General features: G+C 39.4%; 1 protein-coding gene across 11 annotated transcripts; it reads right to left on the bottom strand.

The window, feature by feature from the left end:
• Positions 1-9,765: 9,765 nt before the first annotated feature.
• On the bottom strand, positions 9,766-38,143 carry HMGN3 (high mobility group nucleosomal binding domain 3). 11 transcript variants are annotated; one of them, XM_066179646.1, is made up of 8 exons: positions 38,013-38,140; positions 34,060-34,145; positions 33,789-33,970; positions 18,805-18,855; positions 14,664-14,693; positions 13,985-14,032; positions 11,583-11,696; positions 9,766-11,075 (listed from the first exon to the last, which is right to left on the bottom strand). In XM_066179646.1, the coding sequence occupies exons 3-8, from the start codon at positions 33,948-33,950 to the stop codon at positions 11,037-11,039; spliced, it is 444 nt and encodes a 147-aa protein (XP_066035743.1). In that variant the 5' UTR covers positions 33,951-33,970; positions 34,060-34,145; positions 38,013-38,140; the 3' UTR covers positions 9,766-11,036. The 11 variants fall into 11 exon arrangements, 10 of the variants coding, with proteins under 10 accessions (XP_066035743.1, XP_066035744.1, XP_066035747.1 ...); XR_010720088.1 differs by lacking the exons at positions 33,789-33,970; positions 34,060-34,145; positions 38,013-38,140 and adding an exon at positions 32,810-33,239 and having other exon boundaries at positions 9,766-9,926; positions 10,347-11,075; XM_066179647.1 differs by lacking the exon at positions 18,805-18,855 and having other exon boundaries at positions 38,013-38,143.
• Positions 38,144-51,667: the final 13,524 nt, after the last annotated feature.

The raw sequence follows: 51,667 nt of genomic DNA, 5'->3' as shown, positions 1-51,667 counted from the left end.
GTAATAACTTAAGGGATTCTGTCATATTGTTATCAGACGTATTGTCCGATAAACTCGCTAATATGCAATTTAGATAAAAGTAGAGGAGTCCATAAGAACTATCAGTGAGATCTATCCAGAGAAGAGATGATCTGAACAATGTAGGTAAAATTTCATGATGTTACATTCAAAATAATCTATTGAAGAAATTATATGAGTCATTCAGGCTCCTTATGGGCTCCAAACCAATATAAGGGGGAGAAAAAAACCCCACTATTTGATAGCCATAGTAAATCTTTTTAAAAGACCATTCTATTTATTACATATTCAGCATTGAGAATATGGTAAAATTTTTTTTCTAGAAATCTAGTATGAAGCCAGTGAAATGAAACAATAACACATCTTCTGTTGTAATACTGCATCTTTCACCTTATCTCAAAAAAATTAAAGAGTTCAGGAGGAAATTAGGATCAAGGAAAAACAGTTTAGGAATAGGATTAAAGAAAGGAAAAGGAATAAAATACATGGAGGAAGTAATATTTAAATCAGTGCATACAAAATTTCTTTGTTTCAGAGAAGATAAAGCAAGACCCTTTTTGTACTCTAGGGCATAGTTCAAGAATTGAAACACTTGAAAGATTTCAAATTAAAAACTGTGGTTTTCCTCATAACAAAATATAGTCATTCTGGCCTCGCTTTTGCCTCAGAAGTCTCAATGGCAAGGATTTTAGCAGTCTTCAGAAGAGCTGATACTTCTACAGGTAAGAACAGCCAGTGATAGTACAGATACATAATTATAAAGCTCATTAGTCTGATCCAACACAGCCTTACTCTGTTACCAGCCTAAAGACAATCCTTAGTTTTTCACAAGTGTTTCCTTCTAATGTTGTTTTAGTTTAGACCTACCAAGTATTTTTATTTCTATGCAGTTGCAATATCTACTTTCCCCAAAATAGCAATGATGTAAAGTGAGTAGTACCAATATTTGCACTTACAGTAAAAATTCAGGGCTGTTAGCATTGAGCCATTTGGCTGACAGTGCCTACTTTGTGTAGCATATGTGATTTGTCAGTCATCCATGAAATACACATCACTGAGATTCCGATCTCCATTTATTGTTCAGTCTTCTGAGAAAATACTGGTCTGCTGATCCAGATTTCTCAACATTTTGTATTCTTGTGTAGCATCTACTTGGTGCCTGGAAAGGATTATTTCATATTTTCAGTTTGCCCAGCTGTGGTGAGCCACACAGGCATGGGTACTAATTGAGATACAAGTTGTGTAAGATAACTGCTGATTTAAAATAATTGAACCAAGCTCTTGATTTTACAGGTTGTAGAGTACCAGAAACAAGAAGTGTGATCAGACCGCAAATGATTCCTGCAAATACGTGATGCCGGTTGCATTTTTTGTTTGCTTCCTTGTTTTTAACCTAATACTAATGTCAGATGAAGACTGGCACATGTGACTCCCTTTTCCCAGGTGACATCCTACCACAAGATTAAAAGATTGTGATCATTCTTGATGAGTAGTTTTCTCATGCAGAGTGGTGCAGCTTTCTAAACAGAGATTAAGAAGAATCCTCTCTTGAGGACATTTTCCCAGGTGGCTAACTCAGTCTATTCTGAGGTACAAAAGACTGGTTTTCCTGGAAGAATTTGAACTGAAATGGGATCCTCCTGCACACCACAGTGTACTAAAACTGCACAACCCCCTCTTTGGTTATGACCTAGCATGCTCATGTTTGGTAAGCATGCTCAGAAAATGATCCATGAATAGGGTGTACAAGCAAGACCAGCAGAGATTTGTGCATCATGAGGAATGGGCAGTGTTGGGCAAAGTAAGAAATTTTTTAGACACTCAGAAACTTACTGTTGGAGAATTAAGTATCTATACTTTGAATGGTAAAATAATGGAAAGATTATTTTATAGGTAGTGTCATACACATTCTTACCTCTTCACTGATGGGTGTTCTTGCAATGAGCTCTGGACCACAAGCCTAGTGCTGTTTTCTGCATGTGTGATTTTTTTTTTCTTTTTTTTTCTTTTTTTTTTTTCTTTTTTTAATCCAACATCCAAGATTGAATTAAAAAGGAATTGAACTTGATATTGCAACATCAAGTTTGACTTTTTTTGTATATATGTTTGAAAGTGCTTTCCTCAGACCCTGCATAGCCATTTCTGACAGTCTTAACAACATGCCAGTCTTGGTGCATCCCAGATTTCACCACATTAAGTGTACCTCTGAATTGTGTTGTTCCCATATACTCCCAACCCTGTTTTTTCAGTTGAAAATTTTCAGCAGCCAGCATCCTTACATTTTTCTCCTCCCCCAGGAGAGTGGTATGTATGCTTTTCAGTTCATTCACTGATGGATAATTCTGATAGCATAGGACTCTGTAAGAGGAGAGGACAGGTCATGGCATATTTGCAGACAACAAAATTTCAAACTGCAGTACACAGAAGGTAAGGTGTTCTTGATGCTGTATTCCTCAGTTTTAAATTTTACCCATACCACTAATCTGAAGAGCACTGCTGCCCACTGAATTTGTGGCCAGATGCTCACGCCAGTGGCCAGATCCGTATTGCTGGGCTCTTTCAACCTCCAAAACAGGACAGCTGCCTCTGCATTGTCAGCTGGGCCTGAGCTACCCCCTGAGCCATGTCAAGGCTGGCTTGGGAGAATGCTGCTTGTCCTGGACCTAGTGCAGGGACCCTGTTGTCAACAATTTAATGGTGTAAGCTGTGGGCTTCAAGTCTGCAGCTCTGTGCCCTGGCACATTTTGGTTTGCTAGCACAGACGGAGTTTTTGCAAAAACAAAACTGAAACTGCCATTGTGCTTTACTTCTGAAACGGAGATATCTTTACAGTAAGGTATAGCATATGAAACACGGAATACATCCCACAACAATGTCCTTTGCTAGGAAGTTCTAGAGGCAGAGATAAATGCTAGCTGGTTTGTAACAAACCCTAAGACGGCTCAGTTCACTTTTGCTCAGCCTCCAAATTACTTGAGTCTTTATTCTGTCAACTAAATAATGAGGAAATGCTGAAATGCTTAAAATTATCATAAAAGCTTCTCAGGGCCACACTAAAGATCCTTAAAGGATGAGTTGATGTGGAAAATAAACCAGAGAATACAAAGTCTCAAGCTGATGAGAAGTTGAAAGAAAACAATGGAATATTATAAAGAGGTAAACAAATTAACACCTCTCAGAGAGACTGGCAGTATGTCTCAATTATTGCTACAGTGTTCTGACTTGATAACTACCTTTTTGTAGTTTGTGGTAGTCAAGTGCTATGGTAGTCAAGTGCTGGCCGCAGTTGCTCCCAACAAATCTATTTAAAAGTGCTTGAGAGATGTCACAAAGGACATCTTACATCTTAGAATCATAGAATATCTTGAGTTGGAAGGGACCCACAAAGATCATCAAAACCCAACTCCTAGCGCTGCATAGGTCAGCCTCAAATATCACGCCATATGCCCAAGAGCATTGTCCAACCATTCCTTGAACTCTTGTCAGGCTTGGTGCTGTGACCCCTTTCCTGGAAAGCCCATTCCAATGCCCAGTCACCCTCTGGGCGAAAAGTTTTTTCCTATTATCCAACCTAAAACTCCCCTAACACAGCTTCAGGCTATTCCCTTGGTCCTGTCACTGGTCACCACAGAGAAGAGATCAGTGCCTGCCCCTCATGAGGAAGTTGTAACTGCAGTGAGGTCTCCCCTCAGTCTCCTCTTCTCCAGGCTGAACAGACCAAGTGCCCTCAGCGGCTCCTCACCCAGCTTCCCCATGAGGCCCTTCAGCATTTTTGTTGCTCTCCTTTGGACACTCTCGAATAGTTCAATGTCTTGTTTACATTGTGGTGCCCAAAACTGCCCCTAACACCGGAGTTGAGGCCGCCCCAGGGCAGAACAGAGTGAGACAATCCCCTCCCTTGCCTGGCTGGTGATGCTGGGTCTGATGTACCCCAGGATAGGGTTGGCCCTCCTGGCTGTCAGGGCACTGCTGATTCATATCCAACTTACCATCAACCAGAACCCTCAGGTCCCTTTACATGGTGCTGCTTTCCAGCATCTCATTCCCAGTCTGTCCGTATGTTCAGGGTTGCCCCATCCCAGGTACAGATCCAGCACTTGCCTTTATTAAACTTCATACAGTTGGGTGATTGCCCAGTCCTCTAATCTGTCAAAGACTTTGTCAGACCTTACTGGGAACAGGAAGACTAGAAAAGAAAGCATGGAAAGAACTGAAAAGAATTCTCAGACAGTGTTTGGCCACAAAGCTTCTTGCCACCTGCTTGTTATCTGGTGAAAATATGACTGTGGGGAGTGGGGAAGGTGGAACACCCCTTTTTGAAAGAGGTAATATATAACTGAGTCCTTTATTCATGGTCCAACAATAATATAATCTGCAAAACATGCCAGATGCAGTGTTGTTAAGAGATATATGATATCAAATGCTTTGTCTCATTGCTTCATGAATAAAGGGACAGCCAATATTTTCCATGCTTGGTATAAAACAAGTCTATTGTTGTAAGTGATGCACTGAATTGTTAATTGAATTTTGTTAGAATGCAATATTTGTGCTGCTGGCTTCTTTCTGTATATTACCTAATGCTTTGTAGGATCTATAAACCTAAAACACCATCCCACCACGAAAGGATGAATCCAATGCTAATGCTGAAGCATTCATCAGATGAGGAGCATTATTGTTTTCACTTAAAGGAGACAGCATTTAAAAAATAAGTTAGGACACCCCTGTGATCATTTGAGTGTGAATGGGACAGTGGCTCAACAGAGCCAAAGACAAGTGCTCTAACATAAGTTGCTTACAACCTGCGTGATAGTGATCCACCTTGCAGTTTCATCACTGAGGGTGACATCTATTTGGAAATACAATTTTATTTTTTGATGGTTTTTTGGGATGTCTTCACAATTATATTCAACTGCTACTGTAATTGGCACTTGCAACTCAATACTTAAAACCAATTTCACACGCTTCCCATAGTCCTAACAGCCTGTGTACTAACAGAGCACTAGCCATCTCTTGTCATTAATTCCTTTTAACACTATCCACATTCACTATTTTTGAATAGCTATTCTCAACTTTCTGATTCATCATAGTCATATAAGACAACCAGCTGCCAAAAATGTCATGACCAAATCTATCCTTATGCAACTATTTGGAAGTGTGCCTTTTCTGTGCTACTCCGCATGGGAGTAACTTGCACCAGTTCCATTGTTGCCTTCGATGAACTACCACTACGCATGCCTTGTGAATCCAGGGTCCTCACCTCCCCTCCGGCTGCTGAGGCCAAGAAATCATCATCTTGCGTATGGCCACTATAAAGAAGTCTCAAAACAATAGTAGAGGTGCTACGCTCACCTGGCCTTCCCCTGGCTCTGCCATCTCACCTGAAAGTCTGGTATCTATTGGCACTGAGGTAGATAGCAGACTCCCCAGAAGCATCTCTTGATGCTCAGATTTACCATATATCTAAACATTTACTTACCTAGTTCCCTTGGGGGCAAAGAAGGCAACACTTCCTGAAACACTCCAGAAGTTCATCAACACAACCAGTAGTTATCCTGCAGGTGGAGATTTGGCACCGATGCACAAATGATACTTAAGTCAAAAAATGCCTTCAAGGAAGTAGGAAAAAACCCCCTACAATTACAAGCTTTACCAGGAATGTATCCCAGAGGGAACAAAACAAAAACACTGTGCCCTCAGTAACTGGATTGTTGAAAAAGGACCTGAGGGGAAAAAATGAATCTAGTGACATTCAAGGCTTGCTTGTACATGCAAAAAAATTTGCTGTTTCTCTCTTGCTCCGATTCCTAGAAAAACGTTTCTCCTATGTTGTGCAAGATATCTTCCTCCACACCCACCAGCCCAGATTACAGGATCAGACTACTTCCCCCCTCCTGTCATTCCCAGCTCTCTCCCCTGGCCCCCACCCATCCAGATTGTCTTCCACAAAGCATTGCTGTTGTGCAGTCACTGCAGAGTATTCACATATTGCTCCTACACTCAGCCACCAGGGAACTTTCTTCCAACCTTATTCTGGGATGACCCCCACCAGCTGCTGCAGCAGCAGCACTGCTCCCTCTTGTGAATAATGTGCAGCCATCTATAAGATGACTATGAACAGAATCACGAAAATTCTCCACTACTGCTACTCCTTTTTTAGTTACTCTAGATGCACCTGCACCTTGTCTCCAATGGTTATGAATCACTTTGTTTTAAGAGTTCACATCTTTCAACTTCCTACAGAATATGCCTGACATATACATATATATAAGACATCAGAAACAAGGAGGGTCTTGATTTGGTTTTTAGAGATTAGATTTGTTGTTGCTATTATTATTATTATTATTATTATTATTATTATTATTATTATTATTACTATTACTATTCTAGAAAAAGCTTAGAATAGCCTTCCAGCTTTGTCTCACAATGGTTCGCAAAAGTTCTTGTTCCACAACCTTGATTTTGCAAGGAACTACAGTAATATTTTATAGCCATTTTAGAAATACACTGAGGACTTTGACAAAATCACTCCTTCCAGTCACTGCATTGTCATCTTAAATTATATTGCTGTCCATTAAATTTTTCATTATTGGAAGATTCATATCAAACAGCTTAGTACCTGAAATTGTCCAGTATAAATTCAGTTTTTATGGGCTTCAAGTCTGAAATTCATTTCTGAATGAGAATGGAAACTGTGATAAAACAATTCCTACAGGTTACACTACCATAACATAAAAGCAGTAGTAAAAAAGCACAATGGCCTCACACAATCAGGTTTATTTTTTGAGGATGAATTTGAATTACTGGCTTAATCCTTATCTTAGCAGGTATGCAAATATGATTTCCCACTCATATTATTATTAGCACAAATAGACGAAGTTAAAATCTAGTGTTAGTTAAGTCAGTTTTCACCAGGACTCATTTACAGCCACTTTGAAGATGCTTGTGAGGGTATTTTGCTGTATTAGTCAAACACCTGTTAGTCCCTGTCATCACAAAGGGCATAATGTATCTAAACATTTTACTTCTTATACTGTCTATTTTCTATGGGAAAACCATTAACTATTTTATTCTGATCTATTATAAATACAGAACTGGACATTCTAGGAAGCAGTTGCTGGCAATTTGGCAAGCCAATTTGGATATAGCCAGGCAAGTAACAGCTTTATGGCAAGTTCAGTTTTAAAATAAAGCAAAATTCATATTAGAGAGAACAGGAATAAAAAAAATTCTTGTTTTACCAAAAACAAAGGCACCGAACATTCTAAGGCCTCTCCTGACCATTATATATGCAGCAACTTAACTAACAGTGAAAGCATTCTTCACATTTTCCTGAAAAAAAAAGGAAGATAATGAACCTTGAGCCAGGAGGGTGACGGAGTTCTTGCTATACTGGAGTTGTTTATAGACATTCTCCTGTATTTTTAGTGCTTTAATTCACATATAGAAGTTTACTGTCTTATTTAATATAAATGGACATTGTGGGTTAAATTATTACTTTTTCCAATTCCACTAGAAATTTAACTTGCATGTTATTTATTCTAATAAGTGATCTTTATTTTCTTGCAAGTCCTTTTCTCTTTCCCTGTTTTTCCTTTTTGCAGTTATGAACAGACCAAATAACTCTCAAACTTTTAAGGGTTGAGCAAGACGCACCAAAACAAATTAATTTTCACTGCTGTTTAGCATAAGGGTTAATTTTCCATTAGGATTGCTGTTAATTGCTTGCATCTTATCTGCAGTTCAGAAAAAGCTGCCTTTGCCATTGAACAGACAAAATACCAAGCGTAACCTTGTGCTGACACATGCAATTAGCCCAAGGTCAGTGAATGATAGGGAAATAGTGGAAAGTGACAACCAAGGGGAACTATATAAGGCTAAGGGAAGGGGAATCTTTCACTACTCATGAGTAACTTTTTTTTATCATTTATTATGTCTTGCATTTGCCTCCTTTAAACTTAAAAAAACCCTGTCTATCCTTCTGTCATGGTTTAGGAACGGTCCTCCCCAATTCAGTGCTCCCACTGAGACTCAACCCTGATGCCACTTGCTCACTCTCCTCCTTCCCACACCAGGCATGGAGTTGAAAATTGGAGGCACAAAAGGTGAAAATCACAGGTTGAGATAAGAACAATTTACTGGAAATAGCAATGAGATACAGAACAGTAACACCAAAAATACCAATGACAAAAGCGTACCCAGAGTGGGTGATTTACACACAAAATGCTCACCAAGCCTCAGATAACTGAACAATGAGGGATGAACAGTAAGCCCACTGCTGGAAATGGACATACTTCTCCTTGGAGGAGACAGAGTCCCTTCCCCCCAACCCTGGGACCCTGGCCATGGGGTAAGATGGTACTAAATAACATTTGGGTCTTGGACACGCCCACACAGCTCTAGGCTCTGCCCCCTCATAGCTACTGCAAAACATGAACCCCGTCCTCGGCTGAAACTTGGACACCTTCACATTTTTTAAAATGTACCTTGAATTACCCATCTGTTCCATCCCACAAAGGACAAATACTGCTTTCAGGGATCCCTCCAAACCTTGTGTTCAAGTGTGAAGCAGTCAGTCATTAAATACTGACGATACAAGTTTCCTTATGGCAGAGATGTGACACCTGGCACTTCCAACTGCCACTTCAAAACTAAAATACTTACATACTTCCTGAAGGTGCTCTGCAGATCACCACCTGCCCACGAAGACTCTTGCTACATATGTCTGAATGTGTGACCATTCTAATTTTAAAGACATGTTCTAGAACTTGATACAGTGCCTCGAAGATTTCTCTGAGAATTTGACATGTAGAGAAAAAATATAGGTAAGCATGACATTTACAAAGCACTTTTGAAAAATCAGAAATGTTAAGTGAATCAGCAGGGTAGTGTGTTTCACTGCACTTTAGCCAAGTGGATATTTTGTTAAATGTTTCCAATGGAATTCTGGCACTGAGCTGAATCTCTTAATCCGGTTGAGACAACAGAAGAATTTTGTGCCAAAATTACTAGGTCAAGATATAGTGCAAATAGTTTAAGGATGCAACTTTTGCCCACCTTTTAGCTATTGATTAAAAGAACTCTCCTTAAATAAGCCTGTCCAGAGAAATGTGTTCTGATGCCTATGCCTAAGTTAAAATCTAAGTTTAAAGGGTCATTTCAAGAGCTTCAAGTGTCTAGATAGGATTAGGCAACTAATCTCTTGGTGATTCACACAAAATTATCAGAGTATATATATACACACACAGAGGAACAAGAAACTCATAAATTGAAAAATGCTTACAAGTAGCACTTTGATGATTCTGTGAAAGAGTTCAGATGGTTCAACTTCCCACAACCATAGCTTCTAACAGACTTTCAACAGGGTCCATCAGAAAACAAATCAGAAGTAGTGTGCAGGATTACCAAACACATATCACTGGGTAACACTAAGGACTTCTCATTGTCTGCAGTGTCTGTTATAGCCCTCTGCCTTTCATCACCAAAAGCAAAGCATTGATTTAAATTTTCTAACAAAACTAAGTTCATGCTGCAGAGAACAGCCTCCTCTTCCGTGGGTGTAGCAAGCCTACCAAAAAAAGTGCAAGTGACATTTATATCAACACGGGTCTTAACTCTTAGTCTACCTAGCAGAGAAAGTTTTGGCAATCAAACTTCAATTTTTAAGTGTAGATTTGCTTGGCTTCTTTTTGGTTTTAATTAAAAAAGGCAACTAGACACTTCTTCCCAAAGAATTAATAGAACACTAGGTCACGCAACAGTCATTTATTTATTGACTTAAACAGGCAAAAGGTATCCTCAGACATAATGGCTACAACTAGAGCAATACAAATCAATACTACTGAAGAACAGGGAACACATTTTCTTTCACCCCTCCCATCCCAGAAGTAACAATAGAAACACCAGGACCCCTAGAGAAAAGAAAAGGAGAAAAATCATAAAAGATACTTAGAATGAACTGCAGAGTTGAAACATGGACACTAAAAAATCATTAGCTAATCTACCACATCACCACAATCACCTCAAAACCAACTTTCATTGTTCTACTTCCACCAGGTACCAAATATATAGCACTGTTTAACAGCGATTTCAATGTATTAACAACTGTCCTCAGCTGAAGCAGAACAGTAATTACTATTTATATTAAATTTGAGGCTACGGATAGAAAGAAAGGTTTCCATAGACTACAATGCACATTAATGAAAAAGAGAGTGTGGAGAAACAAATCAATTTTTAAATCACTGTATGTCTCTAGCAATCAAGCAATTTGTTCTGTGCTGATAGCTCATTGAAGACACAGTATCCTGTCAGAGTATGGCAACTCTACTCACCCTGTGACAGTGTATCTGATGAATGTATCTATGAAGAATTTATCTGTAAGTCCCCTAAGTTGTAGGCCACTGAAAATCCCAGTTTGCTGCTCCTGTGTGGGTGGTTTTTAATCAGACATCAGCAAAAAAAAGCAAACACACCTCATGCAAAACAACTGTTACTAAATCATTTAGTCTTCCTTGTAACAGTCAAAGATGTAAGGCATTCCTCAGATTCAGAGAAAACATTAGGAGTCTTTAGTTTTGCAGGCAAGGAGACCTTTTATTTTAATCCATTAAAAGAACCCAAAATAGTCAGCAGGTGGCCACATCTATCCATGTTTCATTAAAATCACATAAAACCTAAGTACAAAAGCACCACTGATTATTGCTCTAGAAAAACTGCATGAAAAATTCAAATACACACAGTAAAAACATCACCATATGCACAAGACAATTTCTTAAAGCAAGTGTATGGAATGCTGATCCAATTTTACACATACCTTGCAATATTAAGTTGATATTTGTATTACTTGGCAACAATGGGAATTTCTAAAAGCACTGTTATGAGAAGGGAAATGTTCATATACAGTTTAATATGTCAACTATCATAGTCCTAAAAAAATTAGCATTTACAAAATACTTGATAAAAATATCTTTTAAAAGTTGTCCAAGAGGTACATAAAATCAACCCAAAATTTTCATGGTATTTCATTCATTCTTGTCACCTACAGATTCAGTTTTCTGAGCCTGTGGAGAAGAAAGAGAGAAATTAAATTACTACAGTGAAACGCTATTAGGTACCTAAATACCCAAGCTCTCCTTACTCCTTTGATTTCTTACTTGCAACAGCTCCAAACCTGTGTCCATAGGACAGCTACACAACAGGAACAGGTACAGTCACACACTTTTCTCAACTCATCGGTCCCAGCTTTTCAAAAGCAATACAAGCCTTACCTGTCAGCTTCCATCGTTCACACTGAAAAGCACCACACTACCACCTGTTTCTATTCACTGCACACATGCTGAATGCTCTACCGCACCCTTAACTTTCATTGTTTCAATCTGCCCTTTTACTGACAGTGTGCTGGGTGGGGCACCTCTGGATGTTGAAACACTAACAGTTGAGCGAGATGCGAATCTGCAATAACATTATGGGCAATAAAAAGAAACATTATGAACATGCTAACAATGTCTGAAAGTCTGGATAATTAAACAACACTGATTCAATCAGCAGGAGGTATGTGTGGAAAGTACCTCTTCAGCTTTATTTTCACCATTTTCAGATGGTGTAGTACCTTCCTTTGCAGCTTCTTGCTTTTCATCCTTCTTCCCTTTAGCACCTTTGCTGGCCTTTGTTCCAGGTTCCTTCTGACAGAAGATTAAAAACATGGCCATAGACATTGTATAAGTAGCCAGAACCCTGCATCTTTATCAAAACAACTTTCACTTGAACTAAACAGCAAGTCTTGGCAAGCTTAATGTGCTGGACTGAAACAGAAAACCGTCTAAAGGCTACCTGGGAACTGTAAACCCACATAAGTTACATAGAGACTCAATATTTCTAGAAAATGTTGGTGTCTGCCTCTATAGGTTTTTCTGCTATTTTTTTCAGGGACACAAAAGCACATCAGACTACTTTGGTAGAGTTGTCCTATGAGGTAGGTACAGGATATCTGTGTGAACAAATCCAATTGCAGTATATTGAAACCTTACTCAGCCAAGCACTAACACCACACTATTTGTGTAACTACAGCACTACATTTTCAATTAACATAAAATATTAAATTAGATTTTTTAAATTAAGTTTTTTTGTTGACTGTCCTTTTGTTACTTTGATAACATCTGTGATGGTCATTCCATGTCAATGAAAGAACCAGCCAACACACTAGGGAGGCAAACACTGATAAAAGTCCATCTGTAGCAACACAAAGCAGAGAATAGTTCCTTCTGATAAATTCTAACAGCCACAGTTTCATTTTGAGATTTGCTCTTAATTCCTATGTTGAAATCTACTATTTTTTTATAAATCTTTTCTCTGTGTACTTATTTATCTGATCTAAAGGTCAACAGAGACATAGGTTAAGTATTTAAAGTGCAATGGGATAAAAATTTTAATGTTATTGCATTTACTATTTTACATTAGTATGTCAGGTAGTTCTGATAAACACTGGATATCTTTCATGCAATCATTTGCTCCAAATTCTCCATGCAAAATGGCAATAATAGCTGTGAACAGGGATATTAAGGTCTGCCTTCCTTCATTTACTACCTTTCCCCTCTGATCCTCACATAGGAGTGGGACAGTGAGGAGAGAGCACCAGTAATCCCAGTTTCAGGGCAGCCTGAATTACTCCTTCAACCCCCTCAGCTTCAATGTTACATAGCAGCTTAATTTGGAAGCTTACGGGTAGTATGAGCATAGTTATAACTCTTCACCTACAAAAGAACAAACTAAGGAAATTCATAACATGCAAGCTTTTAACAATGAAAATTATCTCAAATCTATACCATCTTTCATTGTTTACTAGCAAGATCAGAGTACACTTGCTGTTTTCTGTTGAGGAAGCCAAGATTAATACACTCCTTAAAATGTGATCCAGTTAGGGTTTGGGGAAAAAAAAATTACTGTACTAAAAAGTTACTTACAGGAATATCATAAAGGATTTGAATCACCCGAAAAAGCTTCAAATGTCTCTCACACAGCTTAAACTGGGTCTGTGGCACAGAGCTCATCCCACAGGTAAGAGTGGGGTGAGCTCTTTATTAATACTCTTTTTAAGAGGGGAGCAGGATGGATTCAGCAAGACTTTACTGGTAATTTTGTATGATAAATCACACAGTGTTTAAAGTCAGAGTTTTACTTTCACATGTGGACTTTGCATCCTGGCACTTGCCCAAATAAGATGACAATAAAAGATCTTGAAAAGTGCAAGTGTGCTACACCCAGTTTCCGTCTTGGAGGCTTTTTTCCCCAATAAAGCAATTGCTCTTATTCAACATTCCCCTTAGGTGCAAATAAATCTACAGTTTCTGAAGTACATGATTTATATGCAGAAATCCCGAAAAGGTATTTCAAACACTAATAAGATTTTAATTTGACTGTAACTGGCCGAGAAAACCCAAACCATTCAATTTAAATATATTTAATTTCACCTTTAATTATAATTGTGCATTCTCAGCAACGGCCAGGCTTCAAGAACAGATAAGACTTTCTTAGTACAAAATGAAGTACTGCACCTCTAGACAAGGAAACAGAATGATACAGAGTAACCTCAAATGCTTTTGTAGAAATTGCTAGGTCTCAAGTAGACTTAGTCAACCAAGCCTTTACTTTCCAGGAAAGGTGTAGTAAAGGTAAAAATTCTTCTTAAACTAGCAATTCACTACAAACTAACATGGTCTGCATATCAAACAGGCAAGACATTTTCTTTGGGCCAGTAATGAGGCCAGGAAGGGGTGGAACAGAAAGAAAAGAATGATCTAATTTGTGCTTTTTTTTTTTTTCCAGGGAGGGGGGGCAGGGAGCTGCAGAAAGGGCAGGGAAGCCCATGCCTTAAAAAAACCCGCTGTGAATTGAACTGTTTGCAACATAAAGAAGGAGTATGCTTGCTTACTATTGGCTAAAATGATGGTAACTAAAAAGGAAGAGTATTTACCTTTGTTGTTTTCCTTGGTTTGGGTTCAGGTTTTGGTGGAGCAGGTTTCTATAAAACATTTTTAGTTGCACAACATGTTAGACAGAAGCCAGCCTCCTCCACACCCTGCTTCCCACCCCACACCTTCCCTTACTTCCTGCTCAATAGTATGCATCTAGAAAAAGCCTGAAAAACCTTACTGCACAAATGCACCTCATCTCTGTACACACCTGTTTGCATTAGTTCACTCATCTAGAAGTGAAAGTTATTTGGGGGTCACTCTATGAGTAAAACACGGAGATTAGTAATACATATTAAAAATCCCCCCATCAGCTATATTCTAACAGAGGAGAGGAACTAAAACCAAGTACTAGCAGTGGCATCAAATGAAGTCCTTGAAACACAGCTCCTTCTCCTTTCCAGAGAAGTAGCTGCATTCCCACAACTAACATCAGCCTGCAAAATGAAACAAAGTCTGCACCTAACAGACAGTTTTGCACTGAAGTGGGGAAATATATCTTTTGTCAGAACAACCTGAAAACCTGAAACCAAGAAAACAAGGATAACTTCATTGTTAGAGTTCTTAAATACCCCTCGGCAAGAACAAAAATTGAATCAAGCAAAATGTAAAAACTAGTTTGGTCTGAGAAACCATATGTGCTTAGAAGAGAATATACCAGGAGGTACTATACATACTTACAGCTGACAGTCTTGCTGATCGTCTTGTGGGCTACAGGGAAAAAAAGAAAAAAAAAAAAAAAAGAAAAAAAAAAAAAAGAAAAAAAAAAAAAAGAACATTTTTATGGCTTACAGGAAAAAGCATCCAAAGCAATATAGTATCAGTCATTTCATAGGACAGCATAAAATATGCATCTACCAAAATATGTCTCTATTGCCAAACAGAATTCACATCTTCCTCACCTTGGACACTCAAAACTGTAAAGGGACAGAGTGATGTGAAAGTCAGAAATAAAAGTTGCTCAGGAATTATACCATCTAAACTGATACCTTATTGGGACTACCTAAAAACAGAGGTCAGACAAAACTAAGGGAATAAAAAGTGGTTATGTTTATTGAAGGCCTTCAGGTACATTTCGGGCAGACAAAGCTCCCCCAGGAGCTACACCTGAAATGGACGACAGGTCAGGGCTTTTCATACTCTTATAAGTCTGGTCCATTTGTACATTGGGAGTTAATATTCCAGTTACAGCTTCAGGTAATGAAGTAATTTACCCCAAGTTTGCTCCTCCCCAACTCACTTTTCTTTACATTCTCAGGGCCTGAGACAGTAAGGTGTCCTTGATTTCCAGGCCTAGAGAGAAATTATTTTATCTGACCAAAATGGGGAAGTAGTAGCTAACACCCTATATGGAGTTTAGAGTTACACACTAAAGAATTGCAGCATTACAAATATACAAAAAATATAAAAGCTAAAATCCTAAGGATCAAAATCTCACCACAGTTAAATATCTCACACACACATCCCTTTTACAGCTACTTCTGAGTCCTTTCCTGCTCTATGAAAGGTTCACAAATCCAGTAAGCTTGAATACCTGTGCAAAGGACAACATTTTTCATACACATTTAGAATGACGTTTTTAGAACCTAGCAGATGTCACTTGTAATAGTGGGCACAAATACCATCTGATTAACAGCTAAATAAAGTTAACATCCTTCTCTAGAGGATATCAATGCACTAAAATTTCAAAACATGAAACTAAGTCCTTCCACTTCCTCAGTTCTCCACACACTTGCTCTGAGAGTCCAGGTGCACAAAGACAGCTGCAGGGTGAGAGAGAGAAATTATTTCTTCTATTTCAACACAAATCTCAAAAGGAAAGACTCAAGCCAGATATTCTGCTTCTCTCCAGCTTTCTTTATCACTTCAACACACTTTTCCTATTAAATTTTATTTCATCCTGCTCTTTGTCATAAATTTATTACTGAAGTCTTAAAAATACTTGTCAGCTTGTTAGTTGGTTCACAATATTTTTGTACTAATTAAAACAGATTCACCCAGTTACACAGCATGGTCAATAAACTGAGCTAAAGTCTGGTCTATGTCATAAAACTAGAATTACACCTGCAGCCAAAATAAAGGGAAAACTAAACTGCAACAAATACCCAACATAACTCAGCTTATAAAGAAAATAAAAAATACTTCTAATTACTTATTAAGCATTTAAGTTGAGCTGAAAAAACATGGCTCTCCACATCCTGCAACAGGAAAAAGCTCTTGTTAATATCTGAAGAATGCTGTAATTTGTGTTCATTGGGGCCATTCAAGAATTCTTAGTGGAAAGCAGTAGTGAATAGTTCAAATCTGCATCCAGAAAAACAGAGGTCAAAAAAAATACCTAAATATATTTTCAGCCATGAAATATTTATGTATCATTAACAGCAAAAAGGTAAACCTCTCTTTTCTTGGCAATTTTGGCATATCAACTGCTTAAGAAGCAGCCTAGCATTATTTTACAACAGGAAAAACAAAGCATTTCAGTTGTTCAGGTACTCAAAGAACATCCAACTCAAGGTATCATCTTTTACAAATCTGCTTTCTTAACCAATTATTTCTATCCCTTTAACACTCAGTAACTGAAATGTTTTGCTGGGATCTACTTTTTAAAGGACAAGATGTTAATTTAGATAAGTTATACTTCTCTCCCCTACCTTCTGTTCCATGACTTGTTTGCCGTAAGAAAGTCAGCATGAACCATAAGTTCTTCAAAAATGCTTGACAGCTAAGTAATTTTAATTCTCATTTGAAGTTTATATGTATTTTTGTGTTATCTGATTATAAGGAGGGAACTACAGTCAAGTCAGCAATGGTCACATTTTCATGTGCTTTGGGAACCTTTGTCCCCTCCAAACAGCTGTACTAACCTAGAAATTAGCAGCTCACCCAAGAGTCTGCTTGACAGTGGCCCACTAGCAAACATCTACAGAAAAAATCTATGAAAAGGAGCAGAGAGAACAACTCTGTGCACTCTCCTACTGCACCAGCTTCTGGTAGTCTGAAGCTGCCAACTTTCCAACCTGCATATCATATGCACATCATGTGTTTAAGGAGCCTCCCAGGGTTATTTTCTAGACAAATCTGTTTAATAACATAGTACTGATTTACACTTTCTGTTTCCCTAACATCCTATGTCAAGGAGTTCCATAATGGGATTATGCACCGTGTGGAAAATAGAAAGCAAAACCTCCCCCCTCTGCTGTCCCTCCTTTTAACTTCTTGCCTCTTACTTTCATTAGATTCCTCTTGTTTACAGCTTTCATGAAGAGTAATTCCCTAAGTGCCTTTCTTTGTGTTACTAATTATTTTATCACAACTCCATTATATAAAAAGATGAAGAATCCTAGAAAAACTGTGTTTGGTTTTTTAGTCCTGATTGTTTTTTTTAAAGCTGCTCTGCATCCTCTATTTGTCCCACTGTACTTGCTATCCTTTTAATTCTATAATGGCCTCTATCAGGAGAGCTTAATTTATTACTCCCACATCTGAGAGCACAACAAATTAATCCTGTGATACACTGATGCTTACTCTGTCCTCTAGCATTTTTTCCTATATTCTAGTTACTTTCTGTTTAGAACTACTGACATTTTCTAGTAACTATTCACTGTGATTTTATGATCTCTCCCCTGATTAACAGCTAGTGACCACCACTGGGTCTTCCCCTCCCCCTGTGTAATTATTTGCATTTCTCCATATTGTATTTCTTTTGATATTTTATCACTTGGTTATTTATCAGTGACATAATAGCCTTCTCAGCCTCTCTCACTTCTGACTACCCTGACAATTTTTTGTAAACTTCAGCAAACTTTGTTTAGTACCTTTTCTCCTCGAGGTCATTAACAAATATATTCAGCAGCAACAGCCCCCCCTCCAAAAAAAAATCCAGTACAACACTGATAATCTCCCCTTTTATGAAAATTAACTTTCACTCCTCCATCCTCTTCTCGTAAGTGTAAATGTTCAAAAATCTTAGAAAGATCTTCAGTGCTAGTTAGTTTCTTTAAGAGCCTGCTTGGGGAACCTTATGAAAAAGTGCTTTTTACATGCAAGTAAACTATAGCACATGCCAATAATTTACTTGCTATTTTCTTGGTCAAATATTCTCCAAGATTTACAAAGAGAGCAATTAAATATTCCCCCATTCTTCTCAAGGTCCTGATTTAAATTTGTCTGCCACAAAAGAAGGCAACCTAAGAAAACAAATCCTCATAATTCTCTGCCTGATTTTTAAATTCACATTAAGGGCTGTGAAAAACAAACTAGTCAACTTTTTTGTAGATACCAAGATGTTACCAGCTGTCTTCTTGCCTTCTCCAACAGAATGCACTGTGTCCTTTAAACAAATCCAGTCAAAGAAAACACACAAATGTGTCAGCTGCTCCAGTTTAGAGCCTGGTATCTTAATTCAAGACACTATCCCATCAGTCACTTAAGCTAAGAATAGTTTTGAAGTAGACTGGCTGAGGTGTGTGCATTAACCCTCTTCTGCCAACCCACTAGAGACAGAGCAACAGTTCCAGGCAGTAACATACTACACTTTTACCACAAGATCCACCAGAGTCTGTCTATGAACGCCCTAAAACTTTCTCAGATTTACTGGTGTACTAACAAGTCGTATAAATGCTCAGTACACCAAGACGAAATCAAGCTAGATAGGGTACAAATGCGGTTTACTGTCTTTATTCCCACTGAAAACAGCTCACCAGAAGTGCCAGAGAAATGCATAATCTTCTGATATACATGACTGCAAGTCTCCCATTAAAGAATTACATGCCAAAACAAATTAAATACAAATACATACATATATATATATACACACACTTGCCTCTTGTTTAGTTACTTTTGCTGCATCCTTGCCTTCAGCACCCTCTGGAGACTGAAAGAAAATATTAAATCACTGTTTTTATTACAGACTTAAAAAGCACGCAGACAACAGCAAAACAAAACTTACGGTGAAGACTGACTGCTCTTTCATTTGCAACAACTTAAAGCAGCCTGACAAATCTGCATTAATATGTACAAGCAGCATTGTATTCAAACCAATCTCTTTACCAAAACCAAGCAAGAACCCAGGACTGAGCACATACCATGTCACACACCATCCCTCAGAGTCCCTCCAGCCAATTAACTAAAGCATCCACAGGCTCCAGTGGAAGCTCCATCTAATCAGCTGTTGGTAGCACAACAGTAAGAAACTGGAAATCTAAGGTTTGCTCTAAGATGGCTTTTGACATCCCCAAGAAATTTAACACATTTTTTCCCAAACATGAACTTAACCTATTATGAGATGCAGTGAGATGAACTAAAAAAACCACAGCATTACTGAAATGAATGATTTCTTTACTTCCTTTACTCCTTTCTTCTCTCAGCCTCAGTCAGCTGGAAGTTTTAAAAGTATCCTTACATCCTATCTCACCTCCACCATCAGAAGGGCATAAATCAGTGAAACACTAAGACATTGACAGGAAAGCTTGAGACAAACATGTATCTTCTCAAGAACAAAGTATCAACTTGAACATTGTAAAACTTATCTTGCATAGGTACTAGAAAAAGGTTGGTTAAATTAAAGAAGGCAGGGCACATAAAATCAAGCTTCTCTTTTGTTTACAACTCAAGATGCGTTACTTCACATTTTGCAAACGTTTGTGTTTCCCAGGTAGGAGCAAGCAATTCCTGGATAAAGAGCGAGCACCAGCAGGTAGAGGACAACTACAAGAAAGGCATATTTCAAAAAGGAATTTTACAGGCAGCAGAGAAGGCAATTTGGTTGTTGCTTTGTTTTACAATCAGTAAGGAAGCAGGTTGGTTATCTTTTCCCTTTTTTTCCCATTTCAATCTTAATTCAAACTTCCTTGCAGATTTTGACACAAAATGTCTCGGAGTTAGAGAGCTCTGGTTTGGAGCAGAGAAAATGACCGGCTAGTTTGCAGGAATTGACCTGGCCCTCACATACTGAAAGACATCCCCCCCACCAGGAATAAAACGTGGCTTTGTTACTGTGCACTCTCCCGACAGAAAGGAAGCATGCCACAAGAGCAGCTGCTTTAGAAAAGAAAAAAAAAAAAAAAAAGAAAGAAAAAAAAAGAAAAAAAAAAAAAAAAAGAAAAAAAAGCCGAGGACTGATCATGTAAGTAGCTTGAAAACAGCAGGAAGTTAAGCAGCATCGCACAGCGTAGAGCAACTCAGAATAGCAACAGGCAGGCATCCAAAATGGAGCCTGACTCTTCCCTATGCAACTGCAGCCTCACCAGTCACCTGCAGGATCGTTTCAGGTTTGCATTTCTAGAAGTCTTTCAGTTTGGTTACCAAGGAGTTACTACAGCTTGATGTTGTGACGCTGGGAGCATCAGAAATCAGAAAGAAAACAAAACCAAACTATTCCATTATCCCTGTCAGTAATGAAGTCCTGTGTCCTACAACTTCCCTCTTCAACTCACAGTACAGGATATGCTCTGGGTACAGCTTTTCTGATGTCCATGACTTCAAAAGATCTGTTTCTCCCACATGAATTTTCTCATTTCTAACAAACTTATGCTGCACCGTTTCCCCAGAGGGAATTCAAATAGCATCCTTCCTGTCCTGGGCATGACCTATTTATAAGAAAGTTCTCTGAGATTTTATATTTTTTTCCTCACAGTGGTCAAGAGACTTTAGATTTACGGGGTAGGGACAGAAAGATGGCATGACCCATTTCCATTGGAAGCCAAGCTAAAAAACTCATCATAAGCTAAACAATGTTGACTGACACTCCAGAATCAGGCTGTTTTACCCTGCTTCACTTCTAGGAACCATAGAGCTCTGATAGAGGGCTAGATTATCCCAAGATGGCACTGCCACATGCCAATAGCATTGCAGGAATTGCACAAGAGCTATCTCTCCACCTGCAATACTGCACAGTTAACACACAGTAATTTACCCCATTCTCTTTAGCACTTAGGAAAGTGAAGTCTACTCCATTTCTGTTAGACAGGGCAGTCTGATTTTAGATGCCAACACTACTGCTAGACAACAGATTAAAAAATACTGCTCATGAGGCTAACCACAGGGGGAAAAATCATATTAAAATACTCTTAATGCAACCACAACCTCTGTATACTAACTACTGTGATTTATTACACAACATACTTCAATTAAGTTAGGTAATTAATTAGCCCAGCATTCCCTCTCAAGTTAGAAAATCCAACAGCAATTCTGAAGGCCATATAACTTTTCTCCGTGGGGGGACATGGAGAATAACAGTAATTTCAGAGGTGTGAATAAGCAGCAAGGGGTTCTGACATGTTCTCATTTCAATTTCTGACCCACTCCCTCCTCTCTGCAATCACTGCAAGTCCAGGTGTTTGGCAGCTGGGCTCATCCTCCCAGCCTTGGCTCCCCAGTACGATGGCAGAGCTGTGTGGGAGACCGTGTCATGAGTAAGGTAACTGATCCACCTGAAAAATAGCCTCCTGCTTAAACAAATGCATAAATATTAAAATATATAGACAATTTATAGCTATATAGTCTTCCCTGCTCCAGCAGAATCATTTTACTGCACAGCTGCACAAACAATTGAGTCAGTGCAACAGACAACACGCAGTGGCACAGGGCAGCTGCAGGCAGCCTGGGACTCCATCTACTCTGTCTATCTCTTGCAGCTGATAGACACACCAAAATATATATAGAGCTGTCAGATATGGCTACAATGTATCTGTTAAAAGAGGAACAGAAACTTGTTTTCCCTTCTATGAGTTCTGATGAGTCCCAGCTGATGTGGTTCCTCATACCAGTTTTTGCAATACTTTCTCCTCTCCCTGGGGAAAAGAGAGATTTATACACAAATGGATTTGCGCCAAGCATAGTTCCCAAAGAACTTGGCATGCCACAAGCAGACACTGTCTGCACTACTATCTGGACTCACAGGACTTTTACGTAGATACCACGAAAACCTTAAAGCCTTTGCTCTTAACTCTTCTACAGGAACCCTTCCCCCATTTTTTGTCCTAGTGACAAACTACTGAAGAACCTCCGGTTTCAAAGCAACAAAATGTACTAAGTAACCCCTCCCCTTGGCACATTTTTCCCCATGATGTAATGCCACGGCTCACCATATCTCACATGACACCCCAGCCACATTAAAATGCACCCTGAATACTGTGCCGTACATCGTAACCCAGTCAGGAGCAGGGATACCCACACTCCAAGTTCTGTGCTGCAAAACCAGAGACCAACACAAGCACTGAATCACTTGACAAGAGCAGCACTCCAGCCTCAGTAATTCTTCAGCTGTACTCCATCATTTGCCTGTATTATATTTATAAAGTAGTCCCTATAAACCTGCTGTGTGTGATACTGTATGGATGCCTACAAGAGACAAAACATTTTAAAAAAAGGCAAATAAGGACATAGACAACAGTGATTTTTTTTTTTTTTTTTTTTCCCAAAGAGGTACACACAAGGAAAGAAGATGACTGGCTATCTCTAAGTATGCTTTTGACATCTGAACCACTAGCAAGTTTTAGGTTCAGATGACCACACATTGTGTCACATCTTAATTAGCACTAAATATTGGCAATAAGATTGCAACTTAAGCTGTAGCTAAGCTTTGCAAGATCTATCACAGCTGCATAACTTTCAAACTATAAGACTGTCTATCAGCAATTGGCTTTTTTTTTTTCCACTTGCTTTTACCCCCAACTATTTTTAAGGGCAACCTAGAAAATTACTTTGAGTGGATTGGAAAAAACAAAGTAATATTAATAGATAGAAGAGAATGTTAAAAAAGCCCTGAAAGAATATTAACATTGAGCTTATTTGTATACATGGCTCTTTCACCAGCTGTGAAGTATACATAACAACCAGTGTTTCCACGCACCAAAGCAATACTGCAGTATCTGCAATGCCACATCATAACAGAACTGTTAGGTTGAAAACAGAAAACTGGACAACTGTTTCAAGTAAACATTTAATAGAAAATACAGGTCAATTTTCCTGTTTTTACTGTTTTTAAGGCAAGGCTACTTGGTAGAGATGCAACACAAAAGAAACAAAAAGCTTCATTTTTTTTAAACCAAAACCCTGAAATAATAAGCAGTATATCATGAGAGTACAGTCACCCAAAGCAGCGAAGTCACTCATGTCTTTTGAGAGATCCGAAGATAGACATTTGAACTTGCAATGTCCAGCTCCTGGATAAATATTTTGTTTAAAGTATTATGAATGGATTTATTATAAAGAAGTACATTAAAAACGCTGAAAAATGAGAATACAAGCACATGAGAACAATCAGTAGAAGGTCGGTATAAAATTAAATAGATGGTTCATTCCCTGAAGGATTTTATTACAAGCCGAAACTCAACACCTTGGCTCTGATGGGAGAGAAATTAGTCCTTTCATACTCACATGAAAACAAAACAAACAAAAAAAGCAGATGTAAATTTCATTCTAACTACCACATTAAGAAGTTAGAAATTAGAAAGTCAGAAAGCCTTAACTGTCGTAGCACATGAGCATTCTGAATAGCATTTGCTCCCTTCTTTGCGAGCTGTTTGGTTCAGTCACATCTTGATACACTGCCTGCAAGGGGATTTGCCCATAGATTTCCTGGCTCACTCTTGCAGCTGCAATTTCCATGATGTAATGCTTTTGGTCATTCCTCCTACAATTTTTTTCACCAACCAAAATAAGGTAAAAGCTTGCAAAAAAAAAAAAAAAAAAAAAAGCACTTTGCAAGAGAGGAGCAGGTATCTCAAGTCCAAAGTCTTTTTCAGGGTTTATTGCACTCTTTCCCTAAAATTTTTCTACCCCTCATTTCCTTTCGAGTAGAACTATGCATTAGACTAAATTTAGTGCCATGAATGGTTTCCCCATACATGCTATATCTTATAATTATTTATCCTCAGAGCAGCTCTGAATTTTGAGCTAGTTCATAAATGCAATTAAAAGGCTATTTATTTCTTGGTTTAGATTAATGAAGACTACATGTTGACTAATTTAACACCAACTCCTGCAATACCTTTCTAACTATTGTTTCCTCATTTAGCTCCTCCAGCATCTTATCATTAACCTTTGTTTACAACTAGTTCTTTGATCTGTTTTCAGTGGATAGAACAGTGGTCATTGCCAAGCCAATGTGAATTAGCTTTGCAAGTAAAATTAATTTCCCCTAATAAATGCTTTTTAAAAATCAGGTATTCTTCCTACTATACAGCTTCATTTCTTTTTTCTACCAAGAGTCTAATCCTGTATGAGGAAAAAACTATGCATGCTGCTACTCAAAAAAAAAAAAAAAAAAAAAAATTCTGCCAGAACCACAAGGGAAGTACAGATTAAAACTGTTTAGTGGCAGGCTGAATTTTTTAAACACTTATCCAAAATTATATCTGTCTTGCTCTCTTCCAAGAAATGAGGTTGGGTTTTCTTGTACATACATGCAAATACATCTTTCACAAAAAAAACCCCAAAAAAACAACCAAACAAAACCAATTACAAAAAAACCCATGATGCTGAAGTATTTATTCTTTAAGTACATAATATTTTAATATTTTTGTTAATAATTATTACAATGATATAAAATGTCACTTTTAGAATTTAAATCCCTCCATCTTACATCTATTAAGAGCAGAATACCTAATTTTCTAATTCTTTGGGGGAAAATGTCAAGATCATAAAGCTCTGAAAAGATGAATGGTACTTAAAGGTTTAAATTTAAAGACAAGCATTAATATCCCTTGTATTAATATGCTAATTACGTATTAATATGGGAAAAATCAGGGAAAACACTTCCTGATCAAGGTTTCCACTCCTTTAAAGATTCAAGCAGAGCAGAGTGATTTGTTGACATGTGATGCATTTTCAAAGAATATACAAGGAAATAAGAATACAAAAAAGCCTGTCCATAAATAAAATCAGTAGGTGCAGAAAATGCATTTCATTAAATGCCTTAATTCTTAAGACATGTGACTTCTGTGAGCTTTATGCTCTTCCAGACAAGACAGCAAATCAAGTTAGAGCTGAGGCATTTTCAGATAACCAAAACCAGACAAAATAAGTGCTTTCCCAGAAGGGGAAATTCCTTCATTGTAGATTGAGGTTTTGTTATTCCCACTGAAAAGAGGGTCAAAGATTGACAAATGTAATTGAAATGCATTTATACTTGATAGGACATTTTAAAAAATCTCACAACTGGTTTGGCTTTTATTTTTCCTTCCGGGTTTCTCTTCCCCGTAGCCAGTTTCTGCACATTACATCTACCTATGGCAAAGTGAAAAAGAGCAGTTTTTAGAGGCTCAGACTTTAAAAAAATATAGCATTGTAATTTAAAATTAGACAGACAGTTCCCTTTTCAGACAGTGAAGTAATCAGCTGCATTTTGAAAAATACAGATCAGCCACGGGAGCATAGAGCATCGAGCATTTGAAATTGTTCAGCTTCCCCTGAACACCAGACGTGAAAATTCAGCTAGGTAGTGAGTAAATTCTTGTCTCTATATTTGCTTAACCATTTTACTGCCACCATAAAATAAAAAGGCAGATTCAAAAAATATAATGGATGAAATCCAGTCCCTAATATTACTTCTCTAACTTTCAAAGCTGATGACAGTTCTGCAAGTGAGATGAAGCTGCTGAACTCATCCAAGTCTACATATAGAGGCAATTTTTAAAACCTTCAAGATTATGTTCCAAATCTGTATTTAAATAGAACTGATCAGATTTGCAAAGTAAAACTAGCACATAGTACTTCTGAAAAAAAAAAAAAAAATCTAAAAATAGAAATTACATTTAGATAACTACTTTCAATAACAACTGATTCCCTAAAATAGCCACCCCTGACAAAAGAAAATACTGTGAAGGACTGAAAAGAGGTGTTTAATTTCTCTTTTGCCAGAGGACACTACAGAAACAAAACCCACAATAATCTAGAAAAAGGACCTTTTTTGTTGTTGTTTCAACTAACTGGTACTAGAGAACATCAAACCTCTGAGATGATGACAGCAGGTACCAAAACCAAAACTGATACAAAGCCTTAGATACAACCATCTCTCACATCCCAGTAATAATTACAGATGTGGTTAAAAGGAGTATTGCTCTACTACAACAGCCAGAATGAAGCGCTTCACAGGCAAACAAAATGCAGTTTCAAGAGAAAAATAAATTAAAACGTCTACAAGTGGGCACAGGTGGGATAAGGAAGAAATGGTGCAGCAGAGGTAAAGGATGATTTCCTTCTACAAATAGACCACTGACACATCTCAACTCTGCTTGAGAGGAGCAAAACACTCCAGCAGAGGTGAAAATGTCCTTAGATGTTTGTTTTCAATAATGGAAGCTACTACTAGCTCAGGTAGCATTAGGTCAATGAAGAAAGCTGTATGGGATGAGCAAACATACCAACAGTCCCAACAAAGCCGGTGGTGATGGGAACATGCACAATTCTTTTCTGCAGACAGATTCCAACATTCTTAGGGAACACAGCATTTTTTATTTGCAGCTTTCACTGTTACCAAGAACACCCACTCTTTACTATGGAAAGACAGGAGCTGTATCTCCAAAAACTCTTAACTTCCAAAGACACCAAGGGGGTAAAACCCCACAAAATAAAAACTAAGCCTGATGCCTCCTCCCTCCAGTGCTGCAAGGATACAATTTGAGCACTGAGTTGTTCTGATTATTCTAATGAATTATAGCATATTCCTCTAGAAACTCTGAGTTAGGGACAATCAAATCAAAGGTGAATGCCTGGCTTCTGCTAAGAAGCATTCTGCCCTTCCCTACCTAATCATTCCTGCCAACTCTAGCTTAACTCATTGTGACAAGGTATGGGAAACTTTTGGGCAGTCGGGTCTGCCCAAAAACCACCTTAAACAAATGTGAATTCCCACAGGTTAAATCAGAACAAGGACACGAATGGACATCTGGAATTTCTGGTTCCAGCCTGTATATGCCAGCTTGAAGTATCTGTTGAACTGCTGTCCAAACTGTCAAGTCCCACACTGCCAATTTTGCTGATGATAAAATTGGTATAAGAGCGCCTTACTTCTTTGTTGCATGCAGCCAGCTGCTCATTCCCAGCCTACTCCTTTCTAATAGGTTACCTATTATTCTAACAGGAATATGTATATGCACTGTGCCACTGCGTAGCATCTCTAACTTGGATCAGTGAAATGACCCAGAATTAAAATAAATTCCAGATCATGTTCAAACCTGTTCAGCAGACAAGCTCTAAGAGTCAAGGCCTGAAAGGTAATTCCAGCATATTGAAGCAGCTTTTTGGCTACTGGACCACGGGATAAATCACGATGCTACTTAGTGCAGGTAAAGAATAGGAAGTAGATAGTGGCCATGACGATCATACCAAGTGCTAGTTTTCCAAGAAAAATCTCTGGATCTGGTTTACCTACACTCTACAATCCTGTCAAGCAAAATTCAACTTCATACAACTTCTGTAAAGGAATGATATACCTCACAACACACCATTCTTATTCACAGCCGCTGTTTGGGTATAAAACAGCAGAGAAAGTGAAGGTTTCCAAGTAGCACAGAAGAAAAGCAACCTTAAACTAAATAACACATAGGTATATTCTACTTACATACATAACTACATTCCATTTACACATGGGGCTTTTTAATTTTTTAAACTTAACGGTACTGATACTCCAGCACACAAAAGAACATTGCCCATATCTGAGTGTTGAACTACCATATATAGAAAGATTGCATGCACCTAGTCAATTTTGAAGTCAGAGTTGATGACTTACAAAGGTTGTACTACTATACTTTAATGTGCCCAAGAAGCATGAAGAATAATTTTTAATTGACAATTCAATGCAAACCTTGCAATTTTTAGGTTGCCCATTAAGTCCAATTGTATTTTAGTGTAGTCTAAGAAGAAAATTTATATACATTGCCATCAATTGCTAATAAATGAGTCAGGTCTTTACAGACTGGTATAAAATTATCAGAAATGTTTTAAATCATTAAATCCTTGGCCAATGACCTTTTAATCTCCATAACTCAATAACAACAACAATAATAATAATAGCTAAATTTACATAATTAGCTCTAAGTTAAAGAGTCTCTAATATAAAGCATCAACAAATATTGCTGCATGCTTAATAGCCCTGTAAACTTCATTTACTACAATGTGGCAGAGCAGCATTGCTCAAGCATGTTTTTTCTTCAATGCCACTGAAACACTGCTTTATATCCAAGCACTTCATGTGCAGATAAAAGTTTTTGATATTTTCTGCTTAATTTTTCTACAAAAGATGTAGATCCTTTGAGTCAGTCTGGCGGACAACTGATTTTGTTGGCCTTCCTGAAGTAGGCCAACTAGGCAGTTTTCAATTGCTTTTAAACACCTCAAGGTTTAAAATTCTGCAATAGCTACAAATCCAGTACAATTTCTAAAATTGTTAGTGGCAAAACATCCTTCTCCCTTCTACTAGAAGGCTCCTGCAATCTTTTAGGATGCTCTGGCACATCTGTTCTGTTTGTCTTGCTTGAATTTAAAGTGCATCTCTGCATAGCAATCATTTTACCTGTCCCTGCAAGGCATGCTGAAGGTGGAAGTCCACCTGAGGACTCTGCTGAGACATTAGACAGAAACTTGTCAAAGTCAGGGGTATGTCAGTGACACATTTGAAGAACAGCATCTTCTGCTGCTGCTTAAGACTGTTTTCCAGTAGTTACCGAATGGTCTAGGAGTGACCTACCAGAAAATGTGGAAGGAGAAACTACCTTTTTCAGAGCTCTGACTTTTGCTTTTATTCTCATGGAGCAGGAGAAAGAAGAAAGCAGTCAGCACGAAGGCAGAGTGAATCCAAGTAAAAATCTGGAGAAAGAAGTGGACAGAATAGGAGTGGGGAGAGGGCAGCAGCCAAGACATCTGGATCTAGTACTGACGCCCTTTTCCTTTCGAGTCTATAATCACCTACAGACTGTGAAATGAAATACAGAACCTTCCCCATTTCTATGTCTTACTGCTAATAGAGTCCCTTGTGTTCTAGGATAAACTAAAGAGTAGCTTTGCTACAGAGAAAGAGCTTCCAACCCCAGTGCTGAAACAATTCATTGGGAAGATGCAGGTCCCCACAACATCACTGGAGCTTCTTTCCTGCCAAAAAGCTTCAAAATGAAGGGAGCCTTTGAAAAAAACCCACTATGTTACATATAGTGTATCCCACAGATGCAGACTGAATCACAGCTGAAGTATCAAGACATGGAAAGGAATGTGAAATGGAGCTGAACAGAACTTGAGTATACTTCATACTGCTGCACCACGAACACAAACTTGCCTGCTACTATGCTTTGCACAAACCTAGACTCCATTCCACAGACCAAAGAGCAACTGCAAGATCATTCAGAGATACAGCAAGAAAGAGCTGTCACCTGGAGGACCTCAGCTTCATTAGTTAATTGTCTGATCACATACAAGTTGCTCCAACAAAATTTTAGAGAACTGGTTACTATTGCAAGTTCCTATTGCAAGTTTCTATGTACACAGCACAAAGAAAGAAGAGAAATTTGGCAAAGTAACCACAAATGTGCCACTCAAAAATGCAGGATGTGCTTATTAATGGGAATAAAACATCAAGATAGACATCTTAACCTTAGAATTCAAGATAAAGGGACCATTCCAACAACTAAGCAATTTACTTTTGTGCCTCATTTCCCCTATTGGTGGATGAATATGGTGGATATTCTCTTTAAATATTCATGACACTTCAGAAATAAAAACTTAAACACACAGAAGAATTTCAAAAAGAGAACTCGGTTTGGGTCCAGACAAAAAAGCATAAGGAGAATTTAGTTACTCTAGGTTAGTACCTAAAGGAACATGCATTAACCCCAAAGGTTAGAAAATACATTGATTAGATACCTGGTTGGGAAAACAATCAGTAAGGGTCTCACAAAAAAAATTGTGTGATCATGTAACTAAATGCACTATGATAGGACAAAAATGTGGTCCCTTTCAACTTCTGCTAAAGGAGCAGAATTACAAGCAAAATACTCAGTGGGTTTGTTTTTCAGCAGTAAATATAACCAAGTACCTTTGACTTTAAAGAAAGTGAACTTGCATAGCAGAACAGGAACCTGTCCCAGATGGTCTCCAGTATATCTTCACAGCATCAACTGTCTGCAGAAACTACATTTCTGACTACAAGAAGCCAGTAAATAACCAACTGAAATGGCTAATTAGACCACAATACTTTTTATTTGCTCTGAAATAATAACATTCAAAGATAGCAATGTATGTAATGATTAAAAAAAAAAAATTACTTAAGTTGCACTTAGTTGAATCAGATGTGAAGACTAGGTGTTTTCAAAACAAGTAAGATGCAGGTGGTACTGCATAGATTCAGATATTCAGATTAAAGAACAAGTTGGGTCGTCTTGGAGTGCAATCCCAACTAAAAGACAGGCTCCCCATCCAATACTGGACAAGTCACCACTTGACCTATTAATGTCCCTCAGACATGATTCACAATGCAAGTGTCATTCATCTTGATGTATGCTTATGCACTTGTATGTGACCATACCACGATTCTCCTTGTCATCAGGTACAGAATGGTTCTTCATCCTTTTATGAATAACACTGAAATACTTTTATTGGAGCTGTTTCAAGGTCAAGGAGCTTGTCAATATGACCCAAGAGCTAATTCCACAAAGACAAGTGAAAAGCAAAACATCCCAACCCATTTCAAGGTGTTCTTTCTATCCACACCACAATGAGCATTCTGGTTTATCCCACACTGGCATACCATTCTTCTTGAGAAAGGCCATGTTCACATCACAACATGTTATTACAACAGATGAAGGGTACAGAAATCTGACAGGAGCAGTCCAGAGTTCAATCCCTTTGTGCTTTAGCACAGTATTTAACACCATCTCATCACAGAGTAAGTTCTTCCTTTTCTCTGTGACCCTCAAGCAATGAGTAATGATATCCTGATATCCTATCTATGCACAGTCCTCTAGAGAAGGGGAGGCAGCTTACACTTTTTTGTTCATAATATTCATAATGAACATAGGGCCAGGGACTTAGCAAGTGACTTGAGTTTACACAGAGATGAGAAACATCAGAGATGAAAAGAAAAGCAAACAAAAAAGAACCAGCCAGCTTAGATAACTACAGATACACAAAAATAGATACAGGTGGATTTAATGTTGTTTATTTACCTATCCCTGTAACAGTGAAAATTTCTCATTTTGACTTTTGATGTTTATTTCCTTATAAATTTTTCCCTGTTAGAAGCCTTTTTACAAGTTAGAAATTTTAAGAGAAGAACTGACTATTAGTTGCATGTGATAGGTTTGTCTCCACGTCAAAACTGGCTCGTGTAATTATTCAGTTACTGCCGCATCACCAACTTCTCACTGTGCAGATGGTATTCTGGAGTAAAACTGACTATTGTAAAATACTACAATTACACTTTTCTTAAAAAGCAAAGCCATTAATCATACACTTTTCCTGGAACCAGTGCTTCCCAAAACCCACACTTTGTATATAATCTTTAAATGTAAATCTTTACCCAAACAACGGTAACCAAAATAAAATTCACTATGCTGTTAAAATTCATCTCCGTTGCTCTCATCCCATATGCAATGCTTTTATTACTTTTTAAAAATAATCTTCTAGAAATAAGACATGTTCTTATGGACTTACTACTCAAAGGTAGTTTCCCTTAATAAACATTTCAAAACAGACCACAAAAATCTACAAGAGTATCTTTAACTCCACCCCCACTCAGGAAGGACTGCCTGAAACATCTATAGTGTAAGAATGCAGAAGAGCAAAGTAAACAGGGTAGGAAGTTCACAAGGTTTCAAAAGTTGAGGGCATCCTATGGACACGATAATTTTCAAGTCTCTCCTGGCGACCACCAAGAGCACTAAAAGCACAGAAGCACGTGAGGGTGCAATGACAGAAGAGCAAGAGGAAAAATGGCCCATCATTCACTAACTTCAAGACCAGTTATTCCAAACAACCCCACAGTTGTATTCTTTTTCAGAACCAGAATCAGGCCCTCAACTACGAATTAAATAATTCAGTGGCATACTTGACAATTTGACATTTTGATACCTCCCATAAGGAATAAGCAAAGGACAAGTAAACACCAAGTCACCTGGAAGGCATCATCTACCTGTAACTTTATTAAAACAGATTTCAGCCTGAGCCCAGAAAATGTGTATTAGGAGGTCACAGGTGACATTTGGGAAAAACACAAATTGCCTTGCCTTGGTTGACCTAGTTAAAATTAAAGGACTGCAGCTACCATTTTTTTGTCATTGCATGTATTAGTGTCAAGTCTCTCGCTGCACTCTGTCAGCGCCTAGGAAGGCAGGCAGCAAGTTCCCGACGAGGATCTCCAGCAGCAGGGCCTCCCTCGGCCGCCCACCGCCGGGGCCCTGCAGGGGCGGGAGGGGGCCGGCTGCCACCCTCCAGGCTCAGCCGCCTTCTGCCAGCGCCGGAGCGCTCCCGGCGGCCGCGCCGCCACGGCTCCGCTTCCAGCGGGCACGGGAGGCACGGAGAAACCCCCACACCGCCAAGCCCGGCCGCCCAAGTTTCTCTCTCTGGGGGAAGGCGGTCACAGCGCCGGCTCCCTCCCGAGGAGGAGGCTGCCCGCCCCGAGGTGCCCGCAGAGCGGGACGCGGACGGCGGCGGGGGCCCCTCACCCCGCACGGCTCCCCCGGCGCCGCGGGCGCTCCCTCGGGAGGCGCCGCCCCCCGCCCCCGGGGGCCCTGCCCGGATGGGCACCGGAGTTGGTACATACGGGTCTGCCGCGGGAGGCGAGGAGAAGGGTGTAGTTTGTTTTAAACATGGCTTGCCTCTCCCCTCCTCCCTTTTACCTCGGAGCCATCGCTCCGGCGCGGCGGGAAGCGGCGGCGGCGGCGGGATCCGGGCGCCCCGGGTGGGGGCTGCCTCCTCCCCGCCGCGGCGCCGGAGTTTGCGAGAGGAAACTCCTCCCGCGGGGGCCAGGGGCGAAGCCGCAGCTGCTGCAGCGCTTCTCCCCGGCGGCGGAGGGGGAGGAGGAGGAGGAAGGTGGGGGCTGGAGTTGTGATAGCGACTTCACCCCCCGGGGACGGGGGTGACACCGCCCCGCGCGGCACCGGGAAAGTAAACAGGCGGAGGGGAGCGGCGGGGCGGGGTGGAGGGGGCTTGCAACAGGCAGCAAAATGCCCGGGCTCGGGAGTCATCCGCGAACCCCAGCACGGAGCGGTGGCAGGAGAGCAGCGGGCCCCCCGGGCCCCCGATGCGCGTTTCACCCGCCGGCCGCCGCTCGGCTCCCCTGACCCCACCCGGGGAGGCAGGACCCGCCGCACACCCGGGGCGCCTCACCTTTCTCTTCGGCATAATGTCCCCGCTCCGAGCCGCCAAAGTAAAGCGACCGAAAGAAGCACCGGCAGAAGCGCGGGATCCGCCCGGTGGTGGCGGTGGCGGCGGCAGCGGCGGCGACACCGGCGTGGCTGGTGCCCGCAGCTGTGCCCGCGCCCGGTGCCCGCCGCGCCGCCCCGCCGCCCCCGGCGCCCCGGCAGCCCCCGCCGCCAGCGCCCGCCTCGCCGACGGGGCGGGCGGAGCGGGGCGGCCGCGGCTCCCGATTGGCTTCCCCGGCGGCGCCGCGCCCCCCGCCCCGGCGGCAGCGGCTAATCACGGGCCCGGGATTCTCCATCAGCCGTCGGGAAAAGCGAACCAGGCGAGGGTCTGGGCGCGTCGGGCAAGTTGCGTGCGGTGAGCGGCGAGCGGCGAACGGCGAACGGCATCCGCTCGCAAACCTCTGCAGTGGTCCTCGTACAGGTGCATGCATTATTTCAGCCTGTTTAAATGTACCTTCGTTTTCTCCTGTGTTCCGGTTTCTCCTCCTCGACTGAAATCAGCCGCAGTCTTTCTCCATCGCAACTGTTGTGCCTTTTTCGACCCGGGGGTTTGTTTTGCCGTGTAAATCCATTCATCCTCCAGCTGCAAGCATGCTGTTGTACCAGGTCTCCTCATTACTTTGCCCTGATAAATCACTAGCAAGACAAACCAGTGCCGCTGAGAGAAACACTCTATTACAAGGTGGGGTAATCAATTCTTCATTTGAAGTTCAAATGCCACCTACCTTTTTTTTTTCTTTTAGTTTTAATGAGAAGAATAAAAGTGATTGACTTGTTAGCAGCTTGAAACTAAACGACCCCTCTCAAGTACCTGCAGAAGAAACAGAATGAAAACCAAAGGTTTTCCAAGGGGTTGGCCGCCTGCCTTTTAGCCAAGAGCTGTGGTTAGGACGTGCATGGAGCATCATATGGCAGCCATAGGCCTCATTTTCCTCTTTACCCGGGGGCACTTGAACTCATACCTTATTCTCCCACAACATTATTTTGACAACAAACTACAGTATCTCTGGAGCAGGAGAGGTTAGATTCTACTCTTGATACAGTTTCAAGAGCTTTGTTGAGCTTAAACAATTTGTACTTATTAAATAATTTATTCTAATAATTCACCAGGGCAAGAACTCAGCTGGGTTTGCACCCAGTTACATGTGTAAACCACTAAATTAGGGAGTCACACCCTCTTGTTCACGTGCTATTCATGTGTATTTAAATAGTTTGTACAAAGTGGTATAGCACCACACAGAAAGATTGGAAATATGGCCTTTAACAGGAGATGCCTGTGTTAATCAGAAATTCAGACCCACTTTAAGTAGTATATTGCCTGGGTACTGAGTAACATAGGAAAGAAACAGGTCAGAATTACTTAACCTTTCCTTGTTTCTTTTCCCACCTCTTCTCCAGCATTTTTCCCATGTGTCTTTAATCATTAATGGATGATGGGAGCAACCCACTAGAGCTTTACTGTGTAGCATCCATTCAGAAGGAGAAAACAGAGTTAGCCCTCCATTAATACAGAAGAAATGTCATCCACAGGAGAATAATGCACATGTGCAGTGATTTATTCCTACACCATCCAAAAAGTTTGGGTTAGTCCTACATCTTATTCCAAACCAAAATAACTTTAGATGGGGGGGGAGAGAATTAGAATTTTTGATTAGTTCTATTGCTATCTTCCCCATTTGATTATATTCCTTTTCCATTTTTTCTCCCTACTTTTAGACTTGCAGGATAATTCAGGTTGAAAGGAATCTCAGGAAGTCATCAAATAAAACCCTCTGCTCCATTAAAGCAGGCAGGCAGCTGAAGACTGTCAATTTCAGAATGTCTCTGCAAACACATATTCCCTCATCTTCCCAGGCACTCTTTGCTGGTTCATTCCCTGCATATGCATAAGCTCAATTCTAAAACTGTCCCCACCCTATTTCCACAGTCACTCCAGTTTCTTTAAATTTGCAGCTAGGAGACAGCAACAACAATTCCATGAGAGCAGTAGGAGCCTGGTAACAGGCAGAGAGGAAGTCCAGTAGACTTGAAAAGGTAAGTTTCCCTGGATTTATGGGAAGGGGAGAAGCAATCCTGTTGACTCTTAATTTATAGTTATCTACAACTAATGAGCAGTACAAAGGAAAAGCAAAATTTTAGCAGTGAGACAGCAAGAGAAAGAACTGGTAGAGCCAATAACTCATTTGCAGAAGCCCTTTTTCCTCAGTTGAACCAAATTCAGGTTCAATGCAAACACTGTAACTCAGGGTGAAATCATTCAGGAAAGTTGCTGATGGGTAGAAGAGTCCAGTTGGTCTCTTTCTTCACTCCCTCAGTATTTTCTGTGTCAATACAAACTTTTTCTTTTCGCTTTCTGTCACTTGCAAGTCCTATCAGATCTCTGGGCAGTGGCAGGTTGTAGGTGAAATTCCCGGAAACCTAAAAATAGCAGCAAGTTGTTTTTCTACTGCCCAAATACTCATCCTTTTGTGTCTGTGTGACACTTTGTAACAGAATTTATATTAAGGCTGGCTGGCCTATTGCTACAGCTTTCAGTTAAAAAGCACGGGAATTATCTAGTAGCTTTATCTTTCTGCAGCTGTTGTCTTTTTCCATCGTACCTGACCCACTGGTGTTGAAAGATGCCTCTTGTCTGAAAAGCTCTGATACTAACAAGAGAAACACTGATCTGTAGGATTTCAGAGGAAAAAGGCAAAAAATGCTCCTTTCCAATATGCGGTGAAAACTTCTGTACCACAGATGTAGGCTGTGCTAGAAAAGCCATGTTTTGATCATATTTTTGGTTGTCATAGAAATTAGTTTATAGCTTAACTTCACAACTGTTTCTATTTTTAAGTAATTAGGGGATGCAATTACAACAAACTACCACTTTTCTATAACATTTAGGAAGGACACAGGCCAAAGTAATGTAGCCCTACATCACATTTTGTGTCCAAGGTATGTTGGTTGCTCTACAGAGCCACCCTAAAATATAGTCTTGGAACTGTCAGAAGAGACATTATTGTCATCAGTTCCTTATAAATGATTATGTGTAGGCAAATAATTCCAAATGGTGATGATAAGGGGCTACAGACACACATACTAAGCACTCTCAACACACTTCTTGTTCCACTCTATCAAACGTAGGCACTCTGAAGTCTGGTAACTATTTTATTACCATTATCAATGTCTGGTGCTGTGTAGAAATTTATGTTACTTCAGAATTGTTATTTGTAAGCAAAAATAATCTGTGACAGTTACCTTTGAAAAGAAACCTGTAATGCAGTTCAACTGGTAGGAAGAAACTCACATAGACCGTTTAAAATAAATTTGGGAACAGCTTTATGTTTTATCTTCAAATAAGACAAATGTTCAAGCACTCCACACTACCATAATTATGTTTTTCAAGCTATCAAGCCTTTGGAACATATCATAGGATTCAGCAAAGCTGCTTCTACCACTGTTTAGGGGACATCTCTACCACCTTGAAGCACTACAACCACACTTCAAACCTCTTGAACTTTCATTCACTAGTCCTCTGCACAAATACTGCAGGGAATAGCAGAAAACAGATATTTTGAAGCTAGTTACTACAAAACATAAAACAAAGCCAACTTTTCTATTATACTAATCAATAAAGGTGCAATCAGTTTCACACGTATTAGAAAGGCAGTTAAATTTAGAAATCTATTCTCTTTTTTTTGGCCATTAATTTGTCCTGATTATTAGCAGAAACAGAGCATCTGGTATACACAGTTTCCATACAAGTCAAGAGGAATCAGATCCATGAAGCTGGGAGTAGAAGTGGGCTAACACCATATACACCATAGAACTTGGACTACTTTGAACACTTCCATGCTATGATCATCCGATGAGTTGTTCACATTCAAAATCACAGACTTACAGAACTTTTAAAGCCACAGAATGATTAAAGTGGGAAGGGACCTCTGCAGAATGTCTAGTCCAACCCTCTGTTGAAAGCAGGGACAGATACTGTAGGTTACTTAGAGCTTTGTCCAAGCAGATTTGGGATATCTTCAAGGATGGAGACTCCACGGCCTCCCTTTGCAACGTGTTCCAGTGTCTGACCACCCTCACAGTAAATGGTTTTTTTACATTCAGGGGGAATTTCATCAGAGAATCTGAGTTCAGTGGTTAGCAAGTCTGTTAGGCCTTGATGCAGCAGCGTTTAAGCTCTCTTACTCTATTACATAATTCCATGAGGCAAGTTATCACCTATTATATCCAAGCTCATTGGTTTGCATGATTTGCTGAAGCAAGAGCAAAGGCCTTCATCTGTCTCGGCTTCAGCAGCACCACCAACCAAGGCATTCTAAGTACTAATATGAACACTAAGCTGAGACAAATAGCATTATCACACTGTTTTTTCTCTCCCTCATTTAAAGTCTTAACTTCTATTTTCCTTGTGCACAAAAGCTAGTCCAAGAAAGATTTCACCTTTTGAGATAAAATAGTGTTAAAAGTAGTAAACCTTGAATTCATCTACATGGACAGGGAAAGAGTCTCATTTCAGTTACAAAAGAATTCCAGAGAAGTGATTCTATCATCCTAAACCTTCTGTTGAGTAATTCTACTTGCAGTAGCCCTGTCTTCAGTTCTGTGTCAGCCCTTTCTTAGAGTATATGCTCATGTTTCCAGTGTGATGTTAGTATTTGGTTTATGAATGCAGGAAACTTACCTGGAGTACACTGCTTTCCACATTTATTCCCAGCATGTCCAAGCACTTGTAGAATGAAGTAGCTAACAAAATTAGAGAAGGGAAACACCCTGAAGTGATTTTTACGTGGGGGTTTATATCAAGCAGGCAGAGGAAGTCATGGCTGCTCTTCAGAAGGCTTTAACAAAGGTCTCAGGTGTTGCTTCACCTACCACTAAACCAGGTGAAACTAGGTCAGATCTGTCAGATCTACCAATGTATCAATTTATGTGGCCACACCCTAGTTCACTACTTATGAAAGTGGGTTAAGTTAGAAACACAAGTATTTGGAGGTATTTAATCAATGAACCACTTTAAAAACTGAGGCTAAGAGCAATCACAGATACAATGTGGAGTTTGGGGAAATGCTGAGCTCCAGTTAATGAGGCAGGGCAATAATCTGTAGCTGGGGCAGAAGATCTCATTTAGCTTCTGCTGGAACTGGCTGCACTTGGGAGTACAGCACTTACCCTGCCTTCTTGCTGTCAGACCAGAAGGCACCTGCAGTGCTGCCCTGTTTCAGTGGCAGCTTTGCTAGGTCAAGGGACTCCTCCACCTCCTTGACCCTAAAAATCCTCTGAAAAGTGCTGCCCCCAGTTCTGCTGGCCCAGTCTTTCAAAAAGTCACTCTCTGTTTCAGTTTGGGCAAACCAAAATGGACCTGCAAAGACCTGCCACTGCAAGTGAGTGGGCCTGGCTCGTTTCAACACAGGCTGGGGAGCAACCAGACAAGTCACACTGGCAGAACCTGGGAGGTGGAAATCTATGGTGGGGGTGGTAATGAGCAGCTAAGGGTTCCCTACTTCTGGTAGCCTAGCTGCAGCCAGAACTAGCTGTGTGTACACACAAAACCAGCATCCCCAGCATCCTTTTTCATTCATGGAGAGAGTTGGGTGGCTGTGAGACATACTTAATCCTGCTAAGGTTCTGAATCACCCTCTGAAGTTGTCAAACCCACATAAATAGAAGAAAGTGATTCATAAATCTAGATTATTATTTTTCTGATAGTATAGAGAAGCATTTCCATGACAGATCTCTGAAATACTACATCTGATTGACAAAAATAGGGAAAAGGGGTTTTTTAAACTTTAAAATTAAGCAATTTGAAGACTAATTTAGGTTAATGGTAGGTCTTCTTTTAACATACAATGAGAAAAAAATCAAACTAGTGAGTTGTTTCTGTCCCACAGCATTAAACCCAGCTGTCAATAATCTGCAAGAATTTAAATGTAGGGACTACTACTAGAAAAAGCCAAATCAGCTAAAATTTAATAGTTGTTTAAAAAAATTCTAAATGTGGTATGTATACATTTATTCATGTTCCTAAAATGTAAGGGTTTGTTTTTTGGTTTTTGGTTGTTTTTTTGTTTTTTTTTTTTTTTGGTACAAACACTGTATAAACTCATCTTAATTGAAATTGTGGAGTCCACCTTGACTAATGACAAAATGCTTCTGCAACACAGGAATGATGTTTTCTGAGCTTGTCATTTAATGACAATTTGAACAGCTCAAGTCAATGCTCCTAAAGTTCTGTTGAAATTCTGGACCAGCTAAACACAACAACCAGGTTCTCTGCACCCCCTATTAATAGGTCTCTTCAGTCTTTGAGTTTCTCTGCAATCAGTTCATCTGCCTCAAATGAAAAAAGTGGAGAGAATGCAAAAGAACACAAGCTGTAGCTGCACTGGTCTGCCTCAGAGCTCCGGAGATTGAAGCAATGAAATTTCTCTTTTCTTTCCTTTACACTGAAGCTGTAACTGCTTCTGGGTAAGAATCTGCTGTTAGATGTTAAATATGAATCAGCCTTTTGTAAGGCTGCACTAGGGATGTAGAGGTTAGTTTACTGGCTATTTTGTAGAAAGGAAGTAGTGTAAATATATAATAAGTATTTCCATTTTCCTTGCATATGTTTTCCTGGTCTAACTGTGCTTATCAGTTTTTATGTTTATTTAATGAAAAATATATCAATAAATTATTGATTCACCTGACAGGAAAAGACAATGCAATAGGAAACATTGTCAAATAAGGCCTCTAAATAGACAGGGTAATTTAAACGGGAAATCCTAAATCAACTGCTATATAATGTAGTAAGTAAACATATTAAGCTGTAAGTAAACATATCAACCAGGCACAAATTATGTCATAAATTATGTTTGTTGAAATATCAAAGTCTAGTCATAGCACTCAAGGAACAGTTAAGGAAACCCGGGAAATAAAGATAATGGATAATTTTATGGAGTTTATAAATTGCAGGTTCTAAACATTTATTTTTAAAAGAATAAATTTCAAGAGTGCTGCTTTAGAATCATCATTGAAAACCATTACTGCAGGAATGCATGGCTCTGTATAGTAAACAGTACACAGTCATTTTACTGAAAAAGCATTTGTTGGTGAAATTTTGTCACTAGTAAAAAAAACCCAAACAAAAAACCCCTGTATATGCATGCAGGCATGGTAAAGTTTAATCAGATATACTTATAACAATTTTGGCAGATAAGGCTGTTTTTACAAACTTTTTTTCTTTATAGCATGCTTGCACACATTCTTTAGTTTTTAGTTACGTACAGATCTTTGTTTTTTTCTTGAATTAGTCTTATAATTATCCCTTCTTCTAAAAACATATATGAAAATTTAATTAGTCCATCCTTTTTCTGCAATGTTGCTCCTAACACCCTGAGATAAGTAAAACAAAAAAAAAGTGAAACAAGCATCACCATCCCCCAAACCCACAAAACTTTACATCACACATTGTCCTCAGACCCAGGAGGCATCACTGGTGGGATTTCCCAAAGATTTGGTGTCAACTATCTGCTGTCACTGAAAACATTGAAACCATTACCTCTGATAGAAGCAAAGTGAGGCCAAGGTCGAGCCCTTCAATAAATCTTTTCCCTGACAACTACAAAGACATATACCATTTGAAACTATGAACAATACTTCAAATGTTTTCAAACCTGCCTGACTCATTCTGTAAAGGCCTTGAAACTAACTAAACTAAACTAGAAAGAACCCAGTCTTCCTGAAAATTCATATTGCTTCTCCTATTTCCCAAATCCTAAACTATTATCCATCACAGGCATTGTTATCCTAGGGGAACCTGTGCAGCTGGGTGAAGAGTGAAAGACAGCAAATCCAGTAACAAGTGTTTCCAGTGATGAGCTGAAGGGATCTTGTACTTGCTAATTTAGACATCTGGAATTTAAACTCTGGAGAACTTTAGTGAGAAGAGAGTTATCTGGAGTTGACTGATGATCTCTTGTTTTTTGTTCATTGTTGTTTAACAGACAGGTACCACAGCTGAGGCAATGTACCTGATATGGGCTCTACTGATGTAGCAATGCCAAAGTCAGAGTTCTCTGAAAATTACAGAGGCCTACAACATATATCAACATATATCATACTGCTACTTTATAGAACTGGGGTTTATTCCAATGTGGTGATGATGTAAAGCCTTAAGAGATGTTTCTGGCATGCTCTAGTAGGTGAAGCAATCTCCCCCATGGGGATCAGCTTTGTGTGTACAACTAGAGTGTCTCCTGGGTTTAATTTCCTTAATCCTAATTGCCAGCAGAAGTTGTGATGATTGATTTTGAGGGTTCACAGTGCAGTTTTCAACAAAGATGTTAAAGCATTAAAAGAATTTGGTAAACTGAGTACAGCCTAGCTGTACTGATTAAGTGAATTTCTTCTTAACTCTTGTGAGACGAAATCAAAGCTGCTGGAGTGCAGTATGCTAATGGATTCTGAAAGCTCTTTGACACTGCGCTTTGTAAAGTCAAACTGCCTCAGTGTTTTACAATACCACCTCTATATGCCAGAGCCATGTATTTGAAGGGGAGGGGAGACTGTTCAGCTATACTGAATGCCACTTAGCTTTAAAGCTTTCCTTAAATTAGGATGTAAACTTGATTTTATATTTAAACATGCAGTTATGTATAAATGCACATCTGTACAAAATGTACAACATGTAAGAGAAAATGTAAAGTAATATAAGTTGCCTCACCTATATTGTAGTATGTTATTGTAATACATGTTGCATATGATGATACTGTACTTTAGATAGAGAATAAGATATATGCTAAAAAGTTACATTGTTGATTTAAGGCTTCTCTGGCTTCTTAACTGAAAGTTTGCCTTGGAAATGAAATTAATGGGGTAAAGCTTCAAGCCCACAGCTTCAAGCCCACCTCTGCAGCTTTGTCTGCTTGTTTCCCTTTAAATGCCTTATCTACAGCTATGTATGCAGCTAGATTATGAAAAAGAAATTTGCTCTTATCACTGTTTCCTTGTAATGCAGAGGTAATACCTCTGTTGTGGAATCAGTGTGCCTGAACAATGGTGTAACACACAGTATATCCTCCATGCTTCAGAAGGAAGCAACCAGCTTTCAGTCAGCTCTGCTTGTTAGCCCAATGTAACACTCCTCGTTACGTGGGGAACACATAAACAGACTCTCCATCACTGAATAAACATTGCCAGGTTTGGCCATTACACTGTGAAACATGGAGAAGGGATGCATATGAGGAATGAAATCTTATCCTAACTAAAACTAAGGGGAGAAGACACACCTCTCATTGAATTATTTAAGCTCAAATTTTCAAAGCACAAGATACAGAATTGTTATCCTTTTGTCCTTGGAGAAGGTTGTTGCAGTGTAGAATTCAGAGACATTCATAAGACATATCAAGACATGGAAAGACCTGTAGTGTTTGCCCTTGAAATGATACATATTCTCACAAAAAATGCAATACAACCACCATCGTTGAGAAATCAGTATTTTTCTTGAGAGCTTGCATCTATATCTGTAAATGAACATCACAGCAGTGAAAGTTGCAATCCCTTTATCTTGTGCAGGACTTATGAAATTTTCAGGTGGAGTCATGCCAGGTTCCTGCGCTGTGTGTGGTCAGAGGGAGGTAGCACTAGAAGTTACAGTCAGCTTGCTGAACAATTTTGGCTTGCCTACACCTCACCAGTGCTGATGGTAATTCCAGCTCAGCTCTGGCACTTAGGCACTCAACATTTTAAGAGGGATGTCTCCTCTCTTCAGGACATGTGGCAGAAATGTCTTCTTAAGAGCAGGAGCTGATTGACAAACTTGGAATCAATAGTCTTTTAGCTGTGTTTTCAGGACATCTGCCACCTGTTGAAGTTGCAGCTGCCAGTAATTTATCAGCACCAGAGAAATGAAAAAAGCCTTTGAGTTCCACCCAGTGGAAAAGAAGGTGTGATCCTAGGTTTCAGAGCCTTAGGTCCTTTACCCAGGAGGGGGGAGATCTAGGTTTTTGGTTTCTGCTCCAAGAACTCTTCATGAATTTTCTTCACTGAATATTTCTTATAAAATGCAGAAATTGTCAAAGCAGAGCTCAGATCCCTGAGGTTTCTCTAAGGTCAGCCAGGCTTTCTGACTATGTTCCCTCTTTTGTCTTGGAGAGATTGAGACATACAATGACTTTACTAATTCAGCTGGTGCAAATGTGACATAGGTGCTGAGATTCACAAACACTTTCAGAAGAAAGCCAAAAGATTTGTTTCAGATTTTCATTTTAGCTTTGGACATATCCAAGTTTGAGGCCTGAAATAATTAATTTTTTTCCTTTTTTTATGCCTATATCAGTATTTTATTTGATGCACATCAGCTGGATTTAGCCAATGTCACACAATATGGATGAAATGTCAGAGAACAGAAAAATGAGAGTAACACAATCTCATGGCTGAAAGCTGAAGTCAACAAAACCAGTTAACAATAAGGATTAGATCACTTATGGCGCAGAGAACTGAAGAGTGTGCTCCAGTTCCAAAACTAAGAAGAGAAGTTTTGCCAGAAGGTAAATGCAGCTAAGTTACTGGATTGAAGGACAAGAACTGCAAGATGAATTCCAGTAACTCAGTGCTATGATTAATTTAAACTTTTGTGGACAGTGCCCTGCTAAAAGTCTGAGACATTTATGCTTTTCTGAGTAGACACATCTAGCTTATTCTGCCTGCGTCTGGAATTGTTTTTCAGGTCTCTTATGGTTTTAACTGCACTGTTGTCAGCCTTTACTCTGGATGGGTATGAGTCAGCTCCAAACCATAAACAGTGTAGCCATGGTTAGTAAGCCTGAGCTACTAAGCCTTTGCTGATAGCGTGGGCACAAGAAGTTGTGCCTGCTTGGAGCACAACCAAAGCAAGCTCACATCTGCTTTGAAAAAAAAAAAAAAAAAAAAAAAAGTTAAGATATTCTCTCTGTTCTTTTCCTGCTTCCTCCCCCTGCCTTTTTCTTTCCATCTCCCTTTTTTTCCCTCTCTGTCCCACCCACACACATCCACGAGAATACTCACAGAAACTCCATCTCTATAAGCCCTCCACCCAGATAGTTCTAATTCCTTTGCGGGATCTCACAGGGTACACGTTTGTTTAGAGTGGTAACGTGTGGCAGTGTTTTGGTATGAGACCCCTTGTGCAATTCCTTACTATGAACTTGAACACAGCGTAGTTGTAACATTCATCCCTTTCAAGAGGGTTTTACTCCACCTATGAAGTGTTAATTTTTGCCTTGTACAGCTGACTGAACCCAGAAAAGGGTAATGTAAATCATGGAGAGGAAGCCACAATGCTGAGCTCCAAACACCTTTTTGGGAGATCCCCACTCAGAGGGGACAGACTCATCCTAAGTTTCACTTAGGCCATGATGGCAAGTTGTCAGTGTCCTCTCACGGCACAGACTCTGCAGAAACATCAGTAGCAACCCCATTTGTTCTTGACAGTAGCAGCCAATGATACAGGAATTTTGAGTGACTTTATATGTGGCTACAAGACCCAGGTTCCATGGGCTTTTCTTGTGCACAAAATAAGAAGCAGGTTACTCTTTCCCTAAATTTTCTTTTAATCTCTCCTTTCTTCCACTAGCTAGGCACTAATTGTGTTGTACATCATCTTCTGCCATTTTTCTGGCATAAGCAACATGCTGGCACAAGTCAGTGGAAATTCAACATTCATTAAGGTTTGACAGTACTGCCTGTGCATCACCTCTCTCTCTTTTTATTTTTTTTCCTAAGATGACTGCTTTGAAGAATGAGAGTAACTATCTTACTAACAATCTTACAACAGGAAGTCCTTCATTTTAGGCAGCAGAGCTACATAAGCATCGTCTTGGCTATCATTACCTTGGATGCCTGGGATTTAGTTTTTCTGAGATTTGGGGATTTTTACCAGTGGGTTTTGAAAAGCATAAACAATCTTGGTCACCTACACATTTACAGGAGAACTGTGTTCTCGAAGAAGCAGTGCTTTTTGACAGAACAGCTATGAAAAATGCTGAGAAGTAAAAGGATCATCACAGAATACACACCTTTCTCCTTTAAAATGTATAATCTTTACAGGGGTGGGTGAATATTAGAGCTGGTCTGCCTTCTAGCTTGAAAGCTTGTTTCTCAGGCAAAGCTGTCTTCTGACAAATTAAAGGAAAATGAGTTTCTTAGGATTCCATTTCCCTCTGCAGAGAAGAAAGTGATACAAGAGAAAGCAAGCTCACTTATTTCTCTGAATTCTTCCTCTAGATAGGTGTGTGTATTTGTGTGCAATATTTTTATCCTGATGATAAAACCCAAACACATCAGCTGCAGACCCCAGCATTTTCTTTTCTCATGCTATGTCCCAGGGAAATGTCAGGAACATAAAGATGACTCTCCCTTATTCACTTATTCCTGCTACCTGCTGGATGCCACAGGTCCTGGAGGTTCATTCACATGCTCTGCACATTGATCAAATGTGAGAGAAATAAAAGTGTCACTGTTGTGTTTGGAAGATACTTATACAGGTCCATTCTTACAGCACAGTCATAGTTTTTTAATAAATACATTGTCCTTAAATTCATTGCAGTCTGGCAATGGTATTCCCATTTAAGGAAAGGGAACAGAAAGAAAGTGTAAATGACTTGCCCAACATTACATATGTCCATGGTCATGGAAAATTACATTTCTTCCCTAGCAGAGCAAGGTTGGATTTGTTTAACAAGCTAAAATAGTTCATCAATTCATTTAATAAGCCCCAAATTGTCCCTTAGCCCTTTAATCTCTAGATCAGTACATTGTTATGGTGGAATTAATTATCATATAGTACCTAAACCAAATATGGATTTCTCACGTCTGCCAAGTAGATACAAAAATTTCACAGTATTTGGACTAAAATGGACAATCAGGATTAGCAGATGAAGTGCAGAATTTCTCACTTTCAAAATAAATTTTGGGGCTTGGATAAGTCAATCCAAAAAAATCACGTCTCACAGGATCTTACCTGCTGGAGAAGGTGAGAATTCCATTCCTATACCTTCTGCAAGTTAATTTCCTGTTCCTGCTTGACATCCTAAACCTTCACAGCCTGCACTTTAGGGCTTTGCTATGCTGTGAGGAGGGAGAATCCAATTAATTATGTCCTACCTCGCATTCAGCTTTCAGCAACCAATTATTAGACAAAACCTGGTTGAAGCCCTCATTTGATTTAGGAGGCCTCGGTGTCTTGGCATTCATCAGGATTTACTGATGTTGATAAATTGCTCTTCTCTGTCATGGCTCTAAATAGATATATCAGGTTTGTCCAAGGCTTCTTGCCGAGCCTTGATCTAAATGGTTTTTCATCTAAGAGTATGGAGCAGTTGTTCTTTTATCTGGAACTGAGATATGGAGGTCAGAAGTAATGAAACTGGCATTTGTCTAATTATGAATTCCATTATTATTTTCTGTCTTCAAGCAGCTAGGGGTAAATCCACATGAGCCTGCTTCAGTAAAACTCTCCTAAACTAGCATAGTGAGAAAAATTAAAAGTAGCATGAGCCAAGGATGTCCTAGGATATCTTTATGTGCAATACCTAAGGGAGCCTAGGTTGCAACCTGGAGACATACTGTGTTAACTTGAGTGCAGCAGGACTGAAAGAGGTGGGTCGGGAGTGTAATCTTTGTGCAAAGCTGGGGATGCTGCCTCCTGCCCCCCAAGTCAGCACCTGGTTTTGTTAGCTGCCCTTTGAAGAGTGGTGGGAGGAATAACATGCAGACAGATGCATAGAGCTACCTGGTGGCAAAGCATGAACTGTTTGCACTGTTTGGTTTAGTTGAATTTCAAGATAATTGACAGGATGCTCAGAGGCCTGGGGCACTACTACTATATTTTGAGATAGAGGAAAAACAAAGAGGAGAAAAAAAGAATAATAGAATACTTTAATTTTCCTTCCTAACAGCCTCCTGTGTTCTTACTCAGTACTTGTAAAGTACTTTCACTGGTTTTTCAGATTAGTACTTGAGACCATACCCACAATGGGCAGAAGATTCCTCTTTCTTACACTTGTAGGGAACTGGAGTTACCTGGGATTTTTTCCCCTAAATTTGTTCTAAGTTCTTGTGAGTCACTGTATTACTTGACAGCAGAATTTAATGCATCTGATTAAGTTCCCTAGCTGCTAATCTTCAAAGATCACTTACTGACAAATACCATGTTATGTGTGTAATAGAGTTGCTGCACATTTATGTTAAATAATTCTGAGTTTTGTTTGTTAATGCCAGGTAATTCAGGCTAAATGCTCTTTTGGTATAACCAAATATAAAATCTAATCTGTTTTGACTACTTTCCTTCCATGTAATGTTCAAGTTCATGCCAGTTTTATACCAAAAGCTACAGAAAGGGACATTTATGAACCTTCGAATTCCAATGAATTGCCTTGTACAATTGTGCTTGTAATCCAAATGTTTTTTGAAGGAATGGGGTTTGAAATGCTGATTACAATCATTAGAGTATTCCTCACGGATGTAGCTTTGTGTTTATAAAAAGAGAGCCTATTTTTTCCCGAACAGTACTTCCTATCCATTATTTCCTACCTAGTTGTTTTATAAGTTTTCTCTCTAATAAATAATGAGAAAGAATGTGAAGACTTACCCATCACAAGTGAAAACCAGAGAATAGTGAGCTTATAATATTGTGGAAAAATGGAGACACAGTTTTGGTGAAAAAAACCCAATCAGTACTTTAAAACACTCACCCCTGCAAATTTTGCAACCTATATGCTGACCTGAATATTGCTAAAATATTCACAAGTATAAGAAGGGCTTAAACTGATGAAAAATGATTACCTGAAAAGTGTCATGACTGTAGAGCTCAGTAGTCTCTGAGCAACTTTCCTGCTGCAGGAATTCCTGTTTCTGAAACGGAAATGGTTCTCCTTCCTTTCATCACTGCACATCCACCTGCTGGGGAAATTCACCTGCACCTCCACCAGACTTTTGCCTCAGCTGAGCTTGTGGAAATCGGGTAATCTTTTGGCACTGAGTGTCTGTATATCACCTTAAGCTTTCTTGTGTCAAGATGTCAGAAGCACTTGGTACTTTTATACTGCTTAATATTGGTATTATTGTTCTTCTATATGTCAGCCTGAAGATATAAGAGTATCATAAAGTGGTTCAAATGTCAAGGTGTTTCATTACTATCTAATAGTTCAGTGCAGTTTTCTCTGCTCTCCTTATCCTTACAGTAACAGTTGACATATTTCTTCAGAAATAATTTATTACTTTACATATCTGATTAATGACAATTCAGGACATACATTAACAGAAAAGATATGCTGGACCTAACAATTAAATAACCAAACAAAAGCCAATAGCTATTCCATTGTTTCCTCTTAGAAAACTATTTTCAGGAGCAAGTTTTTATATGGATATTCAGAGGAAAAACCATTCCTGGCTTGAAGGAAGACCTGCTGAATTTCCAATTTCTTATTGACTACTTAACTAGAATATAAGAAAACAGGGTTAGTCAGAATGACTGAGTGAAAAAAGCAATTGGGAGCTTTTTTTTATGGCCATGCAAAATTTAAGTGAATGTAAAGTTTTAGACAAATAAGTGTATGATTATTAGCACATAAATTTATCTTCAGTAGATAACCTTCTATAAATATACACCACCTTATATGCACTGCCTTTTATAGAGGTGGCCAGAAACTATCACATTCTGTACAAAATTTAATATATAATTTAAGGCAGGTATTCAGACCACCACTTCATTTTGAACAAGCATTGTCTTTTGTACTTAATTTATAAAAGACTATTGAGGGATAATAATAATAATTATTATCTAGCAAGTGAATCTCACTACTATTAATTATCAGTGAACCAAAATCTAAGTGACATAATTATCTTGAAAAATGTCTGCAGTAAGAACAAACCACACTGTATCATATCAAAGGCCCCAGTAACCAATATCCTGTCTCCAGCAGTGTTAATAGGTAGCAGAGAGAATCCACAACCTCATTAGCACAAAAAACGGGTGCAATAGTTTGTTTCAGAAGCAACTAGTTAAAGCAGGGCAGCATTTTGATTAATTTCTTTTAACAGCAGTTATGTGCCGTGTTGAAGTTACTTCTGAGATAACTGTCTAGCCTCTCAATGCAAAATTAGTCGTTGGAAGAACTAGAAATATTTGTTTCTGGTTTGCAGCCTTAAAATGTCTGCTTCTTTTCAGCACCTCGAAGAGCAACCTGCAGTGACTGTCTCAGGCAGAGTCATTTACGTGATTCCCTTCATAGGACTTTGTATTTTAAAGCAAATGTCTATACATGCAGGTAGGACAAGAAAGCCAGGGGCACTGCATTCATCTTCTCTGCAAACAAATGCAGGGCAGGTGCCTCAGGTAAAATGACTTCATTCAGACTCATTCATCTGGACATGTAAACCATAGCCAGAACTAACAAAGCTCATAATCTTTTGGGCTGAGAGAATTCACCAATTCACCAATTCATTGTTTTTTGGCAAAGACTGATGATGAAATGGAAAGATTAACAAAAGTGATCTGTACATGCAGTGAGGACTTTGAATTGATAAAGTTTCATAAACTAAGAAAACTATATAGTGAGGCAGGATGGACTGGAGTGCTTAGGAGAAGGGAAGGCTTGAACTAGATTTTCTGAAGTCAAAGCTGCAAAAAATAGCATGATTTTTTTTTTTTACCAGAAACTGGTATGAAAATGTTCAGAATCAAGGTAGACAATTAACCACATCAAAAGTATATCAGAAAAAAAAAGTAGACACTCTTAGTGAAACACGAAAACAGAGTGAATAATTTCCTGGAGACCAAAAAATGTAGACTAAATTAAAAATTTATGGACGTTCAGATGAATAAGATCTTTAAAAGCAATTAAAATAGTAGATTTAACACATACCCTTATAAACAAAAAGAAAAACAGTAAAGAAAGCAGCAGATCTTATGTAGCAGAGCTGATTTTGCTTTTTTGCCAGTATGTCTGGAATAAACGGAACAAAATATGGCTTGTGTTCACCAGAAGTAGATTATATGATGACAACACAATTTTTTGAGGACAAAAATATTTTCTCTGTGTTATCTTTTTCTTGAAATGCGATAGCTTTAATCCACTTGGATGTTGTTTACTCACTTTCTATTCCACTCAGAGAATCATCAGTTTATGAAGAGGGGGCTATGTATAAGAAGTGAAAAGAGGATAGTTAGAACACAGATCACAGAAGTTTGTGCTGAAAACAGTCATAATACTAGAGGGAACTATGTGGCAAATTTCCTACAGCAGCAGTGTTGGTCCATATCAGTCTTTAATTTAATATTTTCATGTAGTATGTATTGTCATGGGAAATGTACATATCCTAATGAAAGATGATGATGATGATGCAAAATTGAGAGGCAACATTAATGTAGAAAAGGATTTGGATATTGACAGTACAAAACAGAATCTGAGGATATAAAAGAGAACTGGAGAAGAGTTTGAGGATGAAATGGCATGTAGCAATATGACATGCAAAGCAATAGGCTTGGGAACAAAGAACAGGAATCTCTGTTGTTACACAAGTGTTCATCAGATGACCACAGGACTACATGGTACATAAATGATATGACCATGGAAGAGGCCAACATGATTCCAGGAACTGTGAGCACCATGCAGCAAAGCTGCTCCTGGATTGTTTTGGATGGACTACCATTCTTTGGGGCGATTCTGGTGATCATTTGTCCCAGAAGTTGCTCCCTGCAGACAGCTCCCAGGCTTCCCTTCCTTGAGCCTTCACATTCTTCCAACAGTATCTTCCAACAGGAGGCCCAAGACATCCCCAAAGTCCACTGGGCTGCACCAAACCCCAGAACAGGCAATAGGTACCTTCACAACCCTGTTATAAAATCAACCCTCTGGTGGGCTCTATTCAGCATAATTCTTACACTTGGAGCTAAACCCTCATCCCACCACAGACACAGACACACAGAGGCTGTGTTTTAGACTCACAGTGTCACAGTGCTGTCCCCATGGAGACCCAGCTCAAGTGCTGTGCAGTGTGTGCACGAGCAGCCTGTGCTTGAGGAGCTTTCACTAGGCAGCATGGATGCTCTGCTGATCTGAAAGTTCTCTGGGAGGATGCCTGCAGACACAAGCATGGACACAAGCTGCCCATGGACATTCAGGACCAGCATCTGCTACCCTGCTATGATCAAGACAACTTTTCTAGCTATGACTGGAACACACAGGAATTCCTTTCCCAATCTTTGTTAAATGTGCTGGTTTTACTTTAATTGATTTTTGGTGAAGAGGGAAAAAGTCAACCAGGGAAGTGATTCTCTGTGAGGAGCTGCTACAGGCTTCCTCTGTGCCTGCACAGTAC

This window comes from Chamaea fasciata, unplaced genomic scaffold, assembly GCF_029207755.1.
Source record: "Chamaea fasciata isolate MVZ Bird 193981 ecotype frontalis unplaced genomic scaffold, bChaFas1.0.hap1 SCAF_3, whole genome shotgun sequence".
Classification (NCBI taxonomy): Eukaryota; Metazoa; Chordata; class Aves; order Passeriformes; family Sylviidae; genus Chamaea; species Chamaea fasciata.
Note: the sequence above shows the minus strand (reverse complement) of the source record. Positions and strands in the feature narration are given on the sequence as shown.

What these genes read in the sequence shown, in the direction of transcription:
- HMGN3 (XM_066179641.1), bottom strand. Translation starts at nt 33,157, where the DNA reads ATGACTCCCGAGCCCGGGCATTTTGCTGCCTGTTGCAAGCCCCCTCCA. An exon ending in AACCAAGGAAAACAACAAAG is followed by an intron (nt 11,697 to 13,984) that starts GTAAATACTCTT and finishes ATCTTCTGTCAG; the next exon opens with AAGGAACCTGGAACAAAGGC. An exon ending in GTGAAAATAAAGCTGAAGAG is followed by an intron (nt 11,076 to 11,582) that starts GTACTTTCCACA and finishes TCTTCTCCACAG; the next exon opens with GCTCAGAAAACTGAATCTGT.